At 41.1% G+C, this 55,704-nt stretch overlaps 1 long non-coding RNA gene across 2 annotated transcripts; it reads right to left on the bottom strand.

Annotated features, from left to right (window-relative positions):
* Positions 1-25,444: 25,444 nt before the first annotated feature.
* LOC103160403 lies at positions 25,445-40,420 on the bottom strand. Of its 2 annotated transcripts, XR_003486591.2 has the most exons (5): positions 32,830-40,420; positions 32,448-32,550; positions 31,329-31,348; positions 30,370-30,476; positions 25,445-25,722 (listed from the first exon to the last, which is right to left on the bottom strand). It is a non-coding gene; the product is annotated as an uncharacterized LOC103160403 (long non-coding RNA). The 2 variants fall into 2 exon arrangements; XR_003486590.2 differs by lacking the exon at positions 30,370-30,476 and having other exon boundaries at positions 25,654-25,722; positions 32,830-40,413.
* Positions 40,421-55,704: the final 15,284 nt, after the last annotated feature.

The following is a 55,704-nucleotide window of genomic DNA, read 5'->3' as shown; positions in this document are numbered from 1 at the left end:
TGGAACTTTGGGCTAGAAAAGTCATTGAGTGTTGAGAGCTTAGTGGGATTTTTTTTTTCTGAGACAGGGTTTCTCTGTGTAGACCTAGCTGTCCTGGAACTAGCTCTTGTAGACCAGCTGGCCTTGAACTCACAGAAATGCAACTGCCTCTGCCTCCTGAGTGCTGGGATTAAAGGTGTGCACCACCACCACTTGACAACATTCTTATCATCTAAACTACTACAAAAAATCCCTCTAAACCAGGCAGTGGTGGCACACGCCTTTAATCCCAGCACTTGGGAGGCAGAGACAGGCAGATCTCTGTGAATTGGAGGCCAGCCTGGTCTACAGAGCTAGTTTCAGGACAGTCAGAGTTGTTAAACAGAGAAACCCTGTCTCTAAAAATAAAACAAAACAAAAAAGATAAGAATGTTGAGAGCAGTGTAGAAGATTGTGACCTGGCTTGTGAAACTTCAGTGGGAGGTTTAAAGACCCTATCAAAGCCATTTACTACCTTGAATTAAGAATTCAGATTCTGTCATTCTGGTGAGCTGGGGCTGAAGAGTCAGCAGTGGTTAACAAGAGACTGGCACCATTGAAGTAAAACCTTTGCATGACCGAGATGATTGATGCTGGTCAGCTGGAGCTAAGAAATTAGCAGTGATTGAGAGGAGATCAGCATCACTGAGGTGAAAACTTCCAGAAAGTGTTAACTGGGAGTCAGCACACAGAGGTGCCCAAGGTTGTATCTTACCCTGGCAGCCAAATTTGGTGGTATAAGAGTCACCCAAGTGGTATTGGTTTTGAAGGCATGAAGGGTCATGGAGAGGAGCTGAGACTTGCCACTGTAACAGACCAGGAAAGGCCATTGGTGATAGTACAGCCACAGTGGCAGTTGAAGGCCTAAGACGGAAGGGTCATGGAAAGAAGTTGAGGCCTTGGCATCATAAAGAGAGCCTATGAGAGGCTATTGGTGAAAGTGCAGCTCAGTTGCAGTAGAAGCCCCCAGTATCATGTGATGACCATTGAGAACAGCAGTAGCAGTGGGGTGGGGCCATCTGGAGAGTAGAAGACAAGTTGTGTGTGCTGTTGAGGGCAGAGCTGGAGAAGTAACTCAAGCTTCTTGGAGGAGCCCAGAAGAACATGAGTGAACCCCAGATAATTGGATATTGGGTTGTTTATACTCTTGGAGTTTGGTTTTGCTTGGTTCAGATTGTGACTGTGCCCTGGTTCTTCCCTCTTGAAAAAGGTATTTAATTTTGACTTTTGCAGGAGCCCATACTTGAAAGACTTTGAGCTTTTTTTAAAAGAGATTGTGGATTTTTCGGGAGATTGGATATTTTAAAGAGACTGAAATTTTAACATGTTGGAAGTTATAAAGACTGTGGGCCTTTTAAAGCTATTTGTATTTTGAGACCTTGAGGATGAATAAGAAAGGAAAGGTGTGCCTGACATGTTTGTGTATCGAGCTAACAAGGGTTAGTTGTGCTGGCTAATCTTATGTTGATATACAAACAAGTGTTATCTGAAAAGAGAGAATCTTAATTGAGAAAATGCCTCCATAAGATCTGCCTATAAGGCATTTTCTTAATTAGTTATTGATGGGAGAGGGCCCAGCCAATTGTGGGTGGTGCCATCCCTGGAGGCTGGTGGTCCTGGGTTCTATAAGAAAGTTAAGCTACGCTTTGGTGGTGCACGCCTTTAATCCCAGCACTCGGGAGGCAGAGGCAGGCGGATCTCTGTGAGTTCAAGGCCAGCCTGGTCTCCAGAGGGAGTGCCAGGATAGGCTCCAAAGCTACACAGAGAAACCCTGTCTCGAAAAAAGAAAAGAAAAGAAAAGAAAGAAAGAGAGAAAGAAAGAAAGAAGGTTAAACAAGCCATGGAAGCAAACCAGTAATCAGCAGCCCTCCATGGCTTCTGCATCAGCTCCTGCCTCCAGGTTATCACCCTGTCTGAGTTCCTGTCCTGACTTCCTTCAGTGATGAACAGTAATATGGAAGTGTAAGACAAATAAACCCTTTCTCCTCAACTTGCTTTTTGGTCATCGTATTTCACTGAAGCAATAGACTAATGAAAACAGTGACAGGAAAGTGTTTTAGTTAGGATTTCTGTTGCTGTGAGGAGACACCATGACCATGACAACTCTTAATTTTTTCCATTTTTAATTTGAATTAGAAACAAAATTGTTTGACATGTCAATCCCAGTTCCCTCTCCCTCCCCTCCTCCCCTACCACCATCCCCCACAACTAAAACCCTACCTATCCCATACCCTTTCTGCTCTCCAGGGAGGTTAGGCCTTCTATAGGGGGTCTTCAGGGTATGTTACATCCTTTGGGATAGGGACTAGGCCCACCCCCATGTGCCATGAAAACTCTTACAAAGGAAAACATTTAATGGTTTTAAGTTTCAGAGGTTTAGCCCATTATCATCATGGCAGAATGCAGACCGACATGGTGCTGGAGCTGACACTCCTACATCTTGACCAGCAGGCAACAGGAAAGAACTGAGATACTGGGCATGGCTTGAGCATATATGAGTTCTCAAAAGCCACCTCCATGGTGATACACTTTCTCCAACAAGGCCATGCATGTTCCCACAAAGCCACACCTCCCTATAGTGTCATTCCCTATGAACTTATGGGGGGAGGGAAATTACATTCAAACTACCACATTCTATTCCCTGCCCCCCATAAGCTTGTAACATTACCATAATGCAAAATTTACTTAGTTCAACTTCAAAAGTCCCCATTGTCTGTCACAGTATCAACAGTATTTCAAAATAAAAATTAAAAAAATGAATACTTCCAACATGTAACAGCACAGGATATATGTTACCCTTCTAAAATGTAGGGAAAGGAGCACAATGGAGAAATATGGTACCAAAGTAAGACTGAAAACCAGCTGGGCAAACTCCCAATTCTGCATTTCCATGACTGTGTCAAAATGCTCTTCAGGTCTCCAACTCCTTTCAGTTTTGTGGACTGCAACATACTTCTTTCTCTTGTGCTGGTTCTGCTTCCTGTTAGCAGCTTTTCTTGGCAGGTATCCCATGACTCTGGCGTCTCTAAGATATAGGTATCTCCAAGGTAATCCAGGCTTCTCCTTCACAGCTTCACATAGTGGCCTTTTTGGGCCTTCATTTGGGCCTGACACATGCTTGGCCTCAGCAGCTTTCCTTAGATGAAGAGGAATATTCCATAACCCCCCTTTTCTTAACACCAAATACCTACCATAAGAATGGTCTCTAGGCAACATATTAATATTCTTCTCCTTTCAAATTTCTTGAGCTAGGCCCCACAGTACTGAAGCCAGACCCATGTGGCTGAAACGGTAAAGGTCTGCTGCTTATTAGAATTGGAACATTGCCCCCTTGTTCAATTGCAACTTCACTAGCTTTCTGTTTTTTGATAGTTACCTTCACTGCCTAAGCTTGGTTGTTCTGGAATTTTCTCTGTAGACCAGGCTAGCCTCAAACTCATGGCCCTGTCATACTCGACCTTCTAAGTGCTGAGATTAAAGGCATGCACCACCACACTCAGCTCTAACCTTTTCCTTAATTCCTTGCTCAACTTTCTCCTTTTCATTATAAACCTGTATAAGAGTAACCAGTAATAACCATACAACAGAGTCAATACTAGGATGTTTTGAGATTTCCTCTGACAATGGAATTAATCTAAAACTTTAGTCTCAGATACTGGCTATTTGAGACCTCAAAGTCTGCCTCCACAGTGACACACTTCCCCAACAAGGCCATACCTACTCCAACAAAGCCACACCTCCCAATAGCACCATTCCTTATGAGCTTATAGGGGCCGATTACATTCAAACTACCACAGGAAGTGTAAGCTAAATAAATCCTTCCCTCCACAATTTGCTTTTGGTCCTGGTGTTTCATCACAGTAATAATAACCCTACCTCGAACAGAAGTTGGTACCAGGGAGTTAGGTATTGTAATAGGCCTGGCCGTAATGTTATAGGAATATGGAAGGTTTTGGGACTCTGGAATAGAAAAGCAGTTGAACACTTGAAATGGGACTTATGGGATCATCCCATTAGTAGCTTGGAAGACTAAGCTGAGAGCAATATAGATGATGATGGCCTGGCTCAAGAGGTTTCAGAGGGGAAAAATATTAGTAAATGGCCTAGAGACTGTTCTTGTGACATTTTGAAGAAGAACATGACTACTTTCTGCCCTTGTCCAAAGAAAAATCTGCCTAAGGCTAAACTGAAAAGTTTTGGATTAATGGCATTAGAAGAGATTTCAGGCAGGGTGGTGGTGGCACACGCCTTTAATCCCAGCACTTGGGAGGCAGAGGCAGGTGGATCTCTGTGAGTTGGAGACCAGCCTGGTCTACAAAAGCTAGTTCCAGGACAGTCTCCAAAGCCACAAAGAAACCCTGTCTCGAAAAAGCAGAAAAAAAAGAAGAGATTTCAAGACAGCCTAATATGGACTGTGTTATGTGGTTATTAGTGGCCACTCTTGTGAAGATCTATAATGAAAAGGGACACACTAAACAAAAAGAAATATAAAATGCCTCAGTTTGAGGAGAAAAGGAGAACCAGAAAGTGTAATGAAGCTAAGTCTAGTGCTCAGAAAGCTTATGCAAGTGTAATTGAAGGAGGGGACCAAGTTCCAGCCCTATCAAGCAAAAGAACTTGCTAGCCTTCACCATGTGGTTCTGGCTTTAGAGTCAAGGATACAAGACAGGAGTTGTAGAATCTCCCTCCATCATTAGGGAAATCCATTGAGACCAGATATGTGTCAAGGGTATTCCTTCAAGGAGGCCTAGAGAGGGCATTGCATTGAAACTGTGAAGGTGAAACCTAGATTATGTTGCAGATGCCAAACTGTTAGAGACATAAGAGCCGTGGGATAGCTGACAAGGAGAGCTGCAGACTGGATGTGGAACCAGCCCAAGAGAAAGAAGTGTGTTGCAGTCAGTTAACAAAGCCAAAAGGAGTTGGAGATCTGAAGAGCACTCTGACATCAGGCATAGAGATGCAGAATTTAGAGTTTGCCTTGGTGATTTTTGGTCTTGCTTTGGTTCAGTATTCTGTCACTCTGTTACTTTTCCATCCTTTGATAATGTATATTCTGTGTCATTGTGTGTTGGAAGTATTCAATCTGCTTTTTTATTTTTATTTTACACAGGGTTACAGTTAAGAGATTGCCTTTAGTCTCAGAAGAGTCTGTGAACTTTGGACTTTTAGACAATGTTGTGACTGTTACAGACTATGGGGGGACTTTTGAAGTTGAACTGAATGCGTATTTACATTATGATATGAGGCTACAAGCCTATGGGGCCCAAGGAGTAAAATGTTGTGGTTTGAATAAAATGGTCCCTAAACACTCATAAACTTGAATGCTTAGTCACTATGGAGTGGCACTATTTGAAAGGATTAGAGGACTAAGAGGTGTGGTCTTGTTGCAGGAAGTATTTCACTAGGAGTGGGCTTTGAGTCCTGAGTCTCTTTCTCTACCTACAGATAAGGCTGAAGTTCTCAGTTACTGCTCCAGTATGTGCCTGCATGCCACTATGCTTCCTGCCATGATGATAATGAACTAAACCTCTGAAACTGTAAGCAAGTCCCCTATCAAGTGCTTTCTCTTATAATAGTTGCTTTAATTGTGTTATCTCAGGTATAGAATAGTGACTAAGACAATATGTATGTATGTATGCATGTATGTATGTATGTATATGTATATAAAACAATAGTAATTGAAGAAAAAGAGGTCATGAAGTTAAAAGACAGAGTAGGGAGGACAGGGGGCCAGTTGGAGCAGGAAAAGGGAGGAGTGGAGATGATATAAATATAGTATTCATGCATGAAATTCTCAGAAAATTAAAAATTTAAATAAGAAAGATAGAGGGATAAATGTGAACAGAATGTATTATACACATATGTGAAATTGTCAGAGAATAAATTAATTTTTTAAAAGCTAAGGTGAGGTGGCTGAATGGAATCAGCATTAAAGACAAACTCCTGCAGAAAGCCATACATTTTTAATAAGAAACAGTGCATTAAAGAGAGAACTGAACCTATTTCCTGTCTTCTTACTTCAATCAGAACTTTAAAAAATAACTTATGTCGTGCATATGCTTCTCTAGGCCATGGTGTTCTAGTTATCAGATGGCTCATAGTCACTTTGAAGACTCTCAGATCAGCTCTGGAAAATTAAGTAAGATTTTCTATTTTTGTTGAATTCCAGTTTTAAAACTAAACCTTTTAAAATTTTAACTCTTCCTATGATAAAAATACTGCAAATTAATTATACTAATATAACTGCATATTTGATTTAGCACAGGTGTTCACATATAGAAAACAGAGTAACAGTAACAGAATAAACAATAACTCAATAAGAGCAGCAGTAATAATATTGCTCACACATGAGTGATGACTGATGTTTAAGTTTGTCACCGTTAGATTGTGATACAATCTAGAATCACCTGAGTAAAGCATCCCAATGAACGATCATTTACATTGGATTGGTCTTTAAGTATATCTATGAGGGATTATCTTAATTAAATTAATTGATGTGGGAAACTCAGCCCATTGTGGGTGGCATCATTCCCGAGACAGGGAGCCCTAAACTATATGAGTGTAAAAATCAAGCAGAGTACAACCAAGAAAGAAAGAAGTGAGTGTGTATGCATTCATTTCTCTCTGCTCTTCATTGTGGATGTGATTGGTTATCTAATTGAAGTTCCCGTCTTGACTGTCCTCTGGCACTGTATGCTGAAATACAACCCTCTGTCCCTAAAATTGTTTTTGTCAGAGTATTTTATAACAGCAAAATAAATAAAACAAGGACAGAAATTGATACTGTGAAGGGGGTTCCTGTGATAGAACTGACCATATTTAAAGACTATGGTCCTGGGGCTTTTAATATTGAATCGTGTTTTATATTATTTAAAAGGTAAGACATTGGGACAAGGACATGAAGGTTGTGATTTAAAAGTGATGTGTTTGGGGTTGGAGAGTGAGGTCAGCAGTTAGGAGTGTATACTGCTCATCTTAGCTAGTTTTCTATTGCTGGAAAGTACACCATGGCCAAGGCAACATATGAGAGAAAATTTATAATTGGGGATTACAGTTTCAGAGGGTTCATGAGCAGGAACAGCTGAGAGCTGACATCTTGATCCACAAATAGGAGGCAGAGAGAGAAATACAGAGAGAACTAACTGGGAACGGTATGGGCTTTTGAAAACACAAAGCTTGCCCCCAGTGAAACATCTCCTTGAAGAAGGCAACACCCCCTAATCCTGCCCAAACTGTTCTACCAACTGGGCACCAAGTATTTAAACATATGCACTTATGGAAGACATTCTTTTTTAATAATTTATTTATTTTTATCTTATGTGCATTGGTGTTTTGCCTGCACGTACATCTGTGTGAGGCTGTCAGATCTTGGAGTTACAGATGGTTGTGAGCTGCCATGTGAGTGCTATTGAACCCGGGTCCTCTGGAAGAGCAGTCAGTGCCCCTAACCACTGAGCCATCTCTCCAACCCCTCAAGGTCATTCTTATTTAAAGCTCTTGCAGAGGGCCCTAGTTTGATTCCCAGTGTCCATGTCCCACAGCTCACAACTATCTTTAACTCCGGCTCCAGAAGGATCCAATGCCTCTGGTCTCTATGGACACCTACACTCATTTATACATGCCCTTACAGAGACACCCACACCCACACAAACACACTTTGAATCTTTAAAAAAATTGTGTTGATTGTCAAATTGACAAGCAGTGATACTGTGATGGTCTGTTTTAATTGTCAACTTGATACAACCTAGAGTTATGTAGGAAGAAGATCAAATTGGGGGTTTACCTAGATTATTTAGATTTGTTTGGCCTGTGGGCCTATCTGTGAGAGATTGTCTTGAGTACCTTAATGTGGTAAGACCCAACCTGAAAGTAGGTGGCACCATTCCTGACTTGAAGGCCCTGGACAGTGTGAGACCAGAGAGAAACAACTGAGCACTAAGTACACATGGACTCATTTCTCTTTACTCTTAACGGTAGATGTGATATGACCAACTGCTTCAAGATCCCACCACTCTACTTCCCCGAGATGAAGGACTGCAACCTGGAATTATAAACTCAAATAAACCCTTTCTCTCCCAAGTTGCTTTTGGTCAGTATATTATCTCAGAAACAGAAATGGAACCAGGACACCAATCCAAAATGTCTTTAGCAGTCCCTACTTGACTCTTGCATAAGTAGACAAGGCTGAGTTTTATGCTTATATCCAAAACAAAGCACAGAAGGCATAGTCTCTGGGCCTTCCAAGAAGGAGATACTAAGAAAAAACTTTGATGTACAAGAAAGATATTGATGAAAAGTCCTTTAAAATAGAAAGGAATATTTATAGGGAACCTTTAGGCCAGGACTCCTGTGAAAGGAAAACAAGAAAGTAGAAGAATTGTATAAGAACCTCAAATTACAGCACAGCACTAAGAAAAACTGAACAAGCTGCTGGGAAGTTCCCCACCCAACATCACATGTTAGAAGAGCCTGCATCTCACAGGAATGAATGGGCCATTGACTGCTGCAGCACAGAGTATAAACACAGTGACGGATACAGAGAGTTAGTAACAGGGCAGGTGCTTACACTCCTTGAGATAGGAAATCAGAATAGGATGATAATGGCCTTGGAGAGTGGTGTCAGAGACCTGGGGTTAAAATTCCAGCTTTACCATTTAGTAATCTAACTTCTGTTACTATTGAATTCTTCACATGTAAGCTGGGCATAGTGGTACATGCCTTTAATCCTTTAATCCTAGTACTTGGGAGGCAGAGGCAGGGAGATCACTGAGTTTGAGGCTAGTCTGGTCTACAAAATGAGTTTCAGGACAGATAGCCAGGGCTACACAGAGAAACCCTGTCTTGGAAAAAAAATCCTTCTAGGGAATAGAATCCACCTCAACAAATTATAAGGAGACTAACATGACCTTGCTGTAGACTTAACATTTTGTCTGGTTAGAAAACAAGTCAGTAATGCTAAATATTTTTATGACATATACTTAAATGGGTGCAGACAGAAGTTTCAGCCTTCAGGGATTTTGACAGTTGGATGTGATGCTGAAAGGTAGGGAAAGGCCTCCATCACATGTGCCTCAATCATGTGGGGCCTCCGTCACATAGGCTGTACCCCTAGTCCTGTAACTCTTCTCAGGATCTTTCCCAAATGACCATTTCTTCTGCTTCTTAGACTGCTGCTGAACTTTGCTTCCAGCTGCTTATCAACAGCTGGGGACAGGGAAGAGGACAATGGAGACACTTGAGGCCATTTCCCCCATTTGGGAGTTTTCTCTGTAGAGTTTGGTGAGCTTACTCATTCTGTTTGCATCCTATAAACACTAATTCCACAAACACAAATGATTCCCAGGAACAGTCAAGCAAAACATAATATTGAAAAGATCATGAAAGCAAAGCACCTCACACTGTAACTCACAAAATATATGTGGCATTACAGTCCTGATATTGTGACTTTTGGTCAGAGTTTTAGGTGACAGAAATAATGAATAACTTCAGAGCACATTTTTTTTTGTGACAAAATTAAACTAGGGTTTGATTCACTTTGAACAGTCTTAATTCATTGGATTACCTTTTGTGATCACAGAATTCATTCTCTATGTTCCTCAGTGTGATGAGAGTGTTTATTGCTCTATTTTTCTGTCTGTGTATGTGTGTGCATGTTTGTGTACATGCATATGTATGTAAATGTGGGTTTAGTAAACCAGAGGTCCACAGTCAAGATCATCTTCAATCATTCCTAGCTCGATTTTGTGAGGCAGTGTCATTGAAGATGGAGTTTGCTGATTCAATATACTGACAGGCAGCATGCCCTAGGAAAACTTGTTCTCCCTGGTGCTGAGGTCAAAGGCACTCACCATGCCTGGAATTTCAGGTAGGTTTACGGGATACAAATACAGCTCTTCATGGTTGGTTATGCAGCAAACCTCTACCAACATATTTCCCCAGCCCACTGCTTAAGATTAGTTCTTGTTTTACAAACTCTCCTGAAAATTCAAGGAAAGACAAAAATCACGTACTAATGAGACAGTGAGACACATTCTTCCCCAGTCATAAAGATTGTGATGTTTTTGAGGGATGTTCTCCATCTGCTGCATGAGTTCGTGACATTAACTCACTCAAATTCAGAAATTAGTCTTCCACTGGCCATTCCGCAGAGATGACAAACTGAGTAGAAGAGACTGTTAACTATATACATAGCATCTTTACAACTCAGGAAGAAAGTAAATAGAAGCACACAAAGAGATTGTGTGGGCATCTCCCTGAAGGAACAACCATCACAGGCTGCAGAAAAGACATGTAGGCCTCTAACTCAGCACATGTCTGACCTTTCTGGGCCTGCCCTAGTCACTAGGAGGTCAGATACCCTCCTCGTGGCAAGGAACCAATCAGAAGTTAGCTAGCAGGACTCCAGATGTGCTTTATGGCTCTCGGTGTGCTTTACAGTAAAAGTGGCACAATAGTGATGAGCAGAACATAGCAACCGCGTTGGGAGGGCCTATAGGCCGTAGCAACTAGTTGACCAATCAACACAGGACAAGTCACCCAAGCCTGAAAGTGCACCAGTCCTGAGACTTTTGCAACACCCTAGACACTCCCCTTATGATGCCCATAAGTTCCTCGCCTTGTGGTATCTCTGGGTCCTTCTGCAGCTATACACCATAATGAACTGAGGGAGAGCCTGAGTTAATGCAGTTAGCTTGTTAAACAGCAATAAAAGACTCTTTACTTTTGCATCAGAGCCAGTCTCTGGTGATTTTGAGGGTTCAGAAGCTGGGCATAACACTCCCATGTATACATCCACAAGAAAAGGTTCTGTACCCATAGGCACACTGGTATAAAACAGTTGGGTAGGGGACCAGACTTGGAAATATTTCTAGGGAATAATATTGAGGAAAGAGTTGTTCATCTGTACAGCCTCCAAACTGAGAATATCAGTGGTATTCTTGTCTAGTCCTTTGCAAAATTTACATTCTGCCACCATCTGGGAAGCTCCATCAAAGGAAGAGGCAGTGAGGAACTAACTAACATATGTTGAACATAGCATGCCAGTCATTAATCATTATTGCATACCCAGGAAGGGGCTACTATCCCTGTTTACAGATAAGAAAGCTAAAGTTTGGACAATAAAATTATACCTCCCAAGACATTAAACCATACTTCAGTGCTCATTATGTCACACTATGCTGATTGGGAAAGTTCTGACCATTCCTGTGAGGACACAATAGCCTTGATTGATGAGTCACCTTATTTTTTTACATTTGTATTTATTTATTTTTTATTTGAATTAGAAACAAGATTGTTTTACATGTCAATCCCAGTTCCCTCTCCCTCCCCTCCTCCCCTACCACCCCCTCTCCAACTAAAACCCTACCTATTACATATGCTTTCTGCTCCCCAGGGAGGATGAGGCCTTCCATAGGGTGTCATCAGAGTCTATCCTATCCTTTGGGATAGGGCCCAGGCCCACCATTGTGTGTCTTGGTTCAGAGAGTAACCCTCTATGTGGATTGGACTCCCAAAGTTCACACCCATGCTAAGTTCTGAACTACTACAGGAGGTCCCGTAGATTTCCGAGGTTTCCTCACTGAAACCCATGTTCCTGGGGGTTGGATCAGTCCCATGCTGGTATCCCAGCTATCAGTCTGGGGAGCAAGAGCAAGAGCTCCCCGATGTTCAGATCAGCTGTTTCTGGGGTTTCACCAGTCTGGTCTAGACCCCTTTGCTCTTCACTCGTCCTACTCTGCAACTGGATTAGTTGTGGGTGTCTGCTTCTACTTCCACCAGCTGCTGGATGAGGGCTATCAGGTGGCATATAAGTCAGTCATCATTCTCATTATCAGGGGAGGGCATTTAAGGTAACCTCTCCTCCATTGCTTAGATTGTTAGCTGGTGTCAGGTTGTAGATCTCCAGACATTTCCCTAGTGCCTGATTTCTCTGTAAACCTAATATGTCCCCCTCTATTATGGCATCTCCATTCTTGTTTTCTTCTATTCTTCCCCCGACTCAACCTTTCTGCTCTCTCATGTCTTCCTCAAAAATGAAAGACCTGTACTGTAAGAATTTTGAGTCTCTAAAGAAAGAAATTAAAGAAGATACCAGAAAATGGAAAGATCTCCCATGCTCTTGGATAGGTAGGATCAACCGAGTAAAAATGGCAATCTTGCCAAAAGCAATCGACAGATTCAATGCAATCCCCATCAAAATCCCAACACAATTCTTCACAAACCTTGAGAGAACAATTCCCAACTTTATATGGAAAAACAAAAGTCCCAGGATAGCCAAAACAACCCTGTAAAATAAAGGAACTTCTGGAGGCATCACCATCCCTGACTTCAAGCTCTATTACAGAGCTATAGTCCTGAAACAGTTTGGTATTGGCACAAGAATAGACAAGCAGACCAATGGAATAGAGTTGAATACCCTGATATTAACCCTCACACCTATGAACACCTGATTTTTGACAAACAAGCTAAATTTATAAGATGGAATAAAGAGAGCATCTTCAATAAATGGTGCTGGCATAACAGGATGCTGGCATGTAGAAGACTGCAGATAGATCTATGTCTATCACCATGCACAAAACATAAGTCCAAATGGATCAAAGGCCTCAACATTAATCCAGCCACACTGAACCTTTTAGAAGACAAAGTGGGAAATACACTTGAATTAATTGGTACAGGAGACCACTTCCTAAACATTACACTAGTAGCATGGACACTAAGAACAACAATTGATAAATGGGATCTCCTGAAACTGAGAAGCTTCTGTAAGGCAAAGGACACAGTCAGCAAGACAAAATGGCAGCCCACAGACTGGGAAAAGATATTCACCAACCCCACATATGACAGAGGGCTGATCTCCAAAATATACAAAGAACTCAAGAAGGTAGTCTCCAAAAATACCAACAATCCAATTAAAAAGTGGGGTACAGAACTAAATAGACAATTCTCAATAGAGGAATCTAAAATGGCTGAAAGACACATAAGTGTTCAACATCCTTAGCCATCAGGAAAATGCAAATCAAAACAACTCTGAGATACCATCTTACTCCTGTCAGAATGGGTAAAATCAAAAACACCAATGCAGTTTATGCTGGAGAGGATGTGGAGAAAGGGGAACACTCCTCCACTGCTGGAGGAAGTGCCAACTTGTATGGCCACTTTGGAAATCAGTATGGTGACTCCTCAAGAAAATGGGAATCAGTCTACTGCAAGATCCAGCAATTCCACTCTTAGGCATATACCCAAAAGAAGCACATTCATACAACAAGGACATCTGTTCAATGATGTTCATAGCAGCACTATTTGTAATAACCAGAACCTGGAAGCAACCTAGATGCTCCTCAACTGAATTATGGATAGAGAAAATGTGGTACATTTACACAATGGAGTACTACTCAGCAGAAAAAAACAATGGAATCTTGAAATTTGCAGGAAAATGGATGGAACTAGAAGAAGCCATTCTGAGCATGGTAACCCACTCACAAAAAGACAAACATGGTATATACTCACTCATATGTGGATTTTAGACATATAGTAAAAGATTACCAGCCTATAATCCACACTGCCAGAGAAGCTAGTAGACAAAGAGGACCCTAAGAGAGACACACATGGTCCCCTGGAGAAGGGGAAAGTGACAAGATCTCCTGAGCAAATTTAGGAGAATGATAATGAGAGAAGATAAGTCACCTTTTGGCTATAAGAAACCTCCCTAGGGAGGTTGCTTCCAGATTCTGGCTAAAACAAATAATGTTGCTATGAACATAGTGGAACAGATGTCTTTGTTGTATGAATGTGCTTCTTTTGGGTATATGCCTAAGAGTGGAATTGCTGGATCTTGTGGTAGACTGAGTCCCATTTTCTTGAGGAATCACCATACTGATTTCCAAAGTGGCTGTAGGAGTTGGCACTCTCACCAGCAGTGTTCCCCTTTCTCCACATCCTCTCCAGCATAAGCTAACCCTGTACAATAAAGAACTTCTGGAGGCCACTTTATTATATGAAGGAAGAGTATGATGCCATTAAGAGAGAAGGCCTTGAAGAAAGAAGTGACACCACCAACAAATAATGTAGTCCATTTCAGAATGGTACTTGAGGCTGACCACATGATCCTTTCTGCTTCTTAGGAAGAGTGATTTTTAAATCCCATAGTGTGGATACCTGCCCGGTGGCTCTGTTCTACGAAGGAATACATGTGAGAATGCTTTGCAATGTGAATAGCCAAGGAAATGGTGTGTTTATTTTAACTTATAAATGAATTAATTTCATATTATTGTGTGTCTAAATACACTTCCTATTATGCCAGGTTCTATTCTTTTGAGCATGTATTTAATATAATTGGGGAGGAATGGACCAAAATGGCACCTGAATATAGACCAATGACCTCTTCTAATAAACAAAACTTAAAATTTTTCAAATCTGAAACAAAGTTTTCTTTTATAATGTTACAGCAAAATTATCATACTTACCAATTAAAAAAAAACAACTAAGAACTATACTATACTTTACCAGCAGAGGGGAGTAAGGGAACATAAAATAAGTCTTGGTTTCAGGTAATTTTGGTGCACGAATAGGCAATAAAGTTCTCAATTCTATGCTTTTTTAATTAGCCAGTGGATCCACAGGAGTGCATCTAAATTTAATTAATAATTCTGCTTGTGATGGAGAACAAGAAAAAAGCCATGTGGGTTAAAAAGATACTGACATACATCAAAAGTTATGGGAGAAGAGAAGCATGAACAGCCGTGGGGACTTTTTGAGACAGTCGCACTAAGTAATCCAGAGATCATGAATTTATAATCCTCCTGTCTCATCCTTTTGAGTGCTTAGCTTACAGGGGTCCTTTACCAGCCTAGCTCCTTATTTCCATGCCTATGGTTGTGGCTCTAATATTCTATAACTAATTGTGTCTGATTTTCTCTGGCAGTAACGTGAGATGCAACCTGTAGTGGATGATGGTTTCTACATGGCATCATTCTAATGACTCCTAAGAGTTTCCTGAGTTTTCCTCTAGAATGGGCTTAGGTACTACTTTTTCATGGTCCAGATGACTTAATACTTAATATACTTATACTTAATATATATATATATATATATATATAATTTAAATTATAAACAATCTCATTTTACATGTCAATCCCAGTTTCCTCTCCCTCCCATCCTCCCATACCCCCAACAACTCCCCCCCACACATCACATTCCCCATCTACTCCCCAGGGAGGGTGAGGCCTTCCATGAGGGAATCATTAAAATCTGTCGAGTCATTTGGTGCAGGGCCTAGGCCCTCCCCTGTGTTAATACATTCTCTTTAAGGGAATAAATACATATTGTGTATTATGGTACATTTTGTTCTATTATGAAGACCACCAAACTTAATAGAGGGAGAGACAAGAAAGCAAAATATGGAGTTGCATTTGAACGTAGTTACTCCCTGCCAGTCTACTATGATAGATTTTGCTGGAGAGTGATGTGGTTGCTTGACAGCCTTTCCATCAGTGGACCCAGATTCTTATTTGACTGTGAATCCTATTAACAATACCTAACAGAATTCTTCTTTTGCTTTCGGTTCACTTAAACTAAAGGTGATTTTTACAAAAGATTTGATCTCATTCACATGACAAGAAAGGAATACATATATAGGTATCTGGTTTTTGTTTGTTTGTTTTTTGTCAATTTCACAATCTGAGAAGTGTTAATCCCAAAGATGCAAGAAGACCACTGACCCAAATCATCATGGCCAAATTAACTAAAGCAAGCTTTTGTGTGTGTGTGTGTGTGTGTGTGTGTGTGTGTGTGTGTGTGTGTGTGTGTGTGTACACGGGCTGTTTCTTCCTAAAAGTGGGGTTCAAGCGATCAGCATTAATGTGAGGAATACAAGGTTCTTATAGCTCAGGGTTAGGGGACTTCCAAATGGGGGACTTGGTAGGCAAAATAGGTGTGGTTACAGAAGCAGAACATAACAAAGTAATCATAATAAGGTAGTCATTACAATCTTTTGAAACAGGTAGGGTTGCAAGATGGTCATTAACAACTTTTTGAAACAAAGACACGGTTGCCATTTCCTGGAACAGGCAGTACAGAACCGTTTGTAGTTAAGGTTACAGCCCAATCCTTGAGATACAGATTTAATCATAGACAGGAATGTGCCTAGTTTATCTTTACTATAATATGGTTTTCAAGCCTAAGATTGAGCCAGGCTTGTTCATCAGAAGAAGGAACCCCAACAGAAAAATTGCATCCATCAGTTGGTCTGTGGGCATGTCTGTGAGGCATTTTCTGAATGCTGATTGATGTAAGAGGGCCCAGCCCACTGCGGGTGGCTCCACCTCTAGGAGTTTGGGCCTGGGTTGTATAAGAAAGATAGCTGAACATGAGCAAGAGTGAGCCACTAAGTAGTCCTCCTCTGTGGTATTTGCTACAATTTCTGCCTCCAGGTTCCAGCCTTGAGTTCCTGTTTAGGGTTCCTCCAGCCCCACCTCCCGTCCCCCCCAAGATGGCCAGTAGCATGTAAGCCAAATAAACCCCTCCCTCCAAATTGCCTTTGGTCAGTGTTTTATCACAGAAGAGAAAGCAAAGGAGCACAACTGGCAACAGCATTCCCATGTCTATTGTTATTTTAATAGTGGAGAAAAATCTAAATCTATTTTCTGTCTTCTTCCCTGAGAATTAAGGGACTTGTCAAGCGCAGAGAGGGATGATTCCATGTGTGTACTCTCAAAGACTTGTTTCTCAACTCTTTCCTTTGAGGGAAACTGCAAAAAAAAATGGGTGAATCTCAAAAACCTCAAAAAAAAGTGGGCAAGCTCTCTCTTTGCCCACTGTTAATGTTTCCAGTTGCACAGATAAGCCCATCCATTTTTCATTCAGGATCTGTTTCAATTTTTCAGCTTTTTTTTTTATTTCATTTTTTTCCTTCTCAATTGATTCTATTTTTATCCTAAGGAAAAAAAAAGAAGAAGATAAAAGACCTTTCTTTTAGTTCTTAAACTACCTTTTCCCACCAAATGAACTTCTACAAAATCCTGTCTGGGTCTCCTGGTCATCAGCACACTGAGAACACTCTTGCTGAAAAGACAGTAACTGATGGGCAAGCTGGCTGGCTGGTATTCAGCCATTATTTCACTGTCCTCCTAGCTAACAAGTGCCTTTTTGTTTGTTTGTTTGTTTCTTTTGTTTTGTTTTTTGTTTTTGTTTTTGTTTTTCGAGACAGGGTTTCTCTGTGTAGCTTTGGAGCCTATCCTGGCACTCGTTCTGGAGACCAGGCTGGCCTCGAACTCACAGATTCGCCTGCCTCTGCCTCCCGAGTGCTGGGATTAAAGGCGTGCGCTACCAACACCTGGCCTAACAAGTGCCTTTTTCTCGGCTCTCTTCTAATCATTTCCTATAGCACTCACCCAGAGTTTTGTCTTCCTTCTCTTCACACTCTGATGGTCGGCCTGAGTGGTGACACTCATGACTGTGCCTTTGCTTCATTATCACGAGGTTATCAGCTCTGTATCACCCTGGTTCATATCTCATTTTAATGCTCAAAGCCCATCTTATAACTGTCTCCATAAGCAGCTCTCTTGGCTTGTTATAAGGTTCTCTACATGCTCCCCAGTCTCCTTGTCAGCATCTCCGTGTCCACACCTCAGCAGTCTGCTTGTTCTTCCGGGTTGTTCATCTCAGTTAATGCCGTCACCACCCATTCATTCTTGAAAATCTAAATCTAAATCATCCTAAATGCAGCCCATCGATGTCTTTTTGAATCTAGTTGTGCATTAGCATCCCTAGTTGTTCAATTTGTAGAAGAATTGAGATTTTGGAGTTCTTCCTATTCCTAGCTTTGTTCTCCCAACACATCGTCATTTCTTTTTCTATCCACGTTACTTTCTCGATAGTGGATGAGAGAGCCTCATCTCAAGAGTGGTGTCCTTGGCGCATCCATGCAGTGAAAGGCTCTTTGCATTGAGATCTTGACTCTGCTTCAGCACCAGTTCTATATTCTCTCTGCCATACTCTTTCATGTCTTTGACACATTCTCTAACACATCCCATACCACACTTTGGAAATCACTACTGACAATTAAGTCTTAGGAGGGAATAATATCACTCATTCAGATCTTGTTTTCCGGACAACCTTGCCAAAACAGTGAGATCTGGGTTCAATGAGAGACAAGAGACACTGTCTCAAGGGAATAAGGCAGAGAAGACTTGAGAAAGATACCGATTCCTTCACTGGCCTCCACATGGTAGTATATGCACACCTCCTACACACGCATGCACACACACACACACACACACACACACACACAAACACACACACACACACACACTCACACACACGCACAAAAAGCTGATTATATGAAAATATATACAGCAGAATATGTAAATGTAAATAACTGCCGAGGCTCATAAAGTAGTCTTGATTCAGGTTTTTTGCATGCTAAAATAATATGGATAAAATGAAATAATTCCATTAAAAGTTCATTTAAAAAAACATTTGTCAAGTAGAAAGCAGAGATGAAATTTAAAATGTCTTTACCCGATCTTCACTGCCTTTAAAATAACTCTCCAGTCATTCAGACGAAGACCCTGGGACTGCGCAGACTCTGTGGTCTTTAGCAATCCTTCAGTGATAGGAAGCATCTCAAAGCACTCCAGAAGGTTTTCAGAAATTTCCTGCATGCTTCTACCGCTCCCACGGAAGACATAAACACCAGAGGTAAAATGGAATTCATTGTTCTTTAATTGTTTCCTACCCTCATTTGCCTCATTTCTGTCATTGAACCTCTGGGGCTATTCCAATATAAAAGGTTCTTAACTACTGAAATGGAGCTGTTGATGAAACTGACAAGGAGGAGAGGCAGGCTAATTTCCACTTGCCTAGGGAGGGATAGGAAACTCCTGCCATGCTACTTTTTCCCTTTGAATCTGCAGTCAGGGGATCATCACAGCTCCTAGACCTGGCTTGCCACCTTTCCCTAGACTGCAAGAAGTACATCTCTGCTAGTCTGAGCCCTGCCATTTCTGAGTTGCCTTGGAGCTATAGGAAAACATCATTAACTCAATCTGTGTTACCCTGAAATGCTCAAAATAAAAATAGCATCTGAGAGGCCACTTTCTTAGACTCCTGCTATTTCACATAAAGATTTTATTCTTCCTTGAGCTACTGTTGCTTTCTGACCATTTCTTCATTACTGCTGCTCTCTTGAAATTTCACATTGCAGCCAGTTCTGTCAGCAAGCTCACTGGGAGACACGGAAATACTCTTTCTCTCCACATAGAAGCAGGAAGGGATGACAAACAAGCCTACTAAACTGTGAGAGCTCCTTCTCTGGTTACACATATGTTTATGTAGATAGCCCCAAGTAAAAGTAAATTTCTTGCCAGACCTGATGGGTCACACCTTTAACCCCAGTACCAAAGAGATAGATGCTGGCAGAAGAACTCAGGGAGTGCAAGTCTAACCTGGTTGGTTTGGGGTATGTTTGGATATGGAACAAATGTGTATACTAAACTAGTCAATCTACGAACTCTCTACAAGACTACTGACAAATGTCTCCTTTTTCTGTGGGGGGGGGGCGGATTTGCTTGATTTTCTGTGTTCAGATGGAAGAACTTTCTTATAGAAAAGCACATTATCCCAATTCATCAAATGAGGAAGACCACATCTTCATAAACCAGGACACACTTCAAAGTGCTGAGAAGAGTCACTGGACATCAATTGTCTGTATGGCAAGTGAAAACAAAGACGTTGTTTGAACTTTTTCCTCATTGCTGTGAGAGAATGCAGAACACAAACAACTCAAGGGAGGAAAGGTTGGTTTGGGCGTACAGTGTCAGAAGGTTATCTGTCCTTCATGGTGGGAAAGGCACAGTGGCTATGGGGCGCTGTCAATAGCAGTGGGAGCTTCAGCCACAACTTACTCACATTTTAATGGATCAGGAAATAGGATAGGTTTAAACCACCAAGGCATATCCCAAGTGGTCTATATCCACCAAGTATTTGGGGACCCAGTATTCAAAACCATCGGGCTGAGGGAATGGTCCCCAGTCAATACATGATAGTTTACCCATGGCCCTTACAGTCTCACAGTCGTCTCAATGTGCCAAATGTGTTCAGTCTGGCTTCAAGAGTCCCCAAATTCTTACCAGTCCTAACACCATTCAAAAGTTCAAAGTCTCTACCTAGACTCAAGGAAAGCTCTTAGCTGTGAACCCCTGTGAGAGCCAACAACAGATTATACGCTTTTAATATATGATGTCCCGAGTAAATATTTCCATTCCAGAAGTGGGGAATGGAGTCATAGCAAGTGAAGATCAGACCAAAACAAGACTGAAACTTAGCACAATGAAAACCAAATTTTGTAGCCAATAATGGGCCTCATGGTGGCATCATCTAGACTCTAACAGGCTCGGGGAACTGCACTTCTAGGGTCCTGTTCCACTTACTGCCTACAGTTTTCCTTCGCAGAGAGAGCAAACACATCCCTGACATCTCCCTCATCAGGGAGTCTCTGCTGCTATGTAGCCTTCATCTTCATAGCTTCATACCCAGCTCACTTACCCGTACCAGTGGAGCTACCATATAGGTCATCTGACCCAGAGCCCCACCTTTCTCAAGAACCTTAGCAAGCACTGATTCAAGTCCACACCTGAAAAATCAACACCAGATGGATGATGCCAAGTTCTGCTGCTAGTTTCATATTTAGCTCAGCCCTTTTTTTTTTAATTACTGCCACAGTGGCCTCTGAGTACCTTCCTAGAAAGAAAAAAATAACAACACCAACACAAAAACAAAACCCACTTCCTTGGGTGGTCCTGCTCAAATGTGGCATCCTGGAGACCCCTTCTTCTTCTTCTTCTTCTTCTTCTTCTTCTTCTTCTTCTTCTTCTTCTTCTTCTTCTTCTTCTTCTTCTTCTTCTTCTTCTTCTCAGATTGATAGGTTTTCTTTCTTTTCTTTTTTTAAATTTTATTTATTTATTATGTATACAACATTCTGCTTCCATGTATATCTGCACATCAGAAGAGGGCAGCAGATCTCATAACGGATGGTTGCGAGCCACCATGTGGTTGCTGGGAATTAAACTTAGGACCTCTGGAAGAGCAGCCAGTGCTCTTAACCTTGAGCCATCTCTCCAGTTACCCCCCCCTTCTTGAAAGTGTAGATCTATTAAATGAATTGGCATTTTTAGGTTCTGTAAGCACTGAGGAGTGGCATCTTGCCTGTAAAACACCTTCCCTACTGTCCCAGGTGAAGTGTAGACACTAAACTCACCACTTTGTCCATAGTGCCTTGTCACAGCTTTAAATGCACTCAGTTGCTCCCAAGCTGCACGGGATTAGCATCACTCTGCTCTATTCCCCCCCACACACCCATTTTCACTACATGGGGGCAACAAGCAACAAACATGCCCTGCTCAAATTTTCTCCATCCAACAAAAGAGTCCGTTCCTTTTTAATTCAGACTCACAAAGTTTTAGGACATGGTATTATGGAGCTCATGGAGCTAGACTCTTTGCCAGAACAGTCTTTTTTTTTTATTTTAATTTTTTTAGACAGCGTATCTCTGTCTAACAGTCCTGGCTGTCCTGGAACTCGTTTGGTGGACCAGGCTGGCCTTGAACTCACTGAGATCTGCCTGTCTCTGCTTCCAAAGTGCTGGGATTAAAGGCGTGCACCACCACTGCCAGCATATAGCACAGTCTTTAGTGCAGTTCTTAATAAATATGCTGTGAATCTCTTGAGCAAAGTCTTTTCCTGGGCCAATGACTTAAAGGCTATTCCCCACTTTCTTTTCTCCCACATTCAGTGTGTGCTTTTATGTTGGTTCTTTGATTCATTTGGAGTTGTGTTTGTGCAAGGTGAGAAGTATGAATCTATTTGGAATCTTCTATATGCAGCTGTCCAGTATGACCAGCACCATTTGTTGAAGATGCTGTCTTTTTTTCCAGAGTGTATTCCTGGTTTCTTTATAAAAAACATCAGGTGTCCATATGTGCGTGGGCTTATGTCTGTGTCTTCAGTTTGATTCCATTGATTGATGTGTGTCTCTGTGCCAGTTCCATAATGTTTTTTATCACTACAGCTCTGTAGTACAACTTGAATTCAGGAACGGTGATACCTCCAGTAGTTCTTTCATTATTCAGGATATTTTAGCTATCCTGAGATTTTTGTATTTCTGTATTCAGCTGAAAATTGTCCTTTCAAGATCTGTAAAAAATTGTGTTGGGATTTTTATGGGGATTACATTGAATCTGTAGATTGCTTTTGGTAGGATGTCCATTTTTACTATATTAATCCTAGCAATCCATGTGCATGGCAGATCTTTACATCTTCTGATTTCTTCTTCAGTTTCTTTCTTCAAAGACTTGAAGTTTTTATCATATGAAACTTTCACTTGCTTGGTTAGATATTTTATATTATTTACGACTATTGTTAAAGGTGTGGTTTCTCTGATTTCTTTCTCACTCCATTTGATATATATATATATATATATATATATATATATATATATATATATATATATATCTCACTCCATCATATATATATGATGGCTACTGGTTTTTGTGAGTTAATTTACTAACCAGCTACTCTGCTGAACATGTTTGTTAGCTGTAGGAGTTCCTGGTAGAATTTTTAGGGTCACTTGTGTATACTATCATATCATCTACAAATAAAGATAGTTTGATTTCTTCCTTTCCAATTTGTATTCCCTTGATATCCTTCAGTTGTCTTAATGCTCTAGCTAAGACTTAAATTACTGTATTGAATAGATATGGAGAGAGTGGACAGCCTTGTCTTGTTCCTGATTTTGGAGGAATTGCTTTGAGTTTTCTCTCTGTTTAAATTGCTATTGGCTATAGGCTTGCTGTAAACCACCTTAATTTTGTCAAGGTATATCCTTGATCTCTCTAAGAGATGTTGGATTTCGTCGAAGACCTTTACTGCACCTAATGAGATGATCATGTCTTTTCTTTTTCTTTCAGTTTGTTTATATGGTGGAATGTATTTACTATTTTCCCTATACTGAACCATCCCTACATCTCTGGGCTAAAGCCTGATTGACCATGGTGGATGATCTTTTTGATGTGTTCTTGGATTCAGTTATACATATTTAATCGAGAATTTTTGAATCAACATTCATTCAGAAAATTGGTTTGTAATTCTCTTTGTTGAGTCTTTATGGGGTTTAGGTATTTGGGTAAGTGTGGCTTCATAAAATGAAACAGACAGTGTTCCTTCTGTTTCTTTTTTGTGAAATAATTTGAGGAATATTGGAATTAACTCTTCTTTGAAAGTCTGATAAAATTCTGCACTAAAATCATCTTACCCTGGGCTTTTTTGGTTGGGAGACTTAATGACTCCTTCTATTTCAGTAGGAGTTATAGTTATGTTTAAAGTGCTTATCTAATCTTGATTTAACTTTTGTAAATAGTATGTATCAAAAAAAGTATTCATTTTCCAATTTGGTGGAACACAGGTTTTTAAAGTATGTCCTTCTGATTCTCTGGGAATCCTTGATGTCTGTTGTTATTTCCCCTTTTCATTTATAACTTTATTAACTTGGATATTCGCTGTCTGCCTTTTAGTTAATTTGGATAAGGCTTTGGCAATTTTATTGATTTTCTCTAAAAAAAAAAACTAACTCTATTTCATTGATTTTTTGTATTGTTTTTGTTTGTTTCTGTTTTGGTTATTTCAGCCCTGAGTTTGATTTTTTTTCTTACCATCTACTCCTTTTGGGTGTGATTTCTTCCCTTTGTTCTAGAGCCAGGTATGCTATTAAGTTATTAGTATGAGATATCTCCAATTTTTTATGTAGTATCTTAGTGCTATGATCTTGCCTCTACATACCTACCTTCATTGTGTCTCATAGGTTTGGGTATGTTGTATATTCGCTTTCGTTCAATTCTAGAAAGTAATTTTTCATTTTCATTCAATAGAGAGTTGTTCAGTTGTTTATGAGTTTGTAAACTTTCTGTTGTTCCTATTGTTGATATACAGCTTTAATCCATGGTGGTCGAATAGGATGCAGGGTTTTAGTTCCATTTTCTCCTGTCTGTTGAGACTAGCTTTGTGTTCAAGTATGTTGTCAATTTTGGAGAAAGTTCAATGAGGTGCTGAGAAAAAGATGTATTTTCTCTTTGGGTGGAATGTTCTGTAAATATCTGATAGATTCATTCAGTTTATAATACCAGTTAGTTCCTGCATTTTTCTGTTTAGTTTTTATCTGGACGACATGTCTATTGGTGAGAGTTGGGTATTGAAATTTGTAACTATCAGTGTGTGAGAATCCATATGTGATTTAAACTGAAGTAGTCTTTCTTTTTTCTTTCTTTCTTTCTTTTTTTTTTTTTTTTTTTTTTTTGGTTTTTCGAGACATGGTTTCTCTGTGTAGCTTTGGAACCTATCCTGGCACTTGCTCTGGAGACCAGGCTGGCCTCGAACTCATAGAGACCCACCTGCCTCTGCCTCCCAAGTGCTGGGATTAAAGGCATGTGCCACCAACGCCCAGCTGTAGTAGTCTTTCTTATGAACTTGTGTTTGGTGAATAGATATTAGGAATTTGCAATGTCTTCTTGGTGGGTTTTTCCTTTGATGAGCATATAGCATCTTTCCCAATCTCTTTGAAGTCTATTTTATCATATATTAATTAAAATGGCTATACCAGCTTGCTTCTTAGATCCATTTGCTTGAAATTACTTTTTCCATCCTTTTACCCTGAGGTGATGTCTATCCTTAATGTTAAGTAGATACAAAGGAGGGATCCTGTTTTCACATCCACTTTGTTAGTCTGTGTTGATGCTGAGAGATCAATGAGTAATGCTTATTGATTCCTGTTATTTTGTTGTTATTGTTGTTGTTGTTGGTGGTGGTGGTGGTTGTGTGTGTGTGTGTGTGTGTGTGTGTGTGTGTGTGTGTGTGTGTGTGTGTGTGTCCCTTCTTTTCATTTGCTGGTCTGGTATTATTTATTCCCTGTATTTTCATGGGTGTAGTTTATCTCTTTAGGTTGGAATTTTCTTTTTTTTTTAAATTTATTTATTAGTTAGGGAAAAAGCTTGTTTCACATGTAAGTCCCTTCTCCCTCTCCCTCCCCTCACCCCTATCCCTCTTCCTCCACCCCCAGCCTACCCTCCACCCCATCCACCCACCACTCCCCATGCAGGGTAGGGCCCTCACCGGGGACTCTGCAAAGTCCACCAAATCTTCCTGTGCTGGTCCTGGGCCCTTCTCCATGTGTCCAGGGCCAGAGTGTAACCCTTCACGTGGGATGGGCTCTCAAAGTCCCTTCTTGCACCAGGGAAAAATACTAATCCACGACCAGAGGCTCCCTGGAGTGTAGAGGCCTCCTTATTGACATCCATGTTCAGGGGTCTGGATCAGTCTTGTACTGGCCTCCCAGACAGCATCTGGGGTCGATGTGCTCTCCCTTGTTCAGGCCAACTGTTCCTGTGGGTTTCTCCAACCTGGTACAGACCCCTTCACTCTTCATTCCTCTTTCTCTTCAACTAAATTCCCAATTTCAGCTCAGTGTATATCTGTGGATGTCTGTCTCTGCTTCCATCAGTCGGAATTTTCTTTATAGCACCTTTTCTAAGGCTGAATTTATACACAGGCATTGCTTAAATTTGAATTTTATCACAGAATGTCTTATTTTCTCCATCTTTTGATTGAAGGTTTTGCTCATAGTAGTCTGAGCTGACACCTGTGGTCTCTTAGAGTCTGTAGAAAATTGGGAACAATCATGAAGCCATTCGATTATTAAGGTATTGTATTTATGCTTCACAGGCAGAGGCAAGGAAGAGGCCTCTTGCTGCATTCATCCAAATGCCTAGTTCATTAACAATTCTTTGCAGTTTCCTCACAGTGCAGTCTCTATTTAAGTACCTTCCTACATCCTTACCATTGCTTACCCCTCAGAATATCTTGCCATGGCCTTTTGGAATCCCCTTTAGAATACTGCCAGTGTCTCTTCTAGGAATTGTGATGATTCAGTTAGCCAATATTAGAAGCCTGAGACATTATACTTTCTAGATGGGAAGATCAATGCAGCATGCATGCAAGAATTACAGGACACTGAACTCTTGTCATAGATTATAATTTCAGGAGCGATCAGATTTGGGGGAATGGAGGGAGAGACTACTGTGACATGACTGGAATTGGGGAGTATTTTGAGGGTGAGGTAGAAACCTAGTAAAATGGAAACTCTCAGGAATCTACGGGGTGACCCCAGTGGAGACTCCTATAGCAGGGGATACGGAGCCTGAACTGGTCATCTTCTGTAACCAGGTAAGATTTTCAGAGGAGGGATGAGGACACCAACCCAGCTACAAAACCCTCAACCTACAATTTGCCCTGTCTTTAAGATGTTCTGGGGTAAAGGTAGCATAGAACTTGTGGGAGTAGCCAACCAATGACTTGTCCAGATTGAGACCCATGTGGCATACCTATCCACAAACCAGAAACTGGATATCCCAGAGACCTAGGATAGAACTAACCAAACGAGAGAAAAAGTCAAATGAAATGATTCCTAATGATGTCTGCTATACTCTTAGACAGGAGCCTAGCATAATCGTCATCATAGAGGCCTTATCCAACAAATGATTAGAGCAGATGCAGAGACCCACAGCCAAACGTTAGGCACAGCTTGGCTAATCCTGTGGAAAAGGGGGAGGAAGAGTTGTATGAGTCAGAGTTATCAAGGACACCACAAGAGAATCACAGAATCAACTAAGCAGGCCTCATGGGGGCTCACAGAGACTGAACAAACAATCAGAGAGCCTATATGAGTCTGACCTAGGTCCTCTGCATATATGTTATGGTTGTATAGCTGGGTGTTCTTGTGGGACTCCTAACAGTGGAAATGGGGGCTGTATCTGACTCTTTTGTCTGCTTTTGGGACCCCTTTCCTCTTACTGGGTTGCCTAATCCAGCCTTAATATGAGGGAATGTGCCTAGCCTATTGCAACTGATATGCCATGTTTGGCTGATATACCAGGGTGGCATACCTTTTTCTGAAGGAAAGTGGAGGAGTATGAATCTGGCAGTTGGAGTGTAATATAAGAGAGAACGATAAAAAATTCAGATATGAGAAATATGAGGCTAGTAAGACAGGGTTGGTCAAAGGTGCTCCCTGGAGAGAATGAACAAGACCAAGACAAGCTGGGTCTTGAAGGAGGAAAAGGATTGCCTTCTGAATCTAGAGAGACAATAAGCAAATGAGCCAGAAGGAGGAATGACAAGGATGGGCAGGAGAGACAGCAAGCAACTGCAGGAATACACTGTCACAAGGGAAGTATGCCTGAAAGAGTACAGTGTGGTCAGACTATGGAGATCTTGGCAAGAGAAATGTGACTTTGAAGATAGTAGTCACAGGCAGTGCAGCCACTGTCAGCCCATGAGCAGGAGTGCTACCAGTCAATGTGGTATCATGGAAAGAAAAATGCCACCTAGTCATAACGACAGATAGCAGTGGTAAAGTTTGTGGTGTAGAGTCTATTTCAATTATCTAGTGACAAGAAAAACAATTCATCAGTTTTAATGCTGTGCCCACATTACTATCCATTTATGCCCAATGTTGCTTTCTGATAAATTTCTGAAAATATTTCATTACTGGACAAGTCACATATCTTCTCTTTAGTCATCATCATTTTCCCTTGGAAAGGACATGTGGTTTTACTGTAGCACTGGCATAACTCACCAGACCCTCAGTAGCTGCATATTTCATGAGCTGTCAGCTTTTCTTTAGATATTGGAAATTTTCAGGCACTTGGACAATTCTTCAAATTCTCTCCATTTATTCTCCTCACAATTTCTATGGTCTTATGCTATATAAACTGTTTGAACTTCATGAATTTGAACAAAGGGAAAAAGCAAACAATGGGTCATACTTATTAAAGGAGAATCTAATCTGAAATAAGTTTGATGCTAGAGTTTTGCTGAAGTCAGGTAAGGCCCATGTGGAAATAACTTGCTTGTACAAATAAAGTCTGTCTGAGGGTTAGAGAATAGAGCTTGCCTCTAGCTAACTATAGAGGTCGGGGGCGGGGGAGGGTCTATACAGACAGACAGGAAGTGAGGTAGTTAGGCAGAAACAGGATATAAACAGGGAGAAACAGGAAATCACTCTCTTGTCTGCTGAGATGCTAAGGAGGTAAGGCTTGTTCCTTCTCTCGGATCTCCCAGCATTTCCTTCTATATCTGACTCTGGCTTTTTATTATCTTGACCAATCAAGAACTCCATTTACAGGCCCAGGGTGAGTCTTGAGGTACTGAAAAGTGCTGGGAGAAATGCAGGTGGAGAATCTAACATGGTGGGCTTGGCGCCGCATACAACATGCTTGTTGCAGCTCTTCAAGCTCTTCAAGTTTATCACTTAACCACTTAGAACATCAGCTTTATCATCTGTCAATGGAGGTGTAAAACTGAAGACATTCAAGTAGCTTTCTAGTTTTAAATTAATTCTTGACTGGTGAGATGGCTTAGTAGGTACTTGCCATCAAGCTTGGTGACCTGAGTTTAATCCCAGGGACCCACAGAGAGGGAGGAGAGAACTGACTTCAGAAAGTTGTCCTCTGGCCAGCCGGTGGTGGCGCATGCCTTTAATCCCAGCACTTGGGAGGCAGAGGCCTGCAGATCTCTGTGAATTTGAGACCAGCCTGGTCTACAAGAGCTAGTTCCAGGACAAAGCCACAGAGAAACCCTGTCTCAAAAAACCAAAAAAAAAAAAAAAAAAAAAAAAAGAAAAGAAAGGTAGTTGTCCTCTGGCCTCTTCACATATGTACATACACATATGCATAAATAAATATAAGAATAATAAAATAAATATAATAAAAGGTGTTGGTGTCGCACGCCTTTAATCCCAGCACTCGGGAGGCAGAGGCAGGCAGATCTCTGTGAGTTCGAGGCCAGCCTGGTCTCCAGAGCGAGTGCCAGGATAGGCTCCAAAGCTACACAGAAAATCCTTGTCTTGAAAAACCAAAAAAAAAAAAAAAAAAGAAAAAGAAAAGAAAAAGAAAAATGTTTTATTTCACAATTTTGTAAATATATATGATCAAAGATGTGCCTTTAAAGTAAGTCTTTTGGGGGTGAGGTGCCATTTGCCTGTCACCCATGGTTGGGGACTTTTAGGGCAAGTGAGACCTCTGTCTCTTAAAGTATGTACACAAATAAGCATGAAAATAAGGAATAGATGAAATCAGACCATTCAGAATCTGGGGATTTTGTGGACACCCCAGCACACTGACTGCATGTGCCGGACAGTAGAGTATGGCTACTGTGAGTTCAGGTAGAAATGCAGGCTGTGGTGGCAATTGGTGATGCCACCATCTGAGATAGAGGCTGCTGACTGCATGAGACATCTCAAGGGAAGCAGGTCTGAGAATCCAGACATTGAGTATGGGTTTTCCCCAAGTCTCATAACAGACATTGGAGGTGAATTTGATTGTTCCCTCGCACATTTGGGACATGTAGACTATATCCGGGCTGAGATATTTGCAATACACTGGAGCATTCAGAGCAGGTCCACAGAGCTGACATCCACAGCTCACTACCCACCTGATAGTGGTACTCCAGGTGAGAGTGCTTGCTGCTGCCTACACATCTAACTGACATAAAATTATACCTCAAAATAATGAATGTGTTTCTCATATCTAAAGTCATCCAACAAAGGAACTAATTTGTAAGTTAGTGAAATGTACTGTCATGATTAAATTTGTTTGTCCCTAAAAGAATTGTTTCTATAAATAGTGCCTCAAGGCTATTTTATACTTCTATATTGCAATTTACAAAGAAAAGAAAATTATGGAGTTTTAGAAAATACAATTTTAGAAAATTATAGAATTGTGGGAGCTGGAAAGTCCAAAGGCATGGTGTTACACCTGCTTGCATGCTGAAGAGGGTTTCTTTGCTGTAACCTCCTGCCATGGGAGATAAAAAGGCAGGAGAAGGCACATACAAACAAGCAGAAGGGACTGAGGCCACTTTCATAAATCCATTTGTGTGATAAGTAACCCATTCCCAAGACAATGACAATTTCTGCTCATAAGGCCTACCTCATACCCACTCACCTCTTAATGCACTCTACCTGCCCAACACTGTTGCACTGTAGGTTAAGTTTCCAGCATATGAACTTTGGGGGACACATTTACACCATGATAGATGGCCTCAGAATTGTTTCCTCTCTTGTTAGTTTTCTCTTCTTGGTAATATCAGGGCTCAAGTTCAGGGCTATGGAATGTGCTAAGCACACACTTTACCACTGAGACACACCTCCAGTGGCCATGTGACCTTCCTAGGTGTGGCATTGCTAGTCTGTATTTCCATTAATCTGGAATGGCACTATGATTTGCTTTCATCAGTAATACTCACGAGAAATTATACAGTTCAACGTCATAGTTCAAACAGGCTTTATAGTTTCCATTTCTTACTCATGAAGCCCCAGGTGACATCTAGTACCAACTCAATTCAGTGCTGCCCTATAAATGACCCAACACAAGATCAGCAGTGGAGCTATGTTGCTGAGCCCATCCAACCCACAGAACCATGAAAGCATGTCTCTTGTTTCATACTGCGTTTGAGGGTTTTTCATGATAGTCTCATTTTGCTTACTGCATCTCCATGGCACTATTTATTAAGCCTCTTGTCCATACTCTTGTAAGTTGGTGTTTAAGGCTTAATCATATTCACAATCATATTTGTGGCAATAACCCTTCATAGATGGTATTCTACCAGGAGGCACATGCTATGACCTTGCCTCTTTTGTGACTAGCATCCACTGGTTCTCTCTGCTCTAGTCCATTCCTAATTACAAAATAAAGGTCTTCTAATATTAATTCTTTATACATTAGAATGGAACACTTTCATAAAGATTTTTCATCAGCTCATAGGTCAGAACCAAAAACTGGGTTTCTTGCTTTATTTATCATTTGAAAACTAAACTATTTCATTCCTTGCTGTTTATCAAAGGTGGCTAGGGAGGTTCTATTCTTCCTTGTTCTGTTTTTGTTAATATCTTCATTAATTCATGGATTTAGCACATTTGGTGCACTTTATTCCTTTGCTTTTCATCTTTTGATATACATTGGCTAATGGGAAGCTAATATCTAGGCAGCAGTAGATCCTCTCACTTTGAGCATCACTGTTAGGTGGATAGTGACCTGTAGATGTCAACTCTGTGGACCTACTCTGAATGCCCTAGAATATGGAAAACTTCTCAACCATTACATACTCCAGAAGCCTCTAATGTTTTGGGGGAACAACCAAAACAAACCTCCGACATCTGTTCTAGGCCTGGGAAACACATAGTCAGGTACAACTTGAATACTTACCTTACTTCAGGCTGCTGGTGCTGCAAAACCAAAAAAACAAAACAGTCACATGCCACATAGTAGCATTTCAGTCAATGACAGACAGACAGAGAGACAGACAGACAGACAGCATATCCAACTGTTATAAGAGACCTGAAAAATTCCTATTGCCTGATGGTATTTTTTTGTTTGTTTGTTTGTTTTCGAGACAGGGTTTCTCTGTGTAGCTTTGGAGCCTGTCCTGTTACTCGCTCTGTAGACCAGGCTGGCCTGGAACTCACAAGAGATCTACCTGCCTCTGCCTCCCGAGTGCTAGAATTAAAGGCGTGCCTGCCGCCTGATGGTATTGTAGCCAACAAAACAATGTTACTCAGCTAGGTACTGTCCATTTCTGTACCACTCAGAAAGCTCCAGGATGATTATGAATTTGAAGCCAACCTTCGCTATTCAGTGAAACACTGTCTAAAACAAAAGTAGTTAATCACATATTTGTGATGATGCTGTTATAAGCAAATGTATACAGTTTCTGGTGGTATAAAAACAGCACATACAATTATGTCCAGTACCTGATATTTGGTGATGATAACGATGGAATATACTATGGTTTATGCATTTACTATAGGATACCTTTTATGGCTATTATAGTTTCATTTCTGCTGCTATAGCAGATACTCTGAGAAAAACAATACAGAGGAATAAAAGGTGTATTTGAATTACAATTCCACACTACAATCCATTATTTTGGGGAAGTCAAGGCAGGAACTCAAGTATCTGGTCACATCACATCCACAATCAAAGGCAAGGAAAGAATAAATACATCCTTGTTTGCTTGTGCTTGGCTAGCTCTTCTCACTCATATTCCAGTTCAGGATGTAGCCTATGGAATGGTGACACATTCAGAGACAGTCTTTCCATCTCAATTAATAGTCAAGACAATTCCTCACAGACATACCTATAAGTCAACCTGATCTAGATAATTCCTCAGTTGAAGCTTCCTTCTCAGATAATTCTAGGTAGTGACATGTTGGTATTTAAAATTAGCCATACAGTGGCTATTTTAGAGTATACTCCTACCTATGAAGAAAAGAGTTTAATGAACAGTAATGAAGCCACGTTGCTTCAGCAGCAGCCCTCATGTACCTTTCACCACAGCTCTGGATTGTATCATTTACTCTTGTCCTTGATTTAACCTTGTGCCTTTTGTTCTTGATGACTTCTGTGTGTAGAAAACACACGCCTAATACTGTAAATAAGAAAACACAGGAGAGATGGCTCAGTGGTTAAGAGCACTGACTGTTCTTCCAAAGGTCCTGAGTTCAATTCTCATCACCACATGGTGGCTCACAACCACCTTGAGTGAGATCCGGTGCCCTCTGCTGGCATGCAGGCAGAAGACATAATAAATAAATAAAAATAAATTTAAAAAAAAAGAAAGAAAACACATAGAGGGGTTGTCCTAGAAAGGAAATTAAAAGTGATTAAGGATTACAGTGGTAGAAAGTCAGTGATGGCCATTACTCACCAGTCAGACATGTCCTACCACACCATACCCACAGTTTTGAAGAACACGAACAAAACTCCAAAACCTGTTAAAGGAACAAACGAAAATTCAAAAGGTCCTGTAAAATGTATGGAGAAACTGGTGATGATCTAATTGAGATCATATCTCTTCCAGCTTGTTTATAATGCTGAAAGAAAAGTCTGGACCTAATTTTTGTGGTAAACTTAGTACTAAGTCTGGGTAGTTTTAAAGACCCAAGAATCATTATCTATGATATAATAAAGTGAGCTGTGTGCAAGCAAGTGCTGATGTGAAGGTAGAGGATTGTAGGCTCTAGATAAGCAGATGGAGGAGAAAAGTTACTTCTCAGGCAAATTTTCTCTCTAGACCAGCAATTCTCAACCTGTGGATCATGACCCCTTTGAGGGTTGAGTGACTCACTGGGATCACCTACAACCATTGGAAAATACAGTTGTTTACATTATGATTCACAATAGTAGCAAACTTACAGTTATTAAGCAGCAATGAAATAATTTTATGGTTGAAGGGCACCACAACATGAGGAACTGTATTAAAGTGTTGGAGCATTAGGAAGGTTGAAAACCACTGTTCTAGACAAAATCCTACTCTCACAGAGACACATGTTTGAAAGGCCTTTTCTCTATAAGGCAAGTTAACTTCATATTTCAAAAATTTGAAAAACGAGAAAATAATCTTGCTTGGTGGACAGCATTGAAGCCATTGTGATCCAGCATAGCAAGAGGCCAGGGCACACATATCTTACTAGGACACATACACTGCCAACACATTACATCAAATGATCATGTGTGACACAACTTCTCTGTCATGCCCTCCTGTGCCAGCAAAACAGATGCTATGCCACTCATGCGTGCAAGTACACTTGATCATGTACATGCAATGAAGAGATCACTAAATGATGCATTTCTCAGAATGGATCTTAGTCATTAAGCAATGAATGACTTTTCCATAACCTGGATGACTTAAGCTGCAGACACATAAAGTTCTGAAAATCAGTGTGCTGGGTGACTCAGTCCCTGTAGAGAGCTTCTTTCCTGACAGATACTATTCTGACATATGAGGAGGGGAGAGAAATAGTTCTAGTCTCTGCCTTGTTCTGTAAAGACATTAACCACTCATAAAATGTCTCACCTTCGGCTGGGCGTTGGTGGTGCATGCCTTTAATCCCAGCACTTGGGAGGCAGAGGCAGGCGGATCTCTGTGAGTTCAAGGCCAGCCTGGTCTCCAGAGCGAGTGCCAGGATAGGCTCCAAAGCTACACAGAGAAACCCTGTCTCGAAAAACAAACAAACAAACAAAAGTCTCACATTCATGACCTAGTTACTTCCCAAAGTGCCACCTTCAAATTTCACCACACCGAGATTGAAGTTTCCACCTATAACCTTGGGGAAATACAGACATGTACTACCCCCAAAAAACAATCTTGCACCGTTGCCTTGTTTTCTAGTATAACTAAGCTCATGTACATCTTTGATTTTAGACTTTGAGTCAGTCATTTCTCCCAAATATATCTTTCCCTGTTATTGTAAAATAATGTTTAGTAACTACAACTGAAGCTCTACAATTCCAGGGCCTTTCAAAGGGAAGATGTAGGAAATAGATTTTTTTTAAAAAAGGCATGGAGGCTGAGGTGTATAGCTCAGTGGTATAGTGTAATCATAGTATGCATAAGACCTTAGGTTTAATCTTCAGCATGTGAATACCCACAAGCACACACATCTGCCATAGTCTAAATGTACAATGACTTCGAAACAGAGATATTAGTAATTTTAAGAGCTGAGAGAGCACACAGAAATTCAAAGGGGACTTACAGGCACATTTCTGAGAGGTAGCCAGTTGCAATAGCAGTTGTAAATGAGGTCTAGTAATTATACTTTTAGTACAACTAATTTTGAGAAATAGGTATAAAACTATAAAAGTTCTCAAAGCAAAATGGCCAGTAATAAACATCTACAAATGAATGAATCCATTTTAGGGCTTACTGTATGGCAGGGAATAAGCCAGTCAGTGTTACCAGGGATATTAAGACTGTCTCTCTTAGCTGCTTACAGTGCAATGGTGATGAACAAGCTCCCTGAAGTCCCCAAGTAGGAAACGGGTGAGTTAAATGGGGTAGTGGAGTCCATGCAAACTGGAGACCATATGGGAAGCTGCCACTGTCTTCTGTTTTCATCATATATGGCAGGCCCAATGTTACCATATTCTATTATCAAAAGAATAGTTACCATAAACTTACTTTGAATGAATTCAATTTTTTAAATGTTGAACAGTAAACACTTAAAAATACTAGTGTGATCTGGGACCATTGTGACCTGTAGACTGCACATGGCAGCTTGGTCCAAGAGCTGTGTCCTATGACTTGTCCAGGAATAATGCCAAAAGTCATTGTAGGGCAATTTCATTTGAAGTCTGAGGAGTCAAGTATGTGCAGATTCCTTAGTCATTCCCATTAGGAAATTTATTTTCAATTATATTTGAATTTTTTTAAAGTTTACTAGAAATTACCCCCAAGCTTAGCAGCTCAAAACAACAGTAAACATTAACTTTCTTTTACAGCATGGACCAGGAATTCATGTCTCAGAAAGTTGCAGCTGAGAGCTCAACATGCCATTTGGATTTCAGGTCCTGACCTTGAGACTAGAAGACATTTTTCTCTGAGGATTTGCTTACATGGAGAGGGCTGTTGGAAAGCCCCGGCTCCTGCACTTAGGCCTCTGCTGTGTAAGTCTCTTTTGGTAAGCCGGCTGGCAATCATCACAGTCCTGGGGGGTGGGGGGCAAAGTGGATGCCGCAGAGTGTCTGGTGACATGTTGAGAGGTCTCAGCTCTGTGAGTTTTAGCTCAATGTAGACCAGGTGACTTGAAAAACAGACATTTATTTCTATAGATCTGAAGGCTGGGAAGGCCAAGATCATGATACTGGCTGATTTGGTCTTTGGTGAGGGTTCTCTTCCTGGTTGTGTCCTCATGTGGGAGAATTAGGAAGCTCTATTGCATTGCCATCTTCTTATAAAGGCACCAAGCCCATGTGGGCTCCACCGTCATGACCTTACTCAGACCTAGGTACCCCCAAAGGCCCATCCTAAGATCATCACATTGGAGGTTAGGACTTTAGATATGGATGGGACACAAATGTTTAGCTTGTAACAACCCTGTTGGTGACAGCCAAATCCTGTGAAATGTGACAAGGGATGAGATCCTGTGAAGTAGTGCCGGCCATTCTGGAGACTGGCCATTACAATTCTGAACTGAATTCCTTTAAAACTGGGACAAACCTCTAACCAATAGGATAACAAATGAGAGAGAGGGCTCTGGGTGTAGCTCAGTGGTGTGGCACTTGCTTAGGAGTTAGGGGATCCAGGGTTTGATCCATATTGAGAAGTGGAGGGTGGAGTAGGGGTTTTCTTTCTATATTCATATAGTTAAAAACTAACAACCTGTTTCCTGAGCACTCTTTGTGGTGGGTAAGGCATTTCCAATCCTCCCTATCAGAGTCCTGATCATTTTGCAAATCTCAGGTATAGAAATTTACCTGAGCAATGATGTACTGTATGCCCCCATTGGTAAGGGCGATGCCAGCAAAACTGAACCTAGTGCTAAAATGAAATCTGTCAACCATTGGACAACATTACCTCACAATAAATAGTCAAGGTTCTTAGATGACAAATGCTGACTGAGGCTGAGAATTCTGTCTGTTTTCATTATAGCTCAGAATGAGGAAGCCCCAAGCAAGTATTCCAGGCTGACAGTGTCCTAATGCTTAGCTGGTGTATCAACACTCATTCTCCCCCAGCAGGGGGTGGGGAGAGCAGGGGATGAGGGTAGGGGCAAGGAGTAGGGATAATGGGGTAGGGATATGGGGTAGGGGTGAGAGTAGCAAGAGGTGGTGATAAAAGGGAATAGGGATAGCAGGGGTGAGAGTAGCAGGGGGCGATGGTAGCAGGGAGTAGGGATAATAGGGGTGAGGGTAGCAGGGTGTGGGGGTAGCAGAGGTGGGGGTAGCAGGGAGTAGGGACAATAGGGGTGAGGGTAGCAGGGGTGGGGGTAGCAGAGGTGGAGATAGCAGGGGGTGAGAATAGCAGGGGTGAGGTAGCAGGGGGCTGCTGGTGATAGTTCTTTTTCTTTTTTTTGAAAGGAGATGGTGTCAACATAATTTGATTAGCACACACGGGTGAGCTACAGGAATCAGACATTAGCAAGGAAACAGCAAAAACATATTTAGCGTTCTCTTTTTCTTTAAAGCTGTGAATAGCATTTGTGGGCTACAAATAATTCAATAAAGGATAGAAAGTCAAAAACTGGAGACATTTTCACAGGTTCTAAATTGATCCTTTTATATTCAAGGAGGGTTATCCCAAGCTGTAACTGGTGAAGGATAGCAGCCTGCTGTTGCCGCTGAGAGCTTTTGGTCTAAATGGCAGTCTTGGTTGAAAAGGCAGTTATGAATGGTAGACAAGTATATATACACAGAGCAGTGTTCTGAAACTCAGTTATTTTTTTAAAGAAGGCTGCAGATATTCTTTTCAGCAGAAAAGAAACAGATTCAGGGTCAACAAGCTGGAGTCAGAGTCTGAGGAAACACATGGACCATGCAAACGAGCCAAAGTCTCAGTCCCTGGGGTTTAAGTACATACCTAGTTAGCTCTGCAATCAGTGAAAACCACAGAGGGTGTTGGGGAACATATAAGCCCAGGGACAATTTCCTGTGATTCACCCCCAAAGGTCAATTTCCACGTTGCTGATGAGACAAAACTAGCTACGTTCCCTCATCAAGTCTGATTTATTTGGCCTGAGATGGACACACAGGTCACTAGTGAGCAGGTCAGAACCTCTTAGCACAGCACCACCTCCCAGGATACTAAGCTTTATCAAGACTGGTTCCCTCTCTGCACATTGGAGTACTGTTTATTCTGCCTAAGGGACCTGACTCTTATAATCCTTCAGGCACTCATCCTTCAAGACAGCCCAGGAAATACTTTCTGAATAAAACCCTACCCCCACATGGGCTCAGAGTTAAGCACATTACATACACATTACACACACATATGTACCACACCACACGTGTACACCACAGACAGCAAACTCACACACACAGAGGTAAACATGGTACATGCATACCAACCACATAACATATATAATCTATACCATACATTTGCACCACATAGCAACCATCCACAGAGTTAAATATGGTACATACATGCCAAACATACACATGCACATACAATACCAAACATACTACCACATAGAGAAACCACACACACACATACACTGAACTTAAACACAGTGCATGCACACTGATCACATACATATATGTTTGGAACCATACATATGCCAAACACATGTGATGTGCTTCCTTCCATCTTTAGCTCATCACGGCATGAAGCTTCTTTGTTTCTATGTGACGTCAATGATCTGACTTTCTCAAATAGGATGAGATCTACATTTTCACCAATGTCTGTTACTTAAAACATGAAAAAGGGGGTTTGTTTTATAGCACAAGCCCTAACCAACTAGAACATGATTTTTAACAGCAGGCATAAATATAATGTTATCAATGAGAGCCTCTGAGCAGAGCGTTAATCATGCCATACAGGGAATAACCAGCCTGCGAGTGAGGTCGGCTGTGAAACAGCCACAAAATGACCAAAAGGGAGAGGTGGAGAAGGACAGAGAGGCCTTTCAGTAATTTGTCTTTAAATAACTGAAAGCTCTTAGCAGTGTAGAGTTTCTGTGTTTCTGCTGCAAAGTAAACGGAGAGATTTCACCTCCGACTCCATTTACGGTTGCCTCAAATGTAAGCTCTTTTCATGGATGATGTCATGTGCCTTAATGAGCAGAACAAGGTTTAACAGTTGTGGGACTGGAGCAAGGCTGGTGTTCCATCTTCCAGTCCATTACCACACATTATCTATGGCTTTTGGGTAATTGAGCAAATAATACTCTTGACAACCATTCCCCTCTTTGACTCCAAAGCAAGGTAATTAATTAAGGCCAGAAGGGGATTGTTAGCATCTGCTAATGAACCACAGTTGAGGGAATTACTTAGGAGAGCCCTCTTAGAGCCTGTAAGTGTACATGAACAAGAGTAGCTTGGCCACTAATGCTCTCAGTCTCTCCCATCACTGAGTCACCAAAGGCCACATTAAATGTGGAACAACTGGAGCACTTCTGTGACATGGCCCTGTCTGATAATGTTTGTATAATGTTGAGTGGCTATCTATTCTCAAACCATATGGCACCCCAAAATATGATGATTCAGATAAGAAACTGACTCACCAGAATCCACTCACCACTGTGTTATATAGCCTAAATGGCATACTCCACCCCACCCCCGAAAAAAAAGCACATTGAGGAAGTTCTCAGGCCTGCAGAAAAGTACCATGATATTAGGTTAGTACTTCCTAAACTGTGTGGTAAAAGGGCTCAAACAATAGCTCAGTGGAAAGATACCTTCCTACCATGGGTGAGACCCTGGATTCAATCCCCAGTACTTTAGATCAGTCAATCAGTCTATCAATCCCCTCTGTGACACTTGACATGATGATGCATGACTGCAACCCCAGCACAAGGGAAGCTGGAACAGGAGGACTATGAATTTGAGGCAAGCCTGGAATACATAGCAAGGCCACCGGCATAGGGGAGTGGGTGGGTGTTAAGAGAGAAGGGATGAAGAAGAGGAGAGGGAAGGAAGAGAAACGAGCAAGAGAAACAGAGAACAGTCTCCAAAAGACAGGACCAGCCCAGCCTTCCTGGAGAAGAATTCAGAACCTTCAGAACATCTTTCTTCACTTCCTCTCCCTCTGCACTTTAAAGAGATGGAGATTTATAAGTGAACACACACACACACACACACACACACACAGCACAGCACACATACAATAGGTCAAGGGTCTTGAATGTGGATCTAGACTAGACAAATAAAATGGCAATCATATTCTGTTGTTTAATGGCTTCATTAATAGAGCCAAAACATTGTAGTGTGGGAACAAATTATAAAAGATCTAGTACTCAAAATCGAGATATAATAACAATGTCTACTAGTATTGTTAAATAGGTATTAGAGGGGGCCATTGTTTTTTTACTTAGTTTCTGTACTGGATCCCAATAGATGAGACTGAACAATCTCAATGCTTCCACCTGAACTAAATTACTTGTCTTCAAATGAAAACTAAGCTGTTAACTGGTTTCCCAGTAAACAGTAAGAAGTGAGTGAGAGCAGGCAAATTTCCCAGTCAGGTTAGTTTCTACAGTGATAATGAAACTCTCTGTTTTCATCCTTGTTTAAAGGAAGTGACCTAAAGCAATCTGGTGTTCACTAATCAGCTATTTTTTCTATTGTTTTGTCTTCTTGTCTCATTGTACAAATAATTGATAGTGACAAACTCTGCATTTTGCATACTTTTTAAAGTCCTTCTCTGTCCATAAAAGCAACCTGTTAGGCCAGAAAGATTGCTCAGTGGGAAAAGGCACTTGCTGCCAAGCCTGACAAATCAAGTTCAGTCCCTGGAACCCAACTCTGGAAAGTTGTCCTCTGGCCTCATCATGCACTGTGGTGCTTGTGCATGTGGACGTACACACACACACACACACACACACACACACACACACACACACACTAATTGCAAAAGTCAACCTCTTCTTAGCCTGTGCGAATTCTACCTCATGGAATGAATTGCTTTGTACAGTCTAGAATTGCAGAGTAAAGCGTGATGTGATCTTTTAAGTGTTGTAGTTCCACCCTCATATTGTGTGCAGAACATCATTTGAATCTAATTTCAATGATTCTTGAAAACAAAGTGAGAAAATTTGGAAATGATGCCTCATTGCCATCTCCCCAATTAGTGACATACTTGGGGGTGAATGTTAGCATATATCCATGAGTAAATGTAACAGATGAATGTTAAAAACTGTTTTTCTATTTTTATTTTCATAGTTTTAAGGGCCAAATAATCATGTTCACATAAATATCTGAAGGCTTTGGGCTTAGCAGTCCCTTCATTCTCGGGAGGATACCCAAAGGAGCTGCCAGGGTATTTTTTGTTGGAAATGATGGATAGCTGAAAATAACTTGTACCATTATAATGCTTTGGAGTAGCAGTGAAAGGTTCTTGATGTAGTTACAGGGGAGTGAGTTGTCTGTAATATAATACATTGTTAGACAGTAGTAGGAGTCTCAGTGCCACACAGCAGGGTAACTAGAGATAATGATGATATACTCTACAGTTCAAAACACTGCAAAAAAAAAGAAAAAGAAAAAGAAAAAAAGAAAAAGAAAAAGAAAAGAAAAGGCCTGGATGTTTCACCCATAAGATGATAGATGTTTGAGGAGACAGAAATGTTTATCCTGATCTGAGTATCACTATATATGTGTGTACATGTGTGTGTGTGTGTGTGTGTGTGTGTGTGTGTGTGTGTGTGTGTGTGTGTGTGTATGTGTGTGTGTATCTCAAAACATCCCATCCCATGGCACCAAACAAGTATTGTCTGTTTTTTTTGTTTTTATTTGTTAAATTAATTTAAATTTTAAAATAATTATTTAGCTAAGCAATGCAATTATTCTTCATAATTTATCAGCTCCATTAGGTCTGCTTTCAATTTTGTTGAAAGCAAAACATTGGAAACCATTTGGTTTCCAAAGAGTGTTACCAGGTCGTCAGGGTTATTCACCTTCTGAGTGCTAACATCTCCAGTTAGTTATCTCTTTCCCTGGGGGCCTATAGTCTGTAGCAGTGTTCCTTCAAGGTCTGGAAAGGGTTGTGCTTTCTTCTTGTTCTGGGAACTACAGTATATTGTGGAAAGCTGGTGGGAAAGACCATGTGTAGTCATCACTGGTTCTTAAAGAAATCCATTATAGAAATGTGCACGTGGCAATCAGTCCCTACAACACTAGCTATTCCCATATAACCTAAAAGAGCCTCTACATTAGTCTTAGTGTTTATGCACCCCATGATGAAGGTCACTGCCCCACCCAGGACATGGGCAAGATGGAATCACCATCCATACTCATTCTTGCTGTGGGTCTGAGGGTCTAGGGACAAGGCTTTTTTTTGGATACTGTTTTGTCCCCTCTTTTCTTTCCTGGCTTCCAGAAAAATCACACCTCAGAAGTCAAACTCCGGGTTTCAGTTAGTTTTTTCCAAGTTGTCTTCTAAATTTGGTTAAGTTCCTTGATTGTGTGCCCCAGCTACCAATGTGTAAAATGCAACAGTAGTCTTTGCCTCATAGAGTAGATTTGTGAGGTGAAAGAATTCAGGGACATAATGCAATCAGACATCAAGCAAGTTTTGAAACTAGGATGTGTAACTATGACCAGTTTTAAGTTCCCTAGATGGTGACACAACGTTAGGTAGCTATCTGGAAGTTTACAGTAAGAATTCTGATGGAGGTCAGCCATACATTTTGTTTCCTGGCAGGAATTGTGTTGAGGTGAGGGGATCTCCAGTGGCCACTGAAAAGGGTTCTTTTTTGGACTTTTGTTTTTGTATCAATGACCAAAGATTAGGCAGGCTACAGTAAAAGTTTTTAACCTATATTCAGTACATTCTCACTCCTTATCACTCTACATTTCCTTATTGACTCAATATAATATAGCCTGCTTGGGTTTTGTTTTTTTTTTCCCTTAGGATAGTTGATTTGCATATTTGTCTCATTAATATTTAATATTTATGTAAAGTTCATGTTTGTCTGATCTGTCAAGGGTAGACTTTGAGAAGAAGAAAAAGGATAACCTGGGTGTCAGAGATAATTCAGCTAAGCAACAACAAAGGAAATTATGCTCCTCCACAGCTTCTGAGGGTTCCTCAGGAGAAGGATTTTTGAAGATGGTTTTCTCTGAATGGTGGGCAGAGACTATATTGACAAGCTGATGCCTTCATTCTCATTGGTTTCTCACCCTGCTGCTTTTCTTATAACTAGTTAGCTAGGTGGTAGAAAAGAACTAAACCTGTGAAGGTGTTGGGCGCTCGGATAAGGACTTTTATGACTTACATTCACTTTAGTGGAGAACTACCTGGGTGGAGAAGGGAGGCAGATGAGCTTTGCTTCCATCACAGTAGGGATCCACAACACATGTTTGGAAACTTATCCTCATTCTGCCTTCCTTATGCTGTTGCAGGACTGCTAAGCCATGCCAATCAGCCGAGGGAGACTGTTGTTGAAAATCGGGTGTCCACAGGTGTGTAGATTGATGTGTAGGCCTTTGGTTTGATTCAGTTGATCCTCCTGTCTGTTTTTATGCCAACACCATGCAGTTTTTATTACTATAGCCCTGTAGCAGTGCTTGAAATCTGGAATGGTGATACCTCTGGAAGTTCTATTATTGTATTGGATTGTTTTAGGTATCCTGGGTTGTGTTTTGTTTTGTTTTTCCATATGAAGTTGAGTAGTATTCTTTCAAGGTCTGTAAAGAATTGTGTTGGGATTTTAATGAGAGTTGCATTGAATCTGCAGATTGCTTTTTGTAAAATGGCCATTTTTACTATGTTAATCCTACCAATCCATGAGTATGGAAGATTTTTCCATCTTCTGATATCTTCTCCAAGTTCTTTTTTCAAAGATTTCAAGTTCTTGTCATACAGGTCTTTCACCTGCTTGGTTAGAGTTACACCAATATATTTTATATTATTTGGGGCTACTGTGAAGGGTGTTGTTTCCCTGATTGCTTCCTCTGCCTGTTTATTGTTTGTATATAGCAGGGCCACTGAGTTTTGTTGTTGTTGTTTTGTTTTCTTTTGTTTTTGTTAATCTTGTATCCAGTCACTTCACTCAAGGTGTTTATCAGCTGTAGGAATTCTCTGGTAGAAATTTTTGGGAACACTTATGTATACTATCATATCATCTTTGAATAATGGTACTTTGACTTCTTCCTTTCCAGTTTGTATCCCCTTAACATCCTTTAGTTGTCCAATTGCTCTAGCTATAACTTCAAGTAGAGTTTCTCTCCATTTAATTTGATGCTGGCTATCGGCTTGCTATATATTCCTTTTATTATGTTTAGGTGTGTCTCTTATATCCCTGATACCTCTAAGACTTTATCATGAAGGGGTGTTGGATTTTGTTAGAGGCTTTTTCTCAGCATTTAATGAGATGATCATGTGTTCTTTTTTTCCCCTTTTCAGTTTGTTTATATGGTGGACTACATTGACAGATTTTCATATGTTGAACCATCCCTGAATCTCTGGGATGAAAGGTACTTGATCATGATAGATGATCTCTTTGATGTGTTCTTCAATTCAGTTGCCAGTATTTTATTGAGTATTTTTGCATCTATGTTCATGAGGGAGATTGGTTTCTAACTCTCCTTTTTTGTTGGGTCTTTGTATGCCTTGGATATCAGGGTGACTGTGGCCTCAGAAAATGAATTTGGCAATCTCAATTTTGCTAAGTGCCAATTTTGCTTAGTCAAACTCATATTGGAAGCATTAAACTCCTCATGCATATTTACTTTCAACAGGGAAACCAACTTCCTTTCAGGTAGAGATGGAGGCCCTGTTAACTGCATTCATGACTCACTTAGATTACATCGCAAAGTTCTTAAACAAACAAACAAACAAACAAACAAACAAACAAACAAAAAACCCTTCTCTTTGGGTTTTTCTAAGCATGACAAAAATGCCAAACCAAACCAAAACAAATCAATCAAAACAAAACAAAACCCAACAACAACAAAACCAAATGAATTCTTCCCCGTGCTGCTGTTAATTTCTAATCCATTCATTTCTGCAAATGCCAAGATAGAAGTGAAGATTTGGGTGCAATTTGAGGAAACCAGGATCCCTGAATCACTGTGCCCTTGGGCTCCTTGTTGGTACAGGGTTTGCATGAAGAGAGGACAAACAAGCCATGCATTAAGAGAAGAGATGAAGGCTGGATATGCAAATGTGCTGCCAGGATGGCAGTTTCCCATCACCTGCTTAGATTGTTTGCCAGTGCTGCCTACTCACAGCAATGCTCTCTACAGCGAGTCACGTGATCCCAAGCTCCCTTCCTTCTAGTTTCCTGACACTGTGCAAGTATTATCATGTTCAAAAGCATTGGTTTTCTTATCTGTACATGAGGAAAAGCATGTCTATGTTGTAGGGTTGTTGTAAAGAATAAGGAGCATAATGTATCTAAAACATCTTGTACAGTGCTGACAGCGTATCAACACTTCTCTTTATTCAAGCTTTTTTCAATGCCATCATTGTCTAAAGCATATTGGATCAATGTTGCCTCTGTACAGGTCCACACAAAAAGGACAAAAATTGTTGATAGTGTAACTCAGTGGTAGAAGGCATTATGCACAAAATCCTGGGTCTAATCCCTAATAGCCAGTACACATACCCAAACACACCACACACATATCACACTCACACTCACACACACACACACACACCACCCCCTCTCACATATAGAAGGAAATGAAAGGAAGGGAGGGAGGGAAGGAAGGAAGGAAAAAAGGGAAAAGGGATGAGGGAGGAATGGAAGACAGTGCTTGTGATAGTTGATACTAATTTCGAAGTTCACTAGACATGGAACCAGCTAGGAGACACACCTCTGAGCATATCTGGACAGTGATAGCAGAGGAGGGAAAATACACCTTGAATCTCGGTGACATTACAGCATGTGTTAGTGGTGCAGACTGAGAAGAAAGGGAAAAGTGAGGGGGCTGTGAGCACTCACTTCTCAGTACTCTCTGACTGTGGATACAGTGTGACCAGCCAATTGTCCCTGCTGTCATGGACATACATCAACAAGCCTTTATTTAATCATGTATTTAGTAAACAACAAGAAACTAGGCTAAATGCTGGGCAGTAGTGGCACATGCCTTTAATACCAGCACTCAGGAGGCAGAGGCAGGCAGATCTCTGTAAATTCAAGGTCAGCCTGGTCTACAGAGTGAGTTCTAGGATAGCCATGACTGTTATACAGAGAAACCCTGCCTCGAAAACCAAGGGAAAAAAAAAGATAGCTAATACATTGTATTTATTTGCTATTTATTTTTGAATTTCAAGTAATTTTTAGAAGTAATGATTTACATTTATGGGTCAATATATGCATCTGCATGTAATTATGTATAACTCTCTATGCATAACTACATATACAAGTGTGTGGGTTTACTCACCAAGAACTTAATCGAAGTGGTTGTGAGTCTTTCACCTTCAGACTCAGAAGACAGTAACAGCATTACTAACAGACGACTCTGAAGAGCCTGTGAAGAAGACTAGATCGCCGAGTCAAGGCAAGAAGGCTAATGTGGAACTTAGGTCATCCAAGTGTAATACCACCTTATTGGAGCTGCTTCTTTGCAGTATGATGTAAGATACAATATTTACACTCTGGAGTCGCCCAGGATAATACTTCATCTTTGCCACTTGCTGGGTATGTAACATCCAACAAGATTCTAAAGATCTTTGTCCTCGGGTTGATAGTATGTGACATGAAGAAAAGCAGCGACCTATGGGGTTGGTGAAGGAACTAAAGAAGGCTGTGCACATAGAAGGCTCAGAGCATCAACCAGCTCATATGAAGTCAGTTATGCTATAGGAAGATGACTCTCTTTACCACACCATAGGAAGGAGACAATTCCAACCAATAGCAAAGGTTTACTACCAGAGTCAATAGAGCTCTCAGCTGTGTGATTTTTGAACCAGCTATGTCCGTTCCAGAACTTCTGTCTCTCAGAAATGATTCTGAGGGATGCTTGGCCTATTTACTGCATATGACTGTAAGCCCACAGAGAATAATCATATGGGAGAATCTTTTTAAACAAGATAAAGTGATTCACGAATGCAATAGATGGTTATTAAATGAAGGGCTTGTGTACAGATAGTGCTGCTAAATATTTTAGGCCCTCGTCTTCAAAAGTGTAAGTCTGAAAATACTGTATTGCTTCACCCAGGCAAAAGGCTTTCTCTTTCCCTTCCCCATTAGACTAGGACCACTTATGGTCCTCAGAGGTGCCATTCTAGGTCATCTAGAAGAGGTGTTTATTATTTCCACTTAGGATATTTCAAGAGCTGACTTGCTAAGTCTTCCTCCCCACACACATTAGCACCTTTGTCGCTTTCTCTGTGATAGTCAGAGGTACTGCCTTCTCCAGGGCTCCTGCAGGCTTTGGGCTTTGGCTGCTGTTTTCTGCTATTCACTTTCTATTTTTCCTTTAATATGCCTTCGGATCTGACTTCCCCTCTTTACTCCATACCTGTTACTCTTTTCCAGGCCCTTGTACATCTGTCTACACACTAAGTACCGTTACAGTCCTCAAGGGGTTAGATCTTGAATTTTATTTCCCCTCAGCCCAGGTTGAAAATTTGTTCCATGATCAATGTCCTTTGATTATTATCATGATATGCTATTCCCCACCTATGGCTGTTAGCTGCATTGCACCAGAGTCACTTCGGACAATACTCACATTCCTTACCAGCTAGTCCACTGCATTCTCCACCCTCATCCATCACTCCCCTACTGTGGGCCTACCAGATCAAAGCAAAGCCATTCTCTTGTCCCTTGTCCATTGCCCATGTGCCATTGAGTCCATGCCTTTATTCCCAATGTTCCTCCTCCATATCCAGTTCCTCTATACAGAAGAATCGGTATCCTACATTCCTTTCAAAACATAGCTTAGAGCATTTTCCCCAAGATGGCTTCTGGTTATTATTATTATTATTATTATTATTATTATTATTATTACCCACTAACTTGGTTTTCTTGGTTTTCATGCCTCCAGTACTTAGCCTGGCATTGCTGTTATACAATGATATGTTATTGTCATTATTCGCCAGTGTCCCTGGAACAGTCCACAGTTATCGACTTGTTCTCTTGACTTCATTCATTCCTGCCTCAATTCAATTGTAATTTCCTTGAGTTTTATTTATATCTTTTTAACTCCTGAAACCCATAGAGAATTTGTACAGGGTCTGTCAGCAGTAGGAACCTAAAACATAAATGTTACAAGAACTAAGGAGAAATGGTTGGACATTGAGGCCCTAGACCTCCTTTTGCCTTGAGACTTAGTCCCATCTGCTACATATTCTGAGTTTTCCTCATCATGAGAAGCTGGAGAAAAGATAGAACAGTTTGCTTACCTGTCCAAAACTGTGAAACAGTCAGAGAGTCAGGACAATGCCAACCCAACAGTTGAGTGAGTCCTCAGTACTAGAAAGTTTAATGATGGAAGCATAAAGCCACAGATGGGTACTTCTAAGTATTCCCGGGAGTTAGGATAAGTAAGTAGTAAAGAAAGAGCAGATATCTGGCTATCCACAGCGTTTCCCACACCACAAATTGATTAAATTCCCTTGAGCTTTGATTTTAGAAGTATCTATATACTCAATGTACATATGTCCTAACGTAAGTTCAACCATCATTGTAGCCCCAAGCTCTCCACATCTCTCATTTGTGATATGCTAACATGCTCCTAGCTTGTCCTCCAAATACCTACTCATATTAGTTGTTTTTTCTTTTGCTGTGATAAAATGCCCTGACAAAAGCAACCCACAGGATCAGGGCCTTATTTGGCTATGGTTCATAGATATGGTCCATAGGATGGGGAGTCAAGGTAGCCAGAGCTTGAAGCAGTTGGCCATATTGCAGCCACAACCAGAAAGAATGGATGGATGGATGCTCAGCTCCCCTTTTCCGTTATATTTAGTACAGGACCCCAGCCAGTGGAATGGTGCTTCCCATCTCCAATAACAGGCATGCCATTAACTTATCATGGAACAGTGCTTCCCTTTTCCAATAATAGGCATGCCCATTGGCTTGTCTTCTGGGTGATTCTAGATCCCACCAAGTCAACAATATGAAGCATCATACCATGTATCTCTACTTCTGTTCTCTGTCCACACTGCCACCGATTTAACAGAAAACCAAGGTTCCTAAGCCTGAGCAGCTCCACAAACACAAGGGAGGGCCTTCTAAACAGAGCCCTTCTGGGTGCATATTTTCAGATTCACACTGACTAAATCTAGTGAATTTGCTGAAGGTAAAGAAAAAAGAGGTGAGGCTTCCAATAAAACTAGCCACATGGACCTGGGAGATCCAACTTGGTGCACGGCCAGTCACTGTGGCAGCACTTGGACCTAACCATAGTGCTTTCTGTTGTGAATTGGTTTGCTGTGGGTTGACTGAAGGAAATCCAACTGAAGGTTCACCAGCAACATACACATCTATTTGTCAGCCCATCTCCCACCACTGGATTTCATTTTGTGAGCAGGCGGAGCTGAAGATGAGGGCTACTTCTTCTCCCATTGTGTGGGGTTCTGACATGAAGTTAGCCTTAATCTGCCGACTCATTCTGATGAGATTGCTTTGGAAGTCACTCCAAAGTCACCAAGGCTAAAAGGGATGTGATGGTTAAGACAGAAATGCATTTTTGTTAATACCTCTGCTGTACCAAAGCTAAGCCAGTGCCAGCCCTAATTCCTAAAGGAAAACAAATCCTCACTAATCCATCTTCTAATTCTGTGCAGACTGGCACAACACCAGATCATATCGGCTGAGAGTCCTCTTTTCTTCACACCCAGCTCAGACCAAGGCCTCAGGGGGCTGAATCTGAGGTCAGGATGTGGAACACAGATGTGTCTGACACAAGATGGCATCGACAGTTTCCTAAGTTTAGCTGAAATGATAACACTCGCTTGGAAGAAACAAGCACATGCTTTGTCAATGGAAAAATCAACTTCAGTGAGCTGCAAACTGCAAAACCACTTAGCAGGCTGCCTGGAAGATTTTGCTAGGCTAAAGGTGGTTTTGTCTCTTTGTTTACTTTTGTGCAGTATTGATCTTATTTTACCCCTGGCCACTGAGGAAGCATTCATATTTTTACTCATTTATAGTGAGATGAGGGCTATTGAGTACCATTGCTTCCTAGAAATAGTTACACTGAATGTAGAGTTTGGCTGGATTGAAAGTGACGGACAAGGGGGGAAACACAGAAGGTTGAAGGGAAGATGTTGGTTTAGGACAAGGCCAGACAAAATATAGCCCAAGGACCAAACTTGACTTAATATCTGTATTTTTGTTTTTCTTTGTAGATCATAAACTAAAAATGATTTTTTTAAGTTAAAAAAAAGTAGTTGGGGGAGACTCTAGATTTTAGTCTGTTTTTATCACATTTATTATTATTATTATTATTTTGTGCATGTATGTTTATGAGAGAGAGAGGGAGAAGAGAAAGAGGGAGAGAGGGAGGATTCATGAGATTCAACTCACATTCTGAATAGCTTTCATTTTGTATTTATTTATTTGGTTGGGCACTTATGCCATGTTGCATGTGTAGAGGTCAAAGATAACTTATGGGAATCAGTTCTCACTTCCACCACATATGCAGTCCCAGGGCTTGAACTCAGGCTGTCAGGCTTGGCAGCAAATGCCTTTTCCCATCTTGCCATCCCCTAGAGTCATTTCTCAACAAGCATGAATCCACTCATAAACATGGAGCCATTGTGACCTAAACATCTTACTTTGGGCAGCATCTCTTAGCATTCCTGCAATGTAGATAAAGTTTCTAACATACATTTTAAAACTAATTTATTTTTAAATTTATGTATATGGGTGTGCCTGCTTTTCCAGCTGGGTATCACATGTACATGGTACCAATAGAGGCCAGAAGGGGGCACCAGATCCTGTGGAGCTGGAGAGAGCGGTGGTTGTGAGCTGTCTGAGGTGGGTGCTGGGAACTAAATCTGTAAGAGCAGCAAATGTGCTTAAAGACTGAGCCATTTCTTTGATCTCCCAATACACATTTTGAGGAGCACTTTCAAATCATAGCACAGTCCTTCACAAAAATGTTTGCTATGCCTTTTAAAGTAATTGTTTGTATAAAAAACAAGTAACTTGCAGGGAAGATAACAGTTTGTGAGGAAAATGGAATGCCCTGTTAGCAGCAGAAGTGTCTGAATGAGCAAAGCTTTGTTATCAGACAAGATGACATCTCAGGGTCAGGATTAGACATTTCCCAGAGCAGGGGATCATCTAAGCTCTTCCCCTCAACATGTGGCTAGAGGCCAAGGCAGATTCCTGCACCCAAGGCTGATAGATAGACTGTACAATGGGTCCTGAAAAGCTTAGCTGATCCCAAAATGATGACTTATAGGGATAATTCTAGTTGATTATTTCTAAATCTCCAAGAAGAACAGAAAGTCCTAGGAGTTGTCTTTTGACAAAAAGTAGCTTTTCCCCACTTGTTTACGTGCCCATCAAACCCTTTATTCCGCGTACTCATAGGTGTGAGACCTAGCACATTATCTACTCAGTGCCAGACATACAGAATGAAAAACAACCACAGTCCCTACTTCCCAGGGAGCTGACGAGTTAGTAGTAGAGAAGTGAGTAGCAGTTGAAAGCTGTTCCCAACATAGGATAATAATAAAGGCAGAAATAAGATGCCTACGGGAGTTCAGAGAACACTCAGGAGTTGGGATGGAAACAGTAGGAGATAGTCCTTCACTACGCACTAAGTCATTTTATTGACAAATATCTAGAACCTTGGAGGAAAACAAACAGGGACCACATCAAAAGACTTAGTACTGGCTTTTGTTTTCCAAAAACCCCAGGCTCATTCTCCCTGTGTTTCTTTATGAAGGCTGCCACAACAAAGGACTGCAGACTAGGAAGCTCAGCCTGAATTTTCTCACAGTTCTGGAGGCTAGACATCCAAAATGCAGTCCTGAGCAGATTTGATTTCCTACGAGACTCACCTCCTAGCCTGCTGCTGATAGTCCTTGAACTTCTGTCACACAGCCTTCCTTCTGTCTGTCTGTGTCCACACACTGTCTTTGTACTCCACTAGTCATATTATATCAGGTCTACCCTAAAGATTCAATCTACCTTTGTTACCATTTTAGAGACCTGATCTCTGGGGTTAAGGTGGAGCTCAGTGCACAGTGGGCCTGAGGAATACTTCTGGATTTGGGAACATTACACTCTCCCCCTACCTAGATATAACTACCTTGCTCCTATGGGTTTGGCTATTTTAGCTCCTCTTCACTCCCTCCCTTTCCTACCTTGTTAGGTGTTTTAGGGCACTTAGAGGTAGATTTAGTGCACAGCATCATCTCTGGAAAAAGGAGGGTCTTCTTCCATGCTACAAAGGAAAGCCAGACAGGTCAGGCTTTAAGAAAAGCACCAAAGGAAAAAAATATATGAACATAGTATTTATTTATTTAGTTAGTTTTGTTGTTTTTAACATCTTAATCGAAGTTTCCCCTCCCTCCTCTCCCAAAAGTATTATCAAGGTCCCAATGAAATTTGAACTCACAATCCCTGGTTTACAAGACCAGTGCTCTGACCCCTAAGCTATGTAGCCAGCTACAAGGAAACCTCTATTATAGGATACTTTAAAGGTGACTCATGAGTCAAATATGAAATGAAACTTTGTTAAATATTTTATTTAACTCATTAATGAACAAACAGGTAAGATTCTACAAAGAAGAAAGCAATGAGCGGAGAAATACACAATTGTATCCTGAAAGCGAAACTGAACTGAACTTGCTCCATAGGCGAAAAGTTGATCAGCAGCTACATACAGAGATTTCTTGCATTCCACCAATTACAAATCACATTGTTATGATGATAAGAACCATTTAGACCACAACCAGGATTATGGGGAAGGAAGAAAACTACTTCAAAGTCAAGGCTGGCCTTGAGCATGACGTTCCTGTCCCAGGCTCTCGTGCCAGGACTGTTCCATCCTGCCTAGCTTTTATTATAAAATTTCCATATCTAGACTAATCAGCAATATCCAATAAATGTGAAAAACCAAAAACATGTTTTGATAATGAAACTGATGAAAAAAAAACTAAAACAAGTTTTTAATAAGTTTCTTACTGACAGTGTTGGGAAACTAAACAGCTTCTGCATTTGGGGGATGGCGTTCTCATTACAGTGACACTTTGAATCTATCAAGGTTCCCTGCCTTTATAGTCATTTTCTTCCTAGATCCTAGGAAAGGGTGCTGTGGGTGAAAACTAAAAAAGCTGCCCCTGCTCCTTAAATAGAAATTCTGTAAAACACTAGTGGACAAGGCCTCTGCTCTCTGCCAGCAGAATGTTATGTAAAAAGAGATGCTTCTACCTCACCACTCTAAACTCAGCAACCCAGGACACAGAGTGGGGGTGTCCAGAGAGTGGTAGTTATGATAGGAGAAAAACTATGACTACTATGTGTGGACATCTATGAAGCTGAGGATGCCTCAACTATCCACTGAGACCATGGATTGGACAGCCTAGAGCAGACTTTACATGGAAGTTGTACTGGCTGGTTTTGTGCATCAACTTGATACAAGCTAGAATTACCAGGGAAAGAGCCTCAGCTGAGGAAAAGCCTTGATGAGATCCAGCTGTAAAGCATTTTCTCAATTAGTGATCAATAAAGGAGGGCCCAGCCCATGGTAGGTGGTGCCATCCCTGGCCTATTGGTTCTGGGTTCTATTTGAAGGTGAGCTGAGCAAGCCTTGGGAAGCAAGCCAGTAAGCAGCATCTCTCCATGGCCTCTGTACCTGCTTCTGTCTCCAGGATCCTGCCCTGTTATGAGTTCCTGTTCTGACTTCCTTCAGTTATGAACAAGGCTGAAGTGTAAGACAAATAAATCCTTTTCCTCCCCAACTTGCTTTTTGATTATAGTGTTTCATCACAGCAATAGAAACCCTAACTAAGAGAAGTTACTATCACGGAGTGGATATTTGTTGTGTAGGCTGCACTGGACCATGTTCTTTTTTTTTTTTTTTTTTTTTTTTTTGGTTTTTTTGAGACAGGGTTTCTCTGTGTAGCTTTGGAGCCTATCCTGGCACTTGCTCTCGCTCTGGAGACCAGGCTGGCCTCGAACTCACAGAGATCCGCCTGCCTTTGCCACCAACGCTCGGCTGGACCATGTTCTTATTTGGAGGAATTTGGACTTTGGTACTTTGGGTTAAGAAAGCAGTGGAATGCTTTAAGCACTGCTTAATGGGCCAAATTAGTAGGGGCATGGAAGACAGTGGTGCTGAATGTGATTTGATGGACTATGGCGATCAGGGGGTTTTAGAGGAGAAGAATGTTAGTATGTGGCCTAGAGACTGGTCTTGTGATACTTTGGTGAAGAAAGTGACTATTTTTTGCCCTTCTCTGAAGATCTACCTGAGGCTAAGGGAAAGAGTTTTGGGTTAATTCCATTGTCAGAAAAGATCTCAAAACAACCTAGTATAGAGTGTGTTGTGTGGATAGTAGTGGTTAACTCTTTTTTATTTTTTCTCTCAGTTTTTTATTTTAAATTAGAAACAAGATTATTTTACATATCAATCCCAGTTCTCTCTGCCTTCCCTCCTCCCCTATCCCCCCCCCCACACACAACTAACACCCTACCTATCCCATACCCTTTCTGCTCCCCAGGGAGGGTGAGACCTTCCATAGAGACCCCGAAGTAGTGGTAATTCTCATGAAGATTTATAATGAAAAGGAGAAAGCAGGGTAAATAACAAAAGGTAAAAAATGAGAAGAAAAAGAGCACCAGGATATGGAATGGAGCTAAGCCCTGTGTTCAAGGAGTTAAATGGATTAAGAAATGGAATATAGGAAATGGTGACTTCAGGGCAAGATCCCACCCAGCTACATTTCCAACTTGTGAAGAGGAACTAAAGAAAATCTTAGAGCTAGGTGTGGTGGGGGCACACCTTTAATCCCAACACTGGGAAGGCAGAGGCTAATGGATCTCTGAGTTTGAAGCCAGCCTGGTCTACAGAACAAGTTTCAGGACAGCCAAGCTTAGACAGTGAAAGACAGAAAGATGGAGAAGATGTAATGGAGGCCTAGTAAAGAAATCATTGTGTGAAGCTGTGAAGTTGAAACCTGGATTTCCTCAGAGAACCTCAGATGTTAGAGATGCCAGAGCCATGGGATACCTGCCTAGGAAAACTCTGAACAGGGAGTGGCACCAGCCCCAGAGCAAGTAGTGTGTTACAGTCAACAAAGCTGAATGGAGCTGGAGATGTGGAGAACGTTTTGACATCAGACATGGAGATGCAGAGTTTGCCCAGATGGTTTTTGGTCTTTCTTTGGTCCAGTATTTCCTCATCATGTTCCCTTCCCTGTGTTTTGCCATTATATGTTAGAACTATGTAATCTGCTTTTGATTTTGATTTTTATATGTGTTTACAGTTAAGAGATTGCATGAGTCTCAGAAGAGACTTTGGACTTTAAAACATTGTTGAGATAGTGTGATAAGACTATGGGGACTTTTGAAGTTGAACTAAACAAATTTTGCATTATGATACTGCTATAAGCTTATGGGGAAACAGGGAGTGGAATGTGGTAGTTTTAATGTAATTGGCCCCAATAATCTCACAGGGAGTGGCATTATTAGGAGGTATAGCTTTGTTGGAATAGGTATGGCCTTGTTGGAGGAAGTGTGTCACTGTGGGGACAGGCTTCAAGGTTTCCTATGCTCAGGATACAGCTGAGTGAATCAGTTGACTTCCTGTTGCGTGCAAGATGTAGGATTCTCAGCTACTCCAATACCACACCTGCCTGCAGGCCGCCATGCTCCCTGTCCTGATGGTAATGGACTGAACCTCTGAAACTCTTAAGTGAGCCACCCCAATTAATTATTTATATTTGTTTCTATGGTCATGATGTCTCTTCAAGCAATAAAAGCCCTAATGCAGATAGAATATCCTAGTGGCATATCACTGTGACAGACCTGACCCTGTTCTGGGGAAGATTGTGGAAGGACTTTGGAACTTTGGGCTAGAAGAGCCATTGAGTGTTAATAGCTCTATTTGGTGTTCTGTGGAATTTGGAAGATAAGAATGTTAGGAACAGTGCAGAAGATGGAGGTCTGGCTTGTGACAATCTCAGAGGGAAGATAAAAGACTCTTGTCAGGGCTGTTTGCTATTTTGAATTAA

The sequence above is a fragment of the Cricetulus griseus genome, chromosome 6 (genome assembly GCF_003668045.3).
Source record: "Cricetulus griseus strain 17A/GY chromosome 6, alternate assembly CriGri-PICRH-1.0, whole genome shotgun sequence".
In the NCBI taxonomy this organism is placed as follows: domain Eukaryota; kingdom Metazoa; phylum Chordata; class Mammalia; order Rodentia; family Cricetidae; genus Cricetulus; species Cricetulus griseus.
The sequence above is the reverse complement of the archived record's forward strand: the minus strand, read 5'-3'. Positions and strand labels throughout refer to the sequence as shown.